Source organism: Hibiscus syriacus, unplaced genomic scaffold (genome assembly GCF_006381635.1).
Source record: "Hibiscus syriacus cultivar Baekdansim isolate YM2019G1 unplaced genomic scaffold, ASM638163v2 tig00111410_pilon, whole genome shotgun sequence".
Classification (NCBI taxonomy): Eukaryota; Viridiplantae; Streptophyta; class Magnoliopsida; order Malvales; family Malvaceae; genus Hibiscus; species Hibiscus syriacus.
In genome coordinates, this window is record NW_024063087.1 from 559,437 (window position 1) to 631,525 (window position 72,089).

At 34.7% G+C, this 72,089-nt stretch overlaps 1 protein-coding gene, 1 non-coding gene and 1 pseudogene across 2 annotated transcripts; all 3 read left to right on the forward strand.

Moving 5' to 3' along the window:
• Positions 1-19,469: 19,469 nt before the first annotated feature.
• LOC120162914 (senescence-specific cysteine protease SAG39-like) lies at positions 19,470-20,574 on the forward strand. The gene is made up of 2 exons (XM_039172970.1): positions 19,470-19,902; positions 19,977-20,574. The coding sequence occupies exons 1-2, from the start codon at positions 19,470-19,472 to the stop codon at positions 20,567-20,569; spliced, it is 1,026 nt and encodes a 341-aa protein (XP_039028901.1). The 3' UTR covers positions 20,570-20,574.
• An 11,388-nt stretch (positions 20,575-31,962) lies between these two features.
• On the forward strand, positions 31,963-38,221 carry LOC120162920 (annotated as a pseudogene).
• Positions 38,222-49,628: 11,407 nt separating this feature from the next.
• LOC120162945 lies at positions 49,629-49,735 on the forward strand. The gene has a single exon (XR_005519598.1). It is a non-coding gene; the product is annotated as a small nucleolar RNA R71 (small nucleolar RNA).
• Positions 49,736-72,089: the final 22,354 nt, after the last annotated feature.

Genomic DNA, 72,089 nt, shown 5'->3' on the forward strand with positions numbered 1-72,089 from the left:
TACAGTTTTGTCGTTAAGGATTTGGACATAAACTGACTTTCCAACTTCCTCCAAATTTCGTCTGGAGACGATAGATGCATGACGTGATACATGACCTCGTCCGCCAAGCATAATCGTATGGTTCCTGCCGCTCGCTGCTGCAATTCTTCCCAATCTTCCTCATCCATCGACGCCGGCTTTGTAGGTCGCAAAGCCTTCAAGATCCCTTGCTGCGCCAATAGATCCTTCACCCTCGTTTTCCATAATCCGAAGTTACCCTGACCATCGAATTTCGCGACTTCGAATTTTGCTCCTGACATCTGATACCAATTGTTGACGAAAACGGGTAAAGAAAACGAAAGAACACGAGAATTTTACGAGGTTCGGCAATGTGCTTACGTCCTCGGTGCCTAGGCGGCGCTAGAAGTTTTATTCAATGATATTTTAGGTCTAGGTTACATCTCTATTTATAATAGAAAACCCTGGTACATAATTACAAAATTAACCCTGTACCGTACCGCGGGGGCTGCGCCCTCGCACCCCCAACCCACATAATTCGTAACCCCACAACGAGACTTTTTATAAGCCATACATAACATAACTGTTATATAGTTTTCGACTTCTAAAGCAAACTTAATTAGTGAAAGTTGGTCGTGGTAACACAGAATCAAACTAGCTGATGCTTTGATCAAAATATGGTCAAATATATGATGATCCTTCTATTATTAGAGAGGATGAGAAAACGTTGTTTCCATATCCACCGTTGTTGAAAATTTGGAAAGATTTTGACTTTCGAAGGAGGAACTATATTTTGAATGGATTGTCGGATACATTGTATTAAGTATATAGTATCCATAAGACTTCTAAAGAATTAAGAATGACATTTGGTCATGTTATGAGTTGTCACAAAATATGCGGGAGAAACAGTTTTATCAGCAAATTACCTTTAAATAAGGTAACGCACAAGAAAATGGACAAGTATTCATATGAGTTATGGAAATGGAATAGAAGAAAACCTTACTACAACTACAAAAAAGTGTAGGGTGTCTTGTCTAATGTATAATGACATGTCGAAACACATGAGTCGACGACATAATACCTTTAGATAACTGAGCTCAATTAGAGTTATCTTCATTGGTTTTTTAAGATCAAAAGATAATATTGTGGATCTGCTATCCAATGAGTTGAATCGAGATCAAGTTGATAAAGATCGAAAGGAAGTGACCCAAGCACATAAATATTTAAGGCGCTATGTGAAGGAATACCCAACCTAGTTGACTGGAGATGCCAAGATCTAGGTTCAATTGGGACAACCTACTTACATAGACCTTGTTAGGTCACTGTATGGGTTCTAATCCCAAGTCCATCCTATGATGAAAAGAATGACTAAAATGTGGAAAATGTTAAGCAATGCTTTTAATGACCACTATGTGTTTCGTTGAGCCGTACAACATAAGTCACCTATGTGAGAGTGAAGTTGAGCTGCTTCAAAGAGACTAGTGGGGCATAGTTTTCTAAACTCTTGCAAAACCAGGAGATCTCCACGGCTATATGAACATAACCATGAGAACCAAATTCTTATTAGTGAGATATTTCTGTGTAGTATGTCATCTCTTACACAAACAAAAGGACAATTGAAGGACATCACGTCTGCTGGACAATCAGTAAGATAAACATATTTTCACAAGGGAAGGTTCAAAGGGGGACGTCTACCTATCCCTATGCAAATATCAAACGAAGAATCTATCAACATATCGAGTCAGTGTTTGAACCATCAAGTTCATTCATGTAGGGGATTGTTGGAAAAATAGTTGAATGAATTAATGTTATTTATAACTAATTAATAATAAGTCATTTCACTTGGTGAATGAACTTAATTTTTGGTTTAATGTTACATCCATTCAATCATACCTATTCAACAATTCTCTTCATGAAAAGATTGAATCCTTTCATGTAAAGATTAAATCCTTTCATGTAAAGGTTAAGCACTTTCACCGAAAGGTCTTAACCCTTCAATCATTTTCTCCCTCTATAAATAGGCTAGTTAAGGCACAAATCCTAGAGACAACCTTGAGACACAATTCACAATGTTGAATTACGAAAACACTTAGAAAGTTCCTTCCAAATTCGTTATTTCCTGTGATAGAGAAAGGCAAGATTATTTTTGAATGATCACTACAAATTGTGCGTATTGTTGTGATCATTTGTTGTTGTATCCTGCGAGACCGACGTCCAACGTTTCTCAAAGTACCAAGGAGAGGACAAATCTGTCTTAAGGAAACTGTTCATACATGCCTCAACAAAAAATCATTCTTCGTTTATCTTACTCTACTCATTAACTTCGTGTCTACATTCCTCTATTTAAATTCATTATTTATTTTCATCTGTTAGATTCAATAATAATATATGTTTATTATTATTATTATTTTTATATGGGATTAACATTTTGTCTAACAACAACTTATGTGGGAACAAACAAGCAAGTACATGAAGTAAGTTTAAGAATAAAACATGTTTAGTGATAATGGTAAGCTAAACAGAGTTGACGGCGGGTTCTAGTCAGAGAGAAATCGATTAGATCAAGAGACAATCTCCTTGGGATAAATGAAAATATTAATACATTGAGTAGGGGAATGTCCCATAACGATGATGATGTAGATATGGAAAGAGAAAAGAATAGACTCATTAGAGGAAGATTTATTGTGTATTAGGCTCGATGATCAATCGGTTGAGATGGTATCTACCAAGAATTCAAAATCTTGAGGAGCATATCAATGAGGTAGAACAGGCTATTACAACTGAAAGACCAAAATCGATAGCTAGGCCTAGCTGGGATGACATTGTTGGGAATGATCAAACAGATAATATGCTTAATGGAAGTCCAAATAAGGTTGATCCATTCTATTCTAGGGAAATCAATAATATGGATATATGATTGTGTCGGTCGTTTTTCAGTTGGAAGGCAATCAAAAAATATTTTGAGCACAGAGATAAAAGAACCAAATTTTGATTTTGATAAAATCTGGTAATGAAAGTTCCTCCAAAGGTTAAGAATTTTCTTTGGATGCTAAAAATAAATAGAGTTCCGACTAAAGATTTCCTTAGGATAAGAAGGGTGAAGCTAGATTATCCAAACGATAGTTGCCCTTGGTGTGGGGTGGGTGAAGAGAGTGCTAATAATTTATTTGTAAATTGCAGATTCATTTGTTGTTTTTAAAGAATTTTTGCATCTGGTGGAATGCAACTTAGCTCAATCCTCTTGTGATTGCTTATTTACTATCTTTTTATCTTAGCACCTCTTGGTCAAGTTTGACGAGAAAACTTTGACTCATTCCAATTGTTGTTGCATGAAGGAGCATCTGGTTAGCTCGAAATGATAAAATATTTAATGTTAAACTATGTATATAAGTGGTTTGAGATTCGTTTCAAAGATGTGAGTGTCAAGAATGAGCATTGAATTGATCTTTTGATGAATGGATTTTATAGTATTGGTATGACTTTCGGTAATACAAAAGGCATGATTATAGAAATATGGTAATTGTGTTAATATGATTGTCTTCTTTTGCATGTTTGTTGAGATTATCATTCCCATGTGGTATAATAGAGTAATTGTGTATTATTGAGCTCAACAAAACTTAATATTCAGAGTTATTCTTCATGCATAGGTTCATAGCTTATGTGATAATGTAACAACCCGAGAAAAAAAATTTTAAATCGGTGTAATTTGGTGAAATTTAGTGACTAAATAAAATTTATGAAAATTTATAGGTCATTTTTGAAGTTGAAGGAAATTCAGGGACGAAGCCCTGAATTCCTCCAATAAGTGTCGGCAGGTTTAATTATAAACCAAACGTGTTTTCTGATTTCAAAATCAGAAAACACAAGCAATTTATAAACTTTCCTCCTCCCGTGCGCTTACTTTCAAAGCTCGATTCCGACGTCGTTCGACCTCCGATCGTCAAATTGAAACCACCATCGTGTTCATCTTCGACCCGTGATCAAAACCCAGTAAACCAATTATAACGAAACCCTGCCAAACGACGTGAATTTCGAGTCAAAGTCTCGATGTTTTTTTAGCACCACCGCCGGGAAAATCTTAAATTCATCTCCGATCGTTGATCGGTTTTCGACACCTCCCGCACCATTGTGTTCCTGGTGTCGTTACGAGTCCGACGGTGTCGTCCTTGTCTCCGTAGGCGACGGCGCGTGTGGGAGGTGGAGCGGTCAAAGATTCGACCGAGTTGAAATCGAGCTCTCCACCGTTCAAAAATTTGAACCGAGGTTGGTAAGTGACTTAAAATTGCTTATAATAATTTTTAGAAATTTTTTTCAGGAATTTTTGAAGTCCGGAAGAGCCTTCACGCTCCCCACGCGCCGCCCCTACGCGTGGGGTAGTTTCGAATCTGCTGGGTGATGTTGTGACCGGGTTGACCTGTCTTACCCGACCCGACCCGTTGATCGACCCGACCCGGTGACATTCTAGGAAATATTTTGAAATAGGTTACATTCTGGGAAATATTTTGAAATAGGTGACATTCTGGAAAATATTTTGAAAAATGTGACATTCTAGAAAATATTTTGAAAAAAAGTTACATTCGGGAATTATTTAGAATAAAAGGTGACATTTTGGGTATTATTTTGAGAAAGGTGACATTCTGGGAATTATTTTGAAAAAAAAGTGACATTTTGGGAATTTTTGAATTTAGACTATTGAACCCCTTTGACCATAACTTTGACCGGCTTTAAACGGCCATTAAACGACCTTTGATTTTGTTCGAGTATGCCTATTCTGATATTTTTCGACGTGCCGAATCCGTTTCCGAAGTTTGTTTTGCCAAATTCGAACCCAAAGGCCTCCAAATCATCAGTCAAAACCGTTGACTTTGATTTTGACCAAGAATTTGAATTTTCGAAAAGTCATAATTTATGTTTTTCGACGTCTTGATTCCGATTCCGCAATCCGTTTGGTCAAATTCAGACTCGAAATCCTCCAAATTGATAGTCAAACCCGAAAAATGCTTATATACTTGAGAATTTAGCTTTGAACAATTAAGTAAGACTTGGTGGCTGATAAATTATTATTTTTTGAAGGTACAAGAGACTCTCCGGATCGTTCGATAGCTCGACCCAACTCTTCTAGATCAATTAAACCACGTGTGCCAGTATTCACCCGTAAGATTAATAAATTTTATGATTTTAGAGATTAATTATATTACCCATTAGTAATATAGTGTTATTATAAATTAGGTTCGAAAACTGTAGCAGAGCGTGGTGAGACCAACAATCAGTAGATCTATTACTTGAACCTATTACCGAGGTGTGTTCCCTATTTATTACTGAACTGTTTTATTTGTTTTAATATGTGGTACACTGAATTCTTTGGTTACTGTTTTATTGATGCACCGATTTAATGTGATGGTTTATGGATTATGACTGCTATATGATTTTGTTTTGAAATGGTATATAATTACCATGTTTATGGAATTATGGAATTTATGTCACGGTGCAATTGAATTTTTGGAATACGAATTTATAAAGTACAGCTCTGATCAAGCTGGAAAATTTTACGGATTTAATGTGACTCTTAGATAGGCCCTGCGGCCCTGAGATCATTCTCGGGTAGGCCCTGCGGCCCTAGGATGTGTTCTTAGGTAGGCCCCACGGCTCTGAAATCTATCTTGGGTAGGCTCTCAGGCCCTAAGATGTTCCCTTAGGGTAACTCTTTTATGAGATTTACTGCAGTATAATTTTTATGAGATTTACTGGACTATGATTTGTTTAGTGTACCTATCATGATTTTATAGTAATGTTGAGACACACTGAGCCTAGCTCACTTTTCGAAAATGTTTTCCCCTTTCAAATAATGTTGGTTAGATTCACCTGATCGAGCACTTGGAGGATCAACATATCTCTTGAAGTATATCGTATTGTAATGTTTTATCTTTTAAGTTGACTCTATTTTGGTAACATGTGCCTTATTTTAAAGATTACTTCTTTGCTACTTACATTTGGTTTATCTAAAAAAAATTTTAAGACATGTTTAAATTAATTTGTTTTTCTTCATTATATTTATGATTTGTATTTTTATAGTATAAATTATTATAATTTCATAAACGTCATTTATAGTGTGATTTTACCATGATTGAATAATGGTTTCGAAACAATATCTTTAAGAATCATGAATGTGATTCACTAGACTTAGTCGAAACGCATAGACCAGGTCTAGGGGTTACATTTAATTGGTATCATAGCTTTTGGTTTTTAAACCTCGGACTGTGTAGGAGTCCAAATTGAAAATACGGTTTTGAAATATTTTACAAAACATGTTGCTAAGGTCATGTCTCAAAGTTTTTACGATTTTAATTATGTTCGAGACTCCAAGTGCTTATCTAACCCTAAGTTTTATATTCTGTAGTAAACTAGAGATCTACAAAAATAAGTGCTAGACGTGGACGTCGAACTAGCCGTGGACGAGGTCGAATGGCTAGATTTGCGGACCCAAACGATGAAATTCGAGTAGATCCCCCACCTCCGACAGGTGATCCTGCTCCTGCGACCCCGACGAATTTGTCTCCAACCGCTGGTATTGGCATGTCTACACCGATCATAGGAGCTACTGATATTGAGCCTGATTCTACCAGAGTTGCACTTGATGAGAATTTTGGTAGACAATTTCTACAGTTGATTCAGTGAGCGGTCAAAGCTGCTGGTGCTGTATCTGAGGTGCCTATTTCTCAAACTCTGATCGCCAATGGGGTCAGGACTTTTGGAGGATAGCTTGGAGTAATTCCTACTGAAGCAGAAGATTGGCTTCAAGATACAAAAAGACGCATGGATTAGTTGGGTTTGGACCCAACTAAAAGATATTTGGGGGCAGTAGCGATGTTAGATGGCAATGCCCACACATGGTGGGAGTCAGTGATCAGTAGTGTTCCTACCGATCGTTTGATATGGGATTTCTTTAAGGAGCGCTTTCGGAACCAATTCCTGGGGGAGCGTTACTTAGTCCAGAGACGACAGTAGTTTCAGGACTTGGTTCAAGGTGTTATGACTGTTTCAGAGTATGAGATAGAGTTCTTAAAATTGTTAAAGTATGGACTCAGTCTGGTGCCTACCGAGAGAGATCGTTGCCGTAAATTTTCCCTCGGACTCAGATACGAGCTACGTAGGCAGGTGGTAGCCCTTCAAGATGAGATTTTTGATGTGCTGGTAAGCAGAGCCAAGGATGCTGAGGAGATGGAGGCTTTAGCTTCTGGTAGAGAGCGTGTTGATCAGGAGTGATCTAGGAAACCTTTTGGCCCTACTGAATCATCCGCACAGTCCGGTAAGAGGACTCGTACTTCAGCCCCTCAGAGGATCAATACACGCTTCAGGCCTGCAGCATCATCACATTCAGTTGTTAGTAGAGGTGGTTCTTCGGTCCCGTTTCAAGTGCCTCATTATGACTTTTATGGTAAACGACACACGGGAGAGTGTTATAGGAAGACCGGAGCATGTTTTCATTGTGGATCTAGTGGTCATTTTCGGAGGGATTGTCCTCAGCTAGCTTCGTCTGAGCGGACCGCTACCCAAACTCTTGTGCGTTCACAGACTACAATACAGGCTCTAATTAGAGATCGTAGTCAAGTAAAGGCTCGTGGTTCAGCGTCCAGGATAGATAGTAGAGCCCGACCTCAGCAGAATATAGTGCCAACAGTTTCTGAGGCTAGACAACCATCTTTGGTTTACGCCACTAGATGTCTGGATGACAGAGATGAGCCTGAGGTTATTGCAGGTACATTTACTATTTATTCTATTCCATACTTTGTATTACTGGACAATGGCTCCACCCACTCCTATGTATCGAGCTTAGTATCTCGAAACCTTCAGATTCCGATCGAGAACATTGATAATACTATTACGGTTACGAGTCCAGTAAGGCAGACTGTACTAATGAATAAAGTATTTCGGCGTTGTCCTCTGGAGGTTCAGGGAGAAATTTTTCTCGCTGATCTTATGGAGCTTCCTGTAGAGGAGTTCGATCTAATTCTTGGGATGGATTGGTTGAATAAACACAAGGTAAATTTGGATTACGAATACAAGCGAGCTACTATGAAGACTTTAGATGGTCGGACTGTTGTGTTAATTGGTGAATGGCGTGGCTATCTCTCCAATATTGTTTCATCTATAGAAATTGATCGTATGATCAGGAAGGGGTATGAGACTTTCATTGCCTGTATTTTGAACACTAAAGGTTCCTTGTCCACGATCGAGGAGATTCGTACAGTTAGTGAGTTTTCTGATGTTTTTTCCAGAGGAGTTGCCTGGGTTACCTCCTGATAGAGAGGTAGAGTTCGAGATTGAGACTTATCCGGGATCTTCACCTATTTCTATGGCACCTTATCGCATGGCTCCAAAGGAACTTAAGGAGTTGAAGGTCCAATTACAAGAATTATTCTATCGAGGATTTATTCGGCATAGTACCTCACCCTGGGGAGCTCCAGTTTTGTTTGTGAAAAGGAATGATGGGTCGCTAAGGCTATGTATTGACTATCGGAAGTTGAACAATATGACGGTCAAGAATAAGTACCCATTACCCATGATTGACGACTTATTTGATCAGTTGCGAGGAGTTGTTGTATTCTCTAAGATTCATCTTCGTTCGGGGTATTATCAATTGAAAGTTAAGGGGTCCGATGTTGCAAAAACAGCTATTCTCACTAGATATGGTCATTATGAATTCTTAGTAATGCCTTTTGGTTTGACGAACGCTCCCGCAGCTTTTATGGATTTGATGAATCGTGTGTTCCGGTCATATTTGGATCAATTTGTTGTTGTCTTTATTGATGATATTCTAGTTTATTCTCGGACGGAAACAGAGCATGACGAGCATTTGAAGATTGTTCTGCGGACCTTGAGAGAGCATCGATTATATGCCAAACTAAGCAAGTGTGAGTTTTGGCTTCAAGAAGTGTCGTTTTTGGGACACATTATTTCTACGCGAGGTATTCAGGTCGATCCAAGAAAGATCGAGGCTATTGTGAATTGGAAACGACCCAAGAACGTCTATGAGATCCGCAGTTTCTTGGGCTTGGCTGGATATTATCGACGTTTTGTCGAGGGTTTCTCAATCATTGTTGCTCCTTTGACAAAGCTGTTAAGGAAGAACATGACGTTTGATTGGGGAGAGGTACAACAGGAGAGCTTTGAGAAATTAAAGGCGGTTTTGACTCAAGCACCAGTGTTGATTCAACCAGAGTCCGGGAAGGATTTTACAGTATATAGTGATGCTCACATTCAGGACTTGGTTGTGTTCTAATACAGGAGGCTAAGGTAGTGGCTTATGCATCACGTCAACTGCGACCACATGAGTGTAATTATCCAACTTATGATTTGGAGTTAGCAGCAGTGATTTTTGCCTTGAAGATTTGGAGACACTGTCTTTACGGAGATAAGTGTTATATTTTCACTGATCATAAGAGCTTAAAGTATCTTCTGACCCAGAAGGAGCTTAATTTGAGAAAACGGCGCTGGCTAGAGCTTCTAAAGGATTATGATTGTGTGATTGATTATCACCATGGTAAAGCTAACATTGTGGCGGATGCTTTGAGTTGAAAGGTGGTAGTAGAGTTGAGGTCTTTAATGGCCAGGATGAATTTATATGAAGATGGCACTTTATTAGCAGAATTGCAAGTTAAACCGACTTTGGTTGATGAGATTAAGGCTAAACAATCTCTAGATAGCTCATTGTTTTCCATCTTTGAGCAAGTAGAGCAGGGGACAAGCTCATATTACGCCCTTGATCAGGATGAAGTTTTATGCTTTAAGGGTCGATATTGTGTGCCTGATGATTCTGAGTTGAGGCAGATTATTCTTAATGAGGCTCACAATAGTCCATATGCTATGCACCCCGGTGGAGATAAGATGTACAGGAATTTGAGAGAGAGGTATCATTGGGTCGGCATGAAGAAGGACATCTCGGATTTTGTGGCTAGGTGTTTGACTTGTCAGCAAGTTAAAGCAGAACATCAACATCCATCAGGTTTGTTACAGCCTATCAAGATTCCTGAATGGAAATGGGAGCGTATTACTATGGATTTTGTTACCGGATTACCTATGACTCCTTCGAAAAAGGTTTTAATTTGGGTGATTGTTGACAGACTTACAAAGTCGGCTCACTTCATTCCTGTGAGGGTAAATTATACTTTAGACAAGCTGGCGAGATTGTATATTTCGGAGATTGTCAGATTGCATGGTGTTCCATCTATTATTTCTGATTGAGATCCGAGATTTACTTCGAGATTTTGGAAGGCGCTACATACGGCTTTGGGAACAAGATTTAATTATAGTACATCCTTTCACCCACAAACTGATGGTCAATCTGAGAGAGTGATTCAGATTCTGGAGGATATGTTGCGGGGTTGTGTAATTGATTTTCATGGTAGTTGGGAGAACATTTTGCCGTTGGCTGAATTTGCTTACAATAACAGTTATCAAATCAGCATTCGTATGGCACCCTACGAAGCACTCTATGGGTGTAAATGTCGCACTCCGATATGTTGGACTGAGTTGCGTGACCGGAAGACTTTAGGACCTGAGTTAGTACGCGAGACGAAGGACACAATCAAATTGATTCGTGACCGACTGAAAGAGGCATTTGATAGACATAAGTCTTATGCAGATCAAAGGAGGAAAGATATTCAGTTTGAAGTTGGAGATCATGTCTTTTTAAAAGTATCACCTTGGAAGAAAGTATTGAGATTCGGGCGTAAGGGTAAATTGAGTCCAAGATTTATTGGACCATTTCGTATTTTGAAGAGGGTAGGACCTGTTGCATATCAGCTTGAGTTGCCTCCTGAGCTCAGTCGTATTCATGATGTTTTTCATGTATCAATTTTGAGGAGATACCGTCCAGATCCGGGTCATATCATTCAAGTTGAAGAGGTAGAGCTAAGACCTGATTTGTCATATGAAGAGGAGCCCATTCAGATCTTGGAAAGTGATGATTGAGTTCTTCAGAATAGACGTATCCCGATGGTAAAAGTTCAATGGAGTAACTGAAGCCCCTCTGAAGCTACTTGGGAGACATTGAAGTCAATGGAGGCTCAGTTTCCTCAACTATTCTCATAAGGTAAATTTCGAAGATGAAATTTCTTGTAGAGGGGGAGAATTGTAACAACCCGAGAAAAAAAATTTAAATCGGTGTAATTTGGTGAAATTTAGTGACTAAAATAAAATTTATGAAAATTTATGTCACACCCCAATATGGGGTTAGTTTTCTTTCATATTAAAATATGTGAAATGATATGGAATTTGGTTGGCTAATAATTATTTTATTAGACCATTAGTTATTAAACAAATTCAAGATAATGAGTTATGTAGAACGTGGACAAATTGTTGGGTGAGTAATTGATTGAATACATGGATTGATTTGTTTTTATATATTTCAAGATAATGGAGTGAATGATTGAATACGAGGATTGAAAATAAAAGATTTTTCTATTAATAATTTGTTTCAAATATTTGGAATCACAACGTGAGGAGTGTTTTTTTTATAATATTCAGTTTTAAATCGGGATACCGAGTCCATATTTTGAATACATCCAAAGCTCTAGCAATTATTAACAAATGATCCAATCCAGATGGTCCCTTTTGTGTAATTTGCACCGCTCATTGAAAGCAAAGACAGGATGAGATATGGGAAGAAGAATTCATCTTCCTCTTTTCGCAACCAGGCTTTCCAATGGCCTCCACTTCTTTCGATTCTACGCGGCTTTCATATTCATTACCATCTTCTTCATTTGTTTCTATCGACTCACATGTTTTTCATTCCAACAAAGACAAACTAAAATCCCATCCACCCAACTCTCGGTAATATTGAACCATTCATCATCAGTAATAATTCAATGGCAACCTTGGTGAACCAAATAAAGCAGAAGCTTAAAATCATGGTTTTCACAACTGGAATAGAGTAAAGATGGGTTACTGTGATGGGGCTTCTTTTGCTGGAGAGGGCTATGATGAGAACAACATAGCTTGGTCTTGGAACCATCGAACAGTCACCAGAGTTAAATCGGCGTATTTTATTTAAAGAAAACCAAATGGTTTTTGGTAGATCGATGATCATTCATGAGGTTTCTCGACGAACAGAGGACGGGTTTATAGAGAGGAGACCGAGGCGCTTCGAAAGATGAAAAATTGATCTTGAACGATGAATGATGGCGGCGACCGACGTGGTGGTCATCAACGTCTTACTGTTAGCCAGCCAAGTTTTTTGTTTCATTTACAGAGCACTCAGTGGAGAGTGCTCAAGTAAAAAAAAATGAAATTAAAGAGTACAAAGGGTGATGCGTGAAAGAACAAAAACATTTTTAAATGAATAATCAAAACTACGTAGTTTTGTGGTGTTTGGAATGGGAGATGGGCAAACCATAATTTCAGTCCTCAAAATTCTTTGGGTAAGATTATGACCTTGTCTTCAAATTTCTATATAGTTATGAATGTTGCTTAATAGTTTGAATAAAATTATTTTTGGTCACTTATCTTGGTAGCTAAATATTAAATTGGCCCTCTGAGTTCTTAATTTTATCAATTATGTCCCTCTATTATAAAAAGGATTTTTAATAAGTTATTTTTATGGCGAATGAAATTATTTTGGATTCGAGTTCGTATATTTGATGGTATGAAGTTAGTTTTCGCCAAATTCGAACCCGGTAAGCTGTTTTTCACTGATTTATCACCCGATTTGATTCGTTTATCGTAATTAAGCTCCGTTTTTTATATAATTTATGTTGATATGTATCTGAGGAATTATTGGAAGTTAAATTGAAGATCAAAGGCGTTCGAATGGAATTTTTATGGTCGATCAATATTGCATGGAAATCGAGGTAATACTTTACTACCTCTTTATGCTTTATGGAACATGTGAATATTGGTAACTGCATGATTAAGATAATGTTGGTCTCATTTGTGTAGTCAATTAGTTTCTACACTCGATCTGAATACGGTAAAAAGGGTTCAGTAATTGATTATGGTTTAGATGATTTTTATAAGAAATTGAGGGATTGTTAGAATTAAATTACAAGTTATGTGCTTAGTGATAACGAAATCAACATGGATTTGTAACTTATAGTTTATTTCATCAAAGGTTAAATGTTAAAGGTACTTGGATGGGAAATTATGATAATACTCTGATAGGGTAAAATTAAGAAAATACCCTTAAGTTGTAAGATGTCAAGAATTGTCCCTGGAAATTGATTAATAACTCTGGAAGGATATATTGATATGATAAAACTATAGATGTGCTTAAGAAATGCTAGATTTTGCTTACGAAATACGGATAACCGGTTTTTAACCCCTAGAGGGTTTGTGCAAATATTAGAATTCTATTAAGGAATCATTTCAAGATAAGAGAATGTTCGGGAAAGCAATTGATCATAGGATCTCTAAATTATAATTATTTTCGTCAAGAGCTAATATTGAAATTATCTGGTTAAGAAATTACGAAAATGCCCTTGAGAGATAAAATAGTCTGAATTGACCCTGAATAAGAGAGTACTTTGAGGATTTGTACTTAACTCGATTAAGTACGAATTTAATTGTTAAGATCATGTCTTTGTACATAAAAATTTATGATATTCCGTTTGTAAAATCTGAGAAGACACTTGACCCGAAAATATTCGAATAATGAGTATATACTTAAAGAGTAATTTATCGGAGGTATTGTGCTGTCAGAATTGTTCGAAAGGACTGAAGTAAATGATAAGATTGAATTAAATAATAAGACCGGATGGAAGGAAATGATTGAAATATTCTAGAATTGTAAAATGACCAAAATACCCCTAGAATGGAAATGACTCAAGAATGTCACCAAGCTCAGGAATGAATGGATATACTCAAGCTTTGAAATGAATAAAAAAAACGTTGAGCACCAAAATGACCAAAATGCCCTTATGGCCTAGAATAAGTAAATGTCTTGGATTAATTAAGAAATCCAAATAAACATGGATGTTGTGCTACCAGTAAAAGTTGTGGAATGCAACTTAAATGATCAACCAACGTTAGTGCTATATCATTAACTGAATGATATAAGTACCACTTGAATGTTTGTTCATCTTCTCAAATTTGGATCGATGATAATTCTGGAAGTACTTGGCTCAGCTCAACTCTAGAGCGCATACAGTACTAATAAGTGGGAATTCGTGAGTCAAATCAACCATGAATACCAGAATGACTTTATTATATGAATAAATTGAATTGAAATGAAGTACAACGTGTATTTGAAATTCAGAAACATCTGAATTATTCCGGAAAACTTTAAAGTAATCGTGATAGACTTACTTACTAAACGAACTAAGTAACATCAATGACTGAGGATTAAATAGGTGATTGGATGAGTTTGGTAACACTGTTGAACTTACATGATGAATTGTCCTTATGGGTTATGAGCCATGGATCAAGTACGTCCGTATTTCCTGATATTGTTGAAACGTGGAAATGAAATAAAGACCGTTGGAAGATTTATTCAGTGATGATTATGAGGATGATCTATAGATCTACATTATGGTATTAAAGAGTGAATACACTGGAAGGATAATGAATCGACTTGTTGACATGCATCAGTTTGGGAGTTGTGTAACTCGAGTTGTTTGATAATATGATCGATAGTCATAGATTATAAATGTCTTGAATCTTCAATTCTATATTTTCATCTAAAATCACTTCGGTCATGTTGGAAAATGCAAGTAACGTAGAAGGAAAAGATTTTGAATACCTCATTTGGTTCAATTGGGCTGAAATCATATGAATTCAAAGTATATTCCTGAATACCCCTGATTGTTTGGGTAATGGAATCACTCGCAGTAAATCTAAATTTAGAATTATTATGTATAAAGGTTCTTGAACGTTTTCCTAATGCATACGAAAATATAGTGGGATTCTAATGTATCAACCTTAAATGTCTGGCTAGATCGGTTAGTAATCGATTCTCCTCAATAGGACCTTGTTCCTGGAATTCGATCAAATTTCATAAGTTTCATGTTATCCATAATGATAACTACAATGGCCTCTGAAAATACTTGGATTCTCTAGTGTGTTCCCTATTTATTACTGAACTGTTTTATTTGTTTTAAAATGTGGTACACTGAATTCTATGGCTCCTGTTTTATTGATGCACCAATTTATTATGATGTTTTATGGATTAAGACGACTATCTGATTTTTGGTTTGAACTGGTATTTGATTACCATGTATATGGATTTATGGAATTTATGTCACGGTGCAATTTTATTTTTGATACGGATTTATAAAGTACAGCTCTGATCAAGCTGGAAAACTTTGACAGACCTAATGTGACTCTTGGGTAGGCTCACGGGCCCCAAGATGTTCCATTAGGTTGGCTCACTTTTGCTGTGTGCTTAGGTAAGCCCTATGAACTTACGGACTTAAGGATACATGCCCCAAAGCCTATCCTTAGGTTGGCTTCCTTTTCGCTGTGTGCTTAAGGTAAGTCCTATGGAAGCATTTCTAGGAACTGCGGATGGTGTACAAGAGAATGGTTTAAACTACAAGTTTCAAAAGTTAAATTTCATTATGATTTTATGAGACTTACTGAACTATCATTTGATAAGTGTACCTAGTATGATTTTATTATACTGTTGGAACACACTAGACATCCTATTTGATCTCCTGAAAATGTCATACTTTGAAAGGTTTCTTATGAACTGAGATTCATGGCTTCTACTCGATGAACTTCTAAGGGAACCCCAAATTATTCCGCAAACTGGTATACGTATGATTCAATAAGGAAATTATATGGCTTTCCAATTATCTACATGTCATGTAGCATCATCTGGTAGTTTTGTATTACTGAGCTTTCCGAAGCTCACTCTATTACTCAACATTTCAGGTTAAAAGAATTGTACCAGTGCAACTATCGACATCAGTAAGGGAGTTCTTCCGGTGATGTTTTCAGAGTATGATATATGTGATTAGGGGGCATGTAATTATATTTTGCTTTATATACGAGTCTGAAAATCTATTTTACTTCTGAATACTGATAAATGATTTTATAAGTTGCATGTTTTAATTAAAGTTTTAAATTTTTCGTTATTTTTACAGTGGGTCACTCCGGTGGCCATAATGTGACACTCCAGATCGGATCGAGCTATCCGCATCGGTCTGAGGGGGTTACAATTTATAGGTCATTTTTGAAGTTGAAGGAAATTTAGGGACCAAGCCCTGAATTCCTCCAATAAGTGTCGACGGGTTTAATTATAAACCAAACGTGTTTTCTGATTTCAAAATCAGAAAACACAAGCAATTTACAAACTTTCCTCCTCTCGTGCGCTTACTTTCAAAGCTCGATTCCGACGTCGTCCGACCTCTGATCGTCAAATTGAAACCACCATCATGTTCATCTTCGACCCGTGATCAAAACCCAGTAAACCAATTATAGCGAAACCCTGCCAAACGATGTGAATTTCGAGTCAAAGTCTCGATGTTTTTTTAGCACCACCGCCGGGAAAATCTTAAATTCATTTCCGATCGTTGATCGGTTTTCGACACCTCCCGCACCATCGTGTTCCTTGTGTCGTTACGAGTCCGACGGTGTCGTCCTTGTCTCCGTAGGCGGTGGCGCGTGTGGGAGGTGGAGTAGTCAATGATTCGGCCGAGTTGAAATCGAGCTCTCCACCTTTCAAAAATTTGAACCGAGGTTGGTAAGTGACTCAAAATCGCTTAAAATAGTTTTTAGAATTTTTTTCAGGAATTTTTGGAGTCCGGAAGAGCCTTCATGCGCCCCCAAGCGCCGCCCCTACGCTTGGCGGAGTTCCGAATCTTCTGGGTGATGTTGTGACCGATTTGACCAGTCTGAACCGGGTTGACCGGTATGACCCGACCCGACCCGTTGATCGACCCGACACGACCCGTTGACCGACCCGACCCGGTGACATTCTGGGAAATATTTTGAAATATGTGACATTCTAGGAAATTTTTTGAAATAGGTGACATTCTGAGAAATATTTAAAAAAAGGTGACATTCTGGAAAATATTTTGAAAAAAGTTACATTCTGGGAAATATTTTGAAACAAGTGATATTCTGGGAATTATTTTGAAAAAGGTGACATTCTGGGAATTATTTTGAAAAAAAGTGACATTTTGGGAATTTTCGAATTTAGACTATTGAACCCCTTTGACCTGCTTTAAACGGCCACATTTGATTTTGTTCGAGTATACCTATTCTGACATTTTTCGACGTGTCGAATCCGTGACACCAAATTCGAACCCGAAGGCCTCCAAATTATCAGTCAAACCCGTTGACTTTGATTTTGACCAAGAATTTGAATTTTGAAAAGTCATACTTTATGTTTTTCGACGTCCTGATTCCGATTCCGCAATCCGTTTGGTCAAATTCAGACTTGAAATCCTCCAAATTGATAGTCAAACTCGGAAAATGCTTATATACTTAAGAATTTAGCTTTGAACAATTAAGTAAGACTTGAGGGCTGATAAATTATTATTTTTTGAAGGTACAAGAGACTCTCCGGATCGTTCGACAGCTCGACTCAACGCTTCTAGATCAATTAAACCACGTGTGCCAGTATTCACCCGTAAGATTCGTAAATTTTATGATATTAATTATGTTACCCATTAGTAATATAGTGTTATTATAAATTACGTTCGAAAATTGTAGCAGAGCGTGGTGAGACCAGCAATCAGTAAATCTATTACTTGAACCTATTATCGAGGTGTGTTCCCTATTTATTACTGAATTGTTTTATTTGTTTTAATATGTGGTACACTTAATTCTTTGGTTACTGTTTTATTGATGCACCGATTTAATGTGATGGTTTATGGATTATGACTGCTATCTGATTTTGTTTTGAAATGGTATATAATTACCATGTTTATAGATTTATGGAATTTATGTCACGGTGCAATTGAATTTTTGGAATACAAATTTATAAAGTACAGCTCTGATCAAGCTGGAAAATTTTACGAACCTAATGTGACTCTTAGGTAGGCTCTGCGACCCTGAGATCATTCTCGGGTAGGCCCTGCGGCCCTAGGATGTGTTCTTAAGTAGGCCCCACGGCCCCGAAATCTATCTTGGATAGGCTCTCAGGCCCTAAGATGTTCCCTTAGGGTAACCCTTTTATGAGATTTACTGCAGTATAATTTTTATGAGATTTATCGGACTATGATTTGTTTAGTGTACCTATCATGATTTTATAGTAATGTTGGGACACACTGAGCCTAGCTCACTTTTCAAAAATATTTTCCCCTTTCAGATACTGTTGGTTAGATTCACCTGATCGAGCACTTGGAGGATTAACATATCTCTTGAAGTATATCGTATTGTAATGTTTTATCTTTTAAGTTGACTCTATTTTGGTAACATGTGCCTTATTTTAAAGTATTGGATTTATAAAGATTACTTCTTTGCTACTTATATTTGGTTTATTGAAAATTTTGATTTTTAAGACATGTTTAAATTAATTTGTTTTTCTTCATTATATTTATGATTTGTATTTTTATATTATAAATTATTATAATTTCATTAACGTCATTTATAGTGTGATTTTACCATGATTGAATAATGGTTTCGGAACAATATCTTTAAGAAGCATAAATGTGATTCACTAGACTTAGTCGAAACGCATAGACCGGTCTAGGGGTTACAGATAAAGTACGAATAGTAGCATCACCGAATGAGTTTCAACTTTGACTATTTATATATTACCTTTACTTTCTCAAGTGGTCAGGTGTAATTGTATTAACCTTTGATTTGTAAATTCTATTAAAGTTTTTACTATTTCATATTTTATGTAAATGTCATAGTTCTAGTTAAATAACCCACAATAGTTGTTTTGGTTTATCTATGCATTTATATTTTGATACAATCTTCGAGTTTTAAATTGTTTTAAAATGTGGAAATAATTCTATAAGTTAGTCGTTCTAATGACCAATATAATAGTTTGGATCCGTTAGATTCTTTGGAGTAAGGTTTTGGGTGTTACAAAATTGAAAATTTCAAAACCTTTTAAGGAGCTTAAAGAAAATTTCCCATATTTTTCACCCATTATAACCCTCCCCTAGCTGATTACTCTAATTCTATCTTGACAGAAAGTCAATTTAAAAGGAATTTGATGTATGAAGGAAACGGCACGGTGAGATAGCATTTTAGTTTGGTTTGATTGATGCAGGGGAGGGTATTTGAATACAAAACCAGACTCGTCCCAATTTCCCATTTTGCTGCTGCAGTAATACGATAAACTACAAGTCTACGACTGAATTTATACAAGCACCGCAGCTCAAATATGTACATGATAAGTAGAGGGACAAAAATCATAATTTGACCCAAGTTTTGGAGTGTATAAGAAATCATCACAGTGAGTTAAATTTTCAAAGACTTTGCTTGCAGGGCAGGGAGATAGAGGGAGGGAAATGGAGTATATAAGAGGAAGAATTCATCATCATTTTCCTCATTCATCCATCAATTTTCATAGCAAAATGGGTTCCAAAATCCAATTCACATATTTGGCCTTGATAGTATTACTGGGGGCCAACTTAGTGTGTGAAGCCACCTCCCGCACTAGTCTTGAAGATGCATCAATGTACGAGAGGCATCGACAATGGATGTCCCAATTTAGACGAGTTTACAGTGACAACAATGAGAGGCAAAAGCGTTTCAACATTTTCAAACAAAACGTGGAGCTCATTGACTCTTTCAACAACGCCAATAACAAGCCTTACAAGCTTGCTGTCAATCAGTTCGCAGATCTAACAAATGAAGAGTTCACTGCTTCTCGAAATGGGTTCAAGGGCCATATGTGTTCCAACAAGGCTACTACTTTCAAATACGAAAACGTCACCGCATTGCCTTCTTCTGTGGATTGGAGAAACAAAGGAGCTGTGACACCTATCAAAGACCAAGGCCAATGCGGTCTGCTCAAATCTGAAATATTAACCATTGTTTTGCTTTTGCTAATGTTCTAATTGTGTTGATCTAATTCACAGGATGCTGTTGGGCGTTTTCAGCTGTGGCAGCCATGGAAGGGGTTACTAAGCTAACAAAAGGTACGTTGATTTCCTTGTCTGAGCAAGAACTGGTCGACTGCGACACCAAAGGAGAGGATCAAGGCTGCCAAGGTGGTTTAATGGACGATGCCTTCCAGTTCATCCTAAAGAACAAAGGCCTAACAACCGAATCCAACTACCCCTACAAGGGAGTTGATGGCACTTGCAATACCAACGAAGAAGCCAACCACGCAGCTACCATAAATGGCTTTCAAGATGTGCCCGCCAATAGTGAAGATGCACTGCAGAAGGCCGTTGCGAACCAACCCGTTTCGGTTGCCATCGATGCCGGGGGTTTCGACTTCCAGTTCTACTCCAGTGGTGTATTTACGGGATCCTGTGGCACGCAACTTGATCACGGAGTGACCGCCGTTGGATATGGAGAGGATGACGATGGGACTAAGTATTGGTTGGTGAAGAACTCGTGGGGCAGTAGCTGGGGGGAACAAGGGTACATTAGGATGCAAAGGGATGTTGATGCAAAGGAAGGTCTTTGTGGCATAGCAATGCAAGCATCCTACCCCACGGCATAAACAAAACTTACACTATATATAATCGCCCATTCCTATCCTCATGTCATATATATGAATGTCCTGCGTCTAAAATTTCAAACTAAATAATTACTTGTTAAATTGAAAATTAGTTTCTTTCAAATTGAGTAAATTACACAATTAGTACAAAATTCGTGTAAGCTTTCCTCTTTGTCATCCAACCCTAAAAAATTCAAATATCATTACTCCACCCTTAACTATCCCTTAACGAAATGATGACGAGACACATTAGCTTAAGGAAAGATTCATACATCTTTACTATCAATATCGTGGTTATCATATAAACACTATATAATATAAAAATACTCATTAAAACAAGGAAACAAAACAAAAATCCAAAGGGACAAGCCATCTCTTTGTCATTTTTACTTGTATTTTTTCCTGACATTAACTATAATATGAGATATATAGAATATGTTGTAACACCTGTACTAAATATGAGAATAAAACTGATGCACCATCAAATGAAAATGATGTTTCTCCTTTTATCACAGTTAAGTATTACATGTCTTGATGAATTAACAAGCAAAGAAAAAAAAGGGGATAACCATGCTAGTTTATGTGTAACTATAATCTAATGGAGCACCGTGAGTGTTCTAAGAGAGGAACAATCACTCTGCACATGAGTAACTTATCGCCGAGAGGAACTGGTTTGCGCGAAACTTTTTTGTAGACGGGTTGTGGTGGATTCAGTTGTAGAAAAGAAGTTGGATAGAAAAAGGAAAGCAATTTGGTTTTGTGAGATTCTCCAACAAACAAGATACCTTTAGAGCCATTGAAAGATTGAATGGGTTCAGCTTGAATGGTCTTATTTGTCTCGTTCGCAATGTTCAAGGGAAGAACATCCTATTGGAGGAAAATCCAGAATAACATGAAAGAAAGTAACGATCAACCGGAGGAATAATAAGGTATAACAACAGAGACCCAAAAAAATGGAGGAAACCAATTATGGAAATAGTCATTTAGGAATGTGGAAGTAGTATAAAAATGATATTGGAGATCAAAGTAATCTGAACAGGAAGGCTTCGAAAAAATTCTAGGGTCACGTATAGAAAGAGACCTTGTGAAGGATGAATAAGTGTCTAATCGGCACAATGGCGACTGTATGTGGTCCTGATAGTGTGATGGAGAGGTTACATAGATGGGGTCTTGGAGAACCAAAGATAAAAAGTACGGGAAGCCGATGGTTCTTGTTTGAGATTCTTGACGACGAGCTTTTCAGGTTACTTGAGGAGCAGTATTGGAATTACTCGAGGAAATCTTCTTAAAGATGGAAAAATTGTTGGAATCGTTTTAGCTACCTGAAAGAATAACATGGGGATATGCATTGTTGAAATTATGTGACCTTAACAATGATTACTGAACTGTGGGGATATGAAATAGTGTTAGGAGAAAAATGAAAATCAATCACATGGGTGTGATAAGGTACTATTTTGGTCAAGACCTTAAAGGGGTATTTATAGTCTTTTTAAAGCCCTAAAGATAACAAATAAATAAAATAAAAATAAATCCTAAGATAATAGAATTAAAAATAAAAACAACCCCAAAGTATTTTAAATTTTAAATAATTCCAACATAATCGTCTGAAATTCTTCTAGAAACTGCCGACTAGATTATCTTCTTGAAACTCTTGCTGATTGGATTGCCAGAATCTACCACGTCAGACATCGTCATGCCCATGCCTTCAGCCATGATTCCAAAAAAAAACTGCATAATTTTCTCTTTTAGTGTTGTTTTCTTGAAATTACAAACCAACACAGAATTGAATAAAAACAACAAAAATCAGCAGTATCAGAAAGACAACAAAGAGTATTTAACAACAAAATAGTGAAAAAATAAAGCATTCATCAAATTCTCCCTGACTTCTTCAAAGTTTGTCCACAATCATGTGTAAATCAAATAACAAACTCTCATGTTACCTTCTTTCATCCCACAATGTAACCGGGAAAACCAAATTAGTCAAAACCAAATTAATCAAAACCAAATTAGTCAAATAACAAACGCCGCAAAAAACACCACTGAAACAAACGCCGCAAATGGTAGCGATGTTTGTCGTTTACAAACGCAACTAAAGGTTACGTTTTTTAGCGGCATTTTGTCCAAACATTGCTATTTATCTTTTCTTTTATGGCGTTTTGTCCCAAAAACGCCACTAAATGTTCTGCATATAATGGCGTTTGTTTCGAAAAAAGCCGCTATATGTTATGTCATATAGTGGCATTTGTGACTGTAAAATGTCGCTATTGACTACGTATATTGTGATGTTTTCTATATAAACACCGCAAAAGATCTAGAACTTTAGTGGCGTTTTTCAAAAACGTCGGTATTGACTGTATATTTAGTGGCATTTTTTATACAATTAAAACTAATTTTTCAAATACTATTTTCTACTCTTTTATTACCCAAATTTAACCTTTAGCATTATCCAATAAACTAGACATCCGTAACAACAAACTTCAAATCCATAACAAGAAACTTGAAATCCATAATAATAAATTAAAGTTTACATTAACATAAAATGTAATGTAGTTCAACATTGTTAACTAGAATAAACAACAGTAAAAACGACCCATCATTAAATTAACACATAGTAAAAACAACATCTAAATAACTCACATTGGAGTGGCAGCCGCATCTTATTATCAGCAAATCCAATATCAACAAATTCTTATATTTCAAACAAAATAATCACAGGAAATCAAGGAATTGAAAAATGATCATTAAACTTAATAGGAAATCTAAATTCAAATGGATCATCTTTAAACATACCTTTTCACAAATTCCTTCCTTTTTGTAAAATACTTTCATTTACCTGTTCAATGCTCATCACCTCACCAAGCTTACATTTTAGTAAATTTGAAGAATCAAGAAATGCAGCAGACTTGTCCATCCCAGAAATAAGCAACAAGTGCTCAACCTTTTCTCTCAGACATTCCATCAAAACGAAGCCTGAAAGTTAATAAAATTGAAATCATAATTTAAGAATCAAGTTTAACTATACCATTCTAAAGAAATAATATGCAAAAACTGGAGCTTGATGTAATTGATTCATAACACAACACAGAAACTTCATGTCTTAGTAGCCTAACAGAGAACAGATTCATGACGGATAATACAGAAAGTTCTAGTACATGACCTCCTATGTTCTCACCAAATGCTGGTTCAAACCACAAATCACCTCCGGCAAAAGGTAATTCTCTATACTACGGAAACCCAAAACAATTTTCACAAAAACAAAAAGGAGTTCTTAGCATGATAACAGAAAAATGTATCAAATTGAGGTTTAGTGTATGGTATCTTAAAATGCTACTAACCACTCATGAACATGCAAGCAAACCAATGACACTGAGAAACTACAAACTTAAATTTCCTCTGAAATGTGTTAAATTTAGCAACAGTAAAACTGCAGGAGTAACATGACAACCATTATCTTTCATTCACAATACAACTTACATTAGCTAATAGTAGAAACAACCCAATATAGCATGATAATTCAAAAACTCATTGTTCTCAAAATTGCTTCAGAAAAACAAAGAAATAAGAAACAACCCAAGATACCATGATAATTCAATAGGTAAGAAAAAACAAAAAAAGAAAATAGAGAAACCGACCCCACCACCATTTTCCTTTATCTTGTTTGTCTTCTTTGAAAGCCAACAAAATAAGCTTCGATTACTCCCACCCATCCCACCAACGCCCTTTCGTTATTTCCCATTCTCCATCTCAACAAAAACAAACCAACCCAAAATCAAGATTTCAACTTCAGCCAATGAAACGAAGTTCCCCAATTGCTCAGTTCCCCCAACTAAAAATGAAGAAAATAAAAGAAGAAGAAACATTGTTGATGATTTTATATGAAAAAATGTTGTACGAGGTCTTGAAACACGTTGAAACGATGACTCTAGCAATGACACCATGCGTTAGAAAACAGTGGCTCAAATTCGCCAGAGACGAGCGTATCTGGGAGTTGATATGTACCAGGCATTGGGCTATATCAGTTGTGGAACCTAACAACTTAGATTCTTCGTTTTACCTCTCGATGGTTTCCAACGTCTCCACTCCCATTACCTCTGGTCGCTTTCCAAGCTGCTTCAGCTTCAATTATTTGTTGTAAATATAAAATATAATAAATAATATTATTTATTATAAAAACTTAAAATTATTATTTTAAAAATATTAGAATAATATATTTAATACTATTTATACCAATATTATTATTAAAATATTGTTTCTATAATTTTATAAATAAAAATTTTAGCTCTCGTATATTCTATTAAAATAAAAATACGATAAATTATATTGAATATCTATAAAAATAAAATATTATATTATATTTTAAAATTATTAATAAATATATTTTAAGGAATTTTTATAATATTATTAGACTATTATATTAATATTAAATAGATAAATAAAAGTATTCACTATTAATAATTCAATAATATTATTTTTAAGAAATTAATAAATAATATAACTTTTATTAATAATTTTTTATATATTATGAAAATAAGAATATAATAGTATCATATATTATTATAATATAATTGAGTATATTATTGTAATAATAATATTATTATATTATATTATTAAAAATATTAATAAATATATTTTAAATATGTTAATAATTAATATTTTTTTAAAATGATACTAAAATATCATATTAATATTAAATTTATAAAATAATATTATTTTGAGTATTTATGCTTTGAAGTGAAAAGTTTGGAAAAATGACTTACGGAAAATTAAACCGTAAGTCATTTTCTAGAAAATACAAAGGAAATTCTGTTCACCAGGAAAATGTTTTACATTGACCAATCTGTTTTCCTCTAACCAAACACTGAAAAGTGAGGAAAACGTGTTCCGGAAAATGTTTTACGTGAAACAAACGGACCCTTAGTATTATGAGAAAATGAATTTCATAGACATAATTCTCAAAATTTCACATTTGATCAAAGTATTAAGATCCAAAACAGTTTAAAAAGAAATGAAATTCATTAAATAAGCGAGTGAGAAGAAATGGGTAAAAACCATATTGGAGGAGATGATGGTGGAGAGGTGGCCGCGAGAGGGAAGGTTGGATAAAAACTTGGAGGCGCTAGATGTTGTTTGATGATGATCGAAGGACTAAGAAGAAAAGCCCTCCATTGAAGAAGAAGCAGCAAATGAGTTTGAGTAAACGGCAGGAATGAAAAAATAGGTCAAGGGGAAAAAATAAAAAAGGGTTAAAGGGGCGAGTTTGGGTAAACGACGGGAATGAAAAAAATAGGTCAAGGGGAAAAATGAAAGAGGGTTAAAAGGCGCGAGACATAGAAATTGTAAACTTACGGCATTTGTAAACATAAACGCCACTAAAGTACGATTCTATAGCGGCATTTGTATACAATCGCCACTAATGTACTGATAAATTGTGGCGTTTATTCAAAAAATGCCATTACAATATGAATCTCTTACGGCATTTTTTCGAAAATGCCATTATATATGTTTCCTATTACGGAGTTTGTATAAAAACGCCACTAAAGTTCGAGTCTTTGCCGGTGTTTTTGCTTAAAACACCGCGATATGCATAAAATTAGTGTGTTTCTATCAAAACGTCATGAAATTTGTTATTTTGTAGCTTTTGTTCTAAAAATGCGGCTATAAACTTATTTTGTTGTAGTGAGTATAGAAATGATATTAGAGATCAAAGCAATCTGAATAGGAAGGCTTCAAAAAGAATCTAGGGTCACTTTGGAACATGTGCAACCTTAGATGCCTCGGAATAACCCATGGACATTTTGGCACCCAAGCAAGCCTGAAAGCACTAAGCGAAAGGACTTAGTTAAGCCACAAATCCTAGAGACAACCTTGAGACACAATTCACAATGTTGAATCTGGAAAACACTTAGGAAGTTCCTTTCAAATTTGTTCTTTCCGGTGATAGAGAAAGACAAGATTGTGTTCGACTGATCATTACAGTTGTGCTTATTGTTGTGATCGTTTGTTGTTCTATCCTGGGAGAACGACGTCCAGCGTTATTCAAAGCACCTAGGAGAGGACGAATTTGTCTTAAGGAAACTGTTCATCCATGCTTCAACAAAAAATTCTTCTTCGATTTATCTTACTCTATTCATTCGACTTCGTGTCTATACACGAGTAAACAAATCATGTTCCTCTATTTTGATTCTTTACTTATTTTTGTTCGTTCGATTCAATAATAATATATGCTTATTATTATTATTATTATTATTATTATTATTATTATTATTATTATTATTATTTTATCTCGGGTTAATATTTTATCTAACAATATTAAGATAGATTATACGATTTTTTTTATTCTAATCCAAGATATATGAGCGAATGATTTATTAAATCAAAACAAACATTAGAGGGAGACATTTACAACTCATTCGGAATTGTTGGTAAGCACGGTTTGCAACAACATTGGAATTCAAACTAGATATTACATTGTTATGTCGAGTCTACGAGCGTCATCATTGAAACCAACCTTGAAGACCTAGGTCGAGTGAATTGGCAGAACTTCTAGTTTACATGGATAACTTACGTGGAAAACTTGCAAATGATATTGCTTTTGCATGAATCACTAAATTGCAAAGGCATATGTGTTTATGTTCAATAACCCTTGTGCAATGATAGGACACGTTGGTATACCTTTGCAGGTTGCATGTCAAAGTATATTCTAAAAGTAATTTTCAATTTGCATCCCGTGCAGAATTATTTTTAATTGCTATGCCTGTTGATGGTTAAATAGTTGATGATTCGATGATAAGGTACATATGAAACCTTTTGCAAAACCTTTTCAGGTTTAGGATGAAACATAATGCAAGTCTCAATATTAAGGACAAGCCTTGGTGTAACTTGATAAAGCTCGTATGTTTTATTTTTCGGTAATGAAAGGTGAATTTCGATCAAGAAATCGAAAAGGTATGCGTATCCATTCAATATCTTTTATAATATTTATACATTGAGATTATACTACTATTTTGGGTTTTAATTCCATTGTTATCTCGGATTTTAGTTTTACTAAATCCTGACGTTTAACGGATTCAACAGAATAGTGTTGATTGTGAATTTTTGTTTCGGATTTTAGTTTTACTAAATTTTCGCTATTTAATAGAAATTATTCAATTGTTGAATTTTAGTTTTTGACTAAAATTCATTGCGATAAATAAGGTGCTGAAACAAAATTGTGACTTCGAATCAAAATACAACAGTTTCCGGTGGTCGAGAGCTACAACGAGAAGTCTTTGAAATTCAACGTGAAAGGCTCCGCGGTCAACTAATATGTACATTCATGCTCCAATCATTAATGAAGTGAGTTTTTTTTCCTCACTAATTTTGAATTAAAATTTCTAGAATCTGTTTAATGCATTTTGCATGATTCTTGGACCTGGAGCAACGTAAACCATTGTTTAATTAGCTAACTTTGTTCATGAAAAATCATAGTTATTTAACTTCTATCACTGTGATATAACTGTTATATAGTTTTCGACTTCTAAAGCAAACTTAATTAGTGAAAGTTTGTCGTAGTAACACAGAATCAAACTAGCTGATGTTTTGATCAAAATATGGTCAAATATATGATGATCCTCCTATTCTTAGAGAGGATGAGAAAACGTTTTTTCCATATCCACCGTTGTTGAAAATTTGGAAAGATTTTGACTTTCGATGGAGGAACTATATTTTGAATGGATTGTCGGATACATTGTATTAAGTATATAGTATCCATAAGACTACTAAAGAATTAAGAATGACATTTGGTCATGTTCTGAGTTGTCACAAAATATGTGAGAGAAACTATTTTATCAACAAATTACCTTTAAATAAGGTAACGCACAAGAAAATGGACAAGACATCATATGAGTTATGGAAATGGAATAGGAGAAAACCTTACAACAAGTACATAAAAGTGTAGGGTGTCTTGTATAATGTATAATGACATGTCGAGACACATGAGTCGTCGACATAATACCTTTAGATAACTGAGCTCAATTAGAGTTATCTTCATTGGTTTTTTAAGATCAAAAGATAATATTGTGGATCTGCTATCCAATGAGTTGAATCGAGATCAAGTTGATAAAAATCGAAAGGAAGTGACCCAATCACATAAATATTTAAGGCGCTATGTGAAGGAATACCCAACCTAGTTGACTGGAGATTTCAATATCTAGGTTCAATTGGGACAACCTACTTACATAGACCTTGTTAGGTCACTGTATGGGTTCTTATCCCAAGTTCATCCCTATGATGAAAACAATGACTAAAATGTGGAAAATGTTAAGCAATGCTTTTAATGACCACTATGTGTTTTGTTGAGCCGTACAACATAAGTCACCTATGTGAGAGTGAAGTTGAGCCGCTTCAAAGAGACTAGTGGGGCATAGTTTTCTAAACTCTTGCAAAACCAGGAGATCTCCACGACTATATGGACATAACCATGAGAACCAAATTCTTATTAGTGAGATATTTCTGTGTGGTATGTCATCTCTTACACAAACAAAAGGACAATTGAAGGACATCACGTCTACTGGACAACCAGTAAGATAAACATATTTTCACAAGGGAAGGTTCAAAGGGGGACGTCTAACTATCCTATGCAAATATCAAATGTAGAATCTTTCAACATATCGAGTCAGTGTTTGAACTATCAAGTTCATTCATGTAGGGGATTGTTGGAAAAATAGTTGAATGAATTAATGTTATTTATAACTAATTAATAATAAGTCATTTCACTTGGTGAATGAACTTAATTTTTGGTTTAATGTTACATCCATTCAATCATACATATTCAACAATTCTCTTCATGAAAAGATTAAATCCTTTCATGTAAAGGTTAAGCCCTTTCACCGAAAGGTCTTAACCCTTCAATCCATTTCTCCCTCTATAAATAGGCTAGTTAAGGCACAAATCCTAGAGACAACCTTGAGACACAATTCACAATGTTGAATTAGGAAAACACTTAGAAAGTTCCTTCCAAATTTGTTATTTCCTGTGATAGAGAAAGGCAAGATTGTTTTCGAATGATCACTACAAATTGTGCGTATTGTTGTGATTATTTGTTGTTGTATCATGTGAGACTGGCGTCCAACGTTACTCAAAGTACCAAGGAGATGACGAATCTGTCTTAAGAAAAATTTTCATACATGCCTCAACAAAAAATCATTCTTCGTTTTATCTTACTCTACTCATTAACTCGTGTCTACATTCCTCTATTTAAATTCTTTATTTATTTTTGTCTGTTAGATTCAATAATAATATATGGTTATTATTATTATTATTTTTATGTTGGATTAACATTTTGTCTAACAACAACTTATGTGGGAACAAACATGCAAGTACATGAAGTAAGTTTAAGAACAAAACATGTTTAGTGATAATGGTAAGCTAAACAGAGTTGGCTACAGGTTCTGGTAAGAGAGAAATCGGTTAGATCAAGAGACAATCTCCTTGGGATGAATGAAAATATTAATACATTGAGTAGGGGAATGTCCCATAACGACGATGATGTAGATATGGAAAGAGAAAAGAATAGACTCATTAGAGGATGATTTATTGTGTATTAGGCTCTATGATCAATAAGTTGAGATGGTATCTACCAAGAATTCAAAATCTTGAGGAGCATATCAATGAGGTAGAACAGGCTATTACAACTGAAAGACCAAAATCGATAGCTAGGCTTAGCTGGGATGACATTGTTGGGAATGATCAAACAAATAATATGCTTAATGGAAGTCCAAATAAGGTTGATCCATTCTACTCTAGGGAAATGAATAATATGGAGAATAATATGGATATATGATCGTGTCGGTCATTTTTCAGTTGGAAGGCTATCAAAAATTTTATTGAACACAGAGATAGAAGAACCAAATTTTGATTTTGATAAAATCTGGTAATGAAAGTTCCCCTAAAGGTTAAGAATTTTCTTTGGATGCTGAAGATAAATAGAGTTCCGACTAAAGATTTCCTTAGGATAAGAAGGGTGAAGCTAGATTATCCAAACGATAGTTGCCCTTGGTGTGGGGTGGGTGAAGAGAGTGCTAATAATTTATTTGTAAATTACAGATTCATTTGCTGTTTTTGAAAGAATTTTTGCATCTGGTGGAATGCAACTTAGCTCAATCCTCTTGTGATTGCTTATTTACCATCTTTTTATCTTAGCACCTCTTGGTCAAGTTCGACGAGAAAACTTTGACTCATTCCAATTGTTGTTGAGTGAAGGAGCATCTGGTTAGCTGGAAATGATAAAATATTTAATGTCAAACTACATATATAAGTGGTTTGATATTCGTTGCAAAGATGTGAGTGTCAATAATGAGCATTGAATTGATATTTTGATGAATGGATTTTATAGTATTAATATGACTTTCGGTAATACAAAAGGCATGATTATAGAAATATGGTAATTGTGTTAATATGATTGTCTTCTTTTGCATGTTTGTTGAGATTATCATTCCCATGTGGTATAATAGAGTAATTGTGTATTATTGAGCTCAACAAAACTTAATATTCAGAGTTATTCTTCATGCGTAGGTTCGTAGCTTATGTGATAAAGTACGAATAGTAGCATCACCGAATGAGTTTCAACTTTGACTATTTATATAGTACCTTTACTTTCTCAAGTGGACATGTGTAATTGTATTAACATTTGATTTGTAAATTCTATTAAAGTTTTTACTATTTCATATTTTAGGTAAATGTCATAGTTCTAGTTAAATAACCCACAATAGTTGTTTTGGTTTATCTATGCATTTATATTTTGATACAATCTTTCGAGTTTTAAATTGTTTTAAAATGTGGAAATAATTCTATAAGTTAGTCGTTCTAATGACCAATATAATAGTTTGGATCGGTTAGATTCTTTGGAGTAAGGTTTTGGGTGTTACAAAATTGAAAATTTCAAAACCTTTTAAGGAGCTTAAAGAAAATTTCCCATATTTTTCACCCATTATAACCCTCCCCTAGTTGATTACTCTAATTCTAGCTTGACAGAAAGTAAATTTAAAAGGAATTTGATGTATGAAGGAAACGTCACGGTGAGATAGCATTTTAGTTTGGTTTGATTGATGCAAGGGAGGGTATTTGAATACAAAACCAGACTCGTCCCAATTTCCCATTTTTCTGCTGCAGTAATACGATAAACTACAAGTCTACGACTAAATTTATACAAGCACCGCAACTCAAATATGTACATGATAAGTAGAGGGAAAAAAGCATAATTTGACCCAAGTTTTGGAGTGTATAAGAAATCATCACAGTGAGTTAAATTTTCAAAGATTTTGCTTGCAGGGCAGGGAGATAGAGGGAGGGAAATGGAGTAGATAAGAGGAAGAGTTCATCATCATTTTCCTCATTCATCCATCAATTTTCATAGCTAAATGGGTTCCAAAATCCAATTCATATATTTGGCCTTGATAGTATTATTGGGGGCCAACTTAGTGTGTGAAGCCACGTCCCGCACTAGTCTTGAAGATGCATCAATGTACGAGAGGCATTGACAATGGATGTCCCAATTTGGACGAGTTACAGTGACAAGAATGAGAGGCAAAAGCGTTTCAACATTTTCAAACAAAACGTGGAGCTCATTGACTCTTTCAACAATGCCAATAACAAGCCTTACAAGATTGCTGTCAATCAGTTCGCAGATCTAACAAATGAAGAGTTCACCGCTTCTCGAAATGGGTTCAAGGTGTAGAAAATTCAATGCACCGAAAGGTGCAAGTTGAAATTTGAAAGAAAAAAATAAACAAATGCACCAAATGATGCATAGTCAAAAAGCTGCTGCAATTTGTTGAAAAAATGAAAGGAGAAATTATAAACTTTAGTCACTAAACTTTAGGGTATTTACAAATTAGTCCTTATGATTCAACTATAAATACCCTAGCTCATTTAGCTTCAAAACCATCCCAAAGCATTCTAGCTTTCTTCTAATACTAGAGAATTTAGAGAGTTTCTTGAGAGTTGTTTTCTCCTTTTTTATCAAGAGAGAATTATTATTGTTTTCTCCTTGGTAGATCGAGAAAAGTTGTAATTCCTATTTTCTCATAATGAAATTCTTCTATCATTGCCGTGGTTTTTACCCTATATTATTTAGGGGTTTTCCACGTAAATTTCGTGTCTCTTTTATCTTCATTTTTATTTTCTCAAATTATCAGTTGCGCTTTTGCTCTATCCGATAGCCATCTTCCGCAACAATTGGTATCCGAGCCAGATTAGAGTTTGTAATATCTACTTATTGTCTTTGTGGTTACCACCAAAAGGTGGATCCTCCAACATAAGAAAGTAAGAAGTTATTACCCATTCTTTGAATGTTCCAGAGAACTATTCACGATAGTGAAATAGTGGGAGCTGTCCATAAAAGAAGCTATGACAACGAAATTTGATATTGAAAATTCAATGGGAGAAATTTCTCAGTGTGGAAATTGAAGATGAAGGCCATCCTGAGGAAAGACGGGTGTCTAGCAGCTATCAGTGAAAGGCCGGTAGATTTCACAGATGACAACAAATGGATCGAAATGGACGGGAATGCTATGGTGAACTTTCATCTAGCATTAGCAGATGAAGTATTGTCAAGCATCGAGGAGAAGAAGATAGCTAAGGAGATATGGGATCATCTCACCAAATTGTATGATGCCACATCGTTGCACAATAAAATTTTCCTTAAGAGGAAATTGTATACTCTCCGTATGCCAGAATCTACTTCAGTGACAGAGCACTTAAACACACTGAACACTTTATTTTCTCAGCTTACATCCTTAAGTTGTAAAATAGTAGAACAAGAACGTGCTGAACTTCTACTTCAAAGTCTACCGGATTCGTATGATCAACTTGACAAACAGTAATGTCACCAGTCTAGTCTTCGATGACGTTGCAGTTACTGTTCTACAAGAAGAAAATCGGCAGAAGAACGAGGAAGACAGATAAGTAAATCTGCAACAAGCAGAAACATTGACAACGATGAGAGGGAGATCAACAGAACGTGGCCAAAGCAGTAGTCACAAACATGGTAGATCGAAGTCGAGAAGCAAGAAGAATGTAAAGTGCTATAACTGTGGAAAGAAGGGTCACTTGAAGAAGGATTGATTGTTAGAGTTTAAATAAAAACTCCAATCCACAAGGCAATACAACAAACACTTCAGATGATGGAGATGTTTTATGCTGTGAAGCGCAACCACCGTGGAAGGAAGAAAATGATTTGTAGATATATGGCTCATTGATTCGGAAGCAACATATCACATGACCTCAAGAAGAGAATGGTTCCATCATTATAAACCTGTCTCAGGAGGATCTGTGTATAGTTGCAATGATCATGCCTTAGAGATTGTTGGCGTGGGAATTATCAAATTGAAGATGTATGACGGAACAATTAAAGTTGTTCGAGATGTGCGGCACGTGAAAGGCCTGAAGAAAAATTTATTATCCTACGGATTGTTGGATAATAATGCAAGCAAGATTGAAACATGGAAAGGAATCATGAAGGTGTTCCGTGGAGCGCTTGTGATGCTAAAAGGCGAAAAGATAGCAGCAAACTTGTACATGCTGAAGAGAGAGACTTTGCTAGAAGCAGAAGCCTCTGTTGCCTCATGTAGTTCAGATTCTGCAATGCTATGGCATCAGAAACTTGGACACATGTCAGAACAAGGAATGAAAGTCCTTGTGGAGCAAAAGTTATTTCTAGGCTTAACAAAGGTATCACTTCCTTTGTGTGAGCATTGCATAACAAGTAAGCAACACCGGTTGAAATTCAACATATCAAATTCTAGAGGCAAAAGTGTTCTAGAATTGGTTCACTCTGATGTATGGCAATCACCAGTTATATCCCTAGGTGGAGCTAAATACTTTGTCTCATTTATTGATGATTACTCCATGAGATGTTGGGTGTACCGTATTAAGAAGAAGTCAGATGGGTTTTATCTTTCAAAAACTTCAAAGTGTGGGTGAAACTTGATTTGGAAATAAGATCAAGTGTTTCAGAACAGATAATGGAGTAGAATACACAAGCGAAGAATTTGATGACTTTTGCAGGAAAGAATGCATCAAAAGACAGTTCACAGTGGCAAACACTCCTCGACAAAATGGAGTGGCAGAGCGGATGAACAGAACCTTGTTAGAAATAACAAGAGCAATGTTAAGGGATGCAGACCTAGAAAAATCATTATGGGCAAAGCAGTCAATACCGCCTGTTATTTGGTGAATCGAGCTCAATCAACTGCAATAGAGCTGAAGACACCAATGGAGATGTGGACTGGTAAACCAGTTGATTATTCAAACCTCCATATATTTGGAAGTATTGTGTACGTGATGTACAACTCCCAAGAAATCTCAAAGCTAGATCCAAAATCCAGGAAATGCAAATTCTTGGGGTATACTGATGGAGTAAAGGGGTATCGCTTGTGGGATCCCACTATCCGTAAAGTGATCATCAGCAGGGATATCATCTTTGTAGAAGATAAGCTACAAAGAAACAAAGACGATGATAGCACTGAAAAGTCAGAGACTACACAGATAAATGTGGAAAAAGAGGTTGAACAAGGAGATTCTTCTGAAGTAGAACCAACACACGATGAACAAGAACCAGAGAGTTCTGAAGCTCCAATAACTCGTCAATCAGATCATGCGGGAAGACGTCCCAATTGGCACTCAGATTATGTTATAGAAGGAAATATTGCATACTGCCTTTTAATAGAGGACGGTGAGCCATCAACATACCAGGAGGCAATAAACAGCTCAGATGCTTCATTGTGGATGATGACGATGCAAGAAGAAATCGAAGCCCTTCATAAAAATAATACAAGGGACCTTGTGCCACTACCATAAGGAAGGAAGCCAATTGGTAACAAATGGGTCTTCAAAATCAAGCGAAATGGTGACGATCAAGTGGAGATGTATCGTGCAAGACTGGTGGTCAAAGGATATGCTCAAAAAGAAGGTATTGATTTCAATGAAATCTTTTCTCCTGTGGTTCGACTAACAACAGTTCGAGTAGTTTTGGCAATGTGTGCTACATTGAACTTACATCTAGAGCAGCTAGATGTTAAAACAGTTTTTCTTCATGGAAATATTGAAGAAGAGATTTATATGCTACAGCCTGAAGGTTTTGAAGAAAAAGAAAAGAAGAACTTAGTTTGCAGGTTGAACAAATCTCTGTACGGTCTAAAGCAGGCACCGAGGTGTTGGTATAAGATATTTGATTCCTTCATAATGTGCCTTGGATACAACAGACTTAATGCATACCCTTGTGCTTATTTCAAGAGGTCTAGTAATAACGATTTTGTTATATTGCTGTTGTATGTGGATGACATGTTGGTTGCAGGGCCCAACAAATATCATATTGAATAATTAAAGGCACAACTAGCTAGGGAATTTGAAATGAAGGACTTGGGATCAGCAAACAAGATTCTAGGGATGCAAATTCAACGAGACAGAAGTAATAGGAAGATTTGTCTTTCACAAAAAATTACTTGAAGAAGATCTTGTCACGATTCAACATGCAAGATTGTAAGCCAATTTCTACCCCTCTTCCTATTAACTTCAAATTATCCTCCAGTATGAGTCCTAGCAGTGAAGAAGAGAGGATGGAGATGTCTCGAGTACCGTATGCATCAGCAGTGGGAAGTTTAATGTTCGCTATGATATGCACAAGACCAGACATTGCACAAGCAGTGGGAGTGGTTAGTCGGTACATGGTGAATCCAGGAAAAGAGCATTGAAATACAGTAAAGAGGATCCTGAGATACATCAAAGGGACCTCAAATGTTGTATTATGTTACAGAGGATCAAACTTACTAATCAATGGGTATGTAGATTTTGACTATGCAGGGGATTTGGATAAAAGCAAATCTACTACAGGATATGTGTTCAAAGTTGCTGGTGGAGCTGTAAGATGGGTTTCAAAATTGCAGTTAGTTGTGGCTACATCCACAACAGAAGCATAATATGTAGCAGCTACACAAGCCGATAAAGAAGCAATTTGGTTGAAGATGTTATTAGAGGAGCTTGGGCACAATCAAGAGTATGTCTCTCTATTTTGTGACAGTCAAATCGCTTTGCATCTAGCAAGGAATCCAACATTTTATTCAAGGACAAAGCACATATGAGTTCAGTACCATTTCATTCGTGAAAAGGTGGAAGAAGAGACAGTAAATATGCAAAAGATCCATACCAAAGAAAACATAGCAGATTTCATGACAAAGGTGATCAATGCTGATAAATTTTCATAGTATCGATCCTCTTATGGCCTGTCAGAAACGTAAGCAAAATGAAGGTACAAGGTAGAAAGAATGGTGTGAAGATATGATTGTTCCAATCAAATCTTCAAGTGGGAGATTGTAGAAAATTCAATACACCTAAAGGTGCAAGTTGAAATTTGAAAGAAAATAAAATAAACAAATGCACCGAATGATGCATAGTCAAAAGGTGTAGCAATTTGTTGAAAAAATGAAAGGGGAAATTATAAACTTTAGTCACTAAACTTTATGGTATTTACAAATTAGTCCTTATGATTCAACTATAAATACCCTAGCTCATTTAGCTTCAAAACCATCCCAAAGTATTCTAGCTATCTTCCAATACTAGAGAATTTAGAGAGTTTCTTGAGAGTTGTTTTCTCCTTTTTTATCAAGAGAGAATTATCATTGTTTTCTCATTGGTAGATCGAGAAAAGTTGTAATTCCTATGTTCTCATAGTGAAATTCTTCTACCGTTGCCTGTGGTTTTTACCTTATATTATTTAGGGGTTTTCCACGTAAATTTTGTGTCTCTTTTATCTTCATTTTTATTTTCTCAAATTATCAGTTGCGACTTTGCTCTATTCGATAGCCGTATTCCGCAACACAAGGGCCATATGTGTTCTAACAAGGCTACTATTTTCAAATACGAAAACGTCACCGCATTGCCTTCTTCTGTGGATTGGAGAAACAAAGGAGCTATGACACCTATCAAGGACCAAGGCCAATGCGGTCTGCTCTAATCTGAAATATTAACCATTGTTTTGCTTTTGCTAATGTTCTAATTGTGTTGATCTAATTCACAGGATGTTGTTGGGCATTTTCAGCTGTGGAAGCCATGGAAGGGGTTACTAAGCTAACAAAAGGTACGTTGATTTCCTTGTCTGAGCAAGAACTAATCGACTGCGACACCAAAGGTGAGGATAAAGGCTGCCAAGGTGGTTTAATGGACGATGCCTTCCAGTTCATCCTAAAAACAAAAGCCTAACAACCGAATCCAACTACCCATACGCACAAGGGAGTTGATGGCACTTGCAATACCAAAGAAGAAGCCAACCATGCAGCTACCATAAATGGCTTCCAAGATGTGCCCGCCAATAGTGAAGATGCACTGCAAAAGGTCGTTGCGAACCATCTCATTTCGGTTGCTATCGATGCCGGGGGTTTGACTTCCAGTTCTACTCCAGTGGTGTATTTACGGGATCCTGTGGCACGCAACTGATCACGGAGTGACCGCCGTGTGATATTGAGAGGATGACGATGGGACTAAGTATTGGTTGGTGAAGAACTCGTGGAGAAGTAGCTGGGGTGAACAAGGGTACATTAGGATGCAAAGGGATGTTGATGCAAAGGAAGGTCTTTGTGGCATAGCAATGCAAGCATCCTACCCCACGGTATAAACAAAACTTACACTATATATAATCACCCATTCCTATCCTCATGTCATATATATGAATGTACTTAATCTAAAATTTCAAACTAAATAATTACTTGTTAAATTGAAAATTAGTTTCTTTCAAATTGAGTAAATTACACAATTAGTAACAAAATTCGTGTAAGCTTTCCTCTTTGTCATCCAACCCTAAAAGGTTCAAATATCATTACTCCACCCTTAACTATCCCTTAACGAAATGATGACGAGACACATTAGCTTAAGGAAAGATTCATAATTTGACCCTTGTACTGTGAGTTAAATGTTAGTTTGATACTTTTAGAATTCTTTTTAACGATAATTCCATAAGAACTCAAAAAATTTCTTTAAAGAGAAGAAAATTCTAAAAATGTATTAAAATTAATAATTTATGTTATGACACTATTAAAATAATTTTAAAAACTATATTTAAAAATTATAAAAATAATCAAATTCCAATGAAACTACAAATAACAACCACATCTTTACTATCAATATTGTGGTTATCATATAAACACTACATAATATAAAAATACTCATTAAAACAAGGAAACAAAACATAAATCCAAAGGGACAAGCCATCTCTTTGTCATTTTTACTTGTATTTTTTCCTGACATTAACTATAATATGAGATATATAGAATATGTTGTAACACCTGTACTAAATATGAGAATAAAACTGATGCACCATCAAATGAAAATGATGTTTCTCCTTTTATGACAATTAAGTATTACTTGTCTTGATGAATTAACAAGCAAAGAAACAAAGGGAAAACCATGCTAGTTTATGTGTAACTATAATCTAATGGAGCACCGTGAGTGTTCTAAGAGAGGAACAATCACTCTGCACATGAGTAACTTATCGCCGAGAGTACATTGAACTGGTTTGCGCCAAAAACTTTTGTAGATGGGTTGTGGTGGATTCAGGGTTAACAAAGAAATTGGATAGAAAATGAAAGTAATTTGGTTTTGTGAGATTCTCCAACAAACAAAATGCCTTTAAATCCATTGAAAGATTGAATGGGTTCAGCTTGAATGGTCTTATTTGTCTCGTTCGCAATGTTCAAGGGAAGAACATCCTATTGGAGGAAAATCCATAATAATATGAAAGAAGGTAACGATCAACCGGAGAATAATAAGGTATAACAATAGACACCCAAAAAAATGGAGGAAACCAATTATGGCAATAGTCATTTAGGAATGTGGAAGTAGTATAAAAATGATATTGGAGGTCAAAGTAATCTGAACAGGAAGGCTTTGAAAAAATTCCAGGGTCACGTAAAGAAAAAGACCTTGTGAAGGATGAATAAGTGTCTAATCGATACAATGGCGACTGTATGTGGTCCTGATAGTGTGATAGAGAGGTTACATAGATAGGGTCTTGGAGACTTAAAGATAAAAAGTATGGGAGGCCGATGGTTCTTGTTTGAGATTCTTGAAGATGAGCTTTTCAGGTTACTTGAGGAGCAGTATTGGAATTACTCGAGGAAATCTTCATGAAGATGGAAAAATGCTTGGAATCATTTTAGCTACCTGAAAGAATAATGTGGGGATATGCATTGTTAAAATTATGTGACCTTAAAAATGATGACTGAACTGTAGGGATATGTAGTAGTGTTAGGAGAAAATGCAAATCAATCACATGGGTGTGATAGAGTATCTATTTTAGTCAACACCTTAAAGGGATATTTATAGTCTTTTTAAAGCCCTAAAGATAAAAAATAAATAAATAAAAAATAAATCCTAAGATAATTAAATTAAAAATAAAAAACAACCCCAAAGTATTTTAAATTTCAAATAATTCCAAGATAATCGTCTGAAATTCTTCTAAAAACTACAGACTAGAATGTCTTCTAGAATCCCTTGCTGATTTCATTGCCAGAATCTGCCACGTCAAACATCTTCATGCCCAAGGTCATGCCTATGTCTTCAGCCATGATTCCAAAAATAAATATAAAAAACTGCAGGATTTATATTTTAATGTTGTTTTCTTGAAATTACAAACCAACAGAGAATTGAATAAAAACAACAAAAATCAATAGTATCAAAGAGACAACAAGGAGTATTTAACAACAAAATAGTGACAAAATAAAGCATTCATCAAATTCTCCCTCACTTATTCAACGTTTGTCCTCAATCATTTGTAAATCAAATATCAAACTCTCATGTTACCTTCTTTAATCCCACAATGTAACAGGGAAAACCAAATTAGTCAAAACTACAACAATTATTAGAACCAAGAATAACATTCAAGTAAAAGGCATAAATAGGAACACGCTTAATCAAAACAATGATATCTCAATAATCCATCAATTTCAGTTGAACCTTATTCAACACCTCACAAAGATTGACTAATTGTCACTTAAAGTTTTTCAGGTAAAAGAAAGCGCTCAAGCCAAAACTAAATATGTAATTACCATAAGCCTGCAAGAAAATCAAGTGTTCATCATTAAAAGTAAACATAATGCATTAATTAAAGGGTCTTTGATTAGTTGTATTGGGGCTTAGGCAAAGATAATGAAAAGTCCAAAAATATGGGTTTAAGTATCAAAACAAGAGATGTATAAATAAGTCCAACTTCACAAAATAAATAATACGAGCAAACATATATAACAAACACCAAACATTTCCCCTTTTTTCTTTTTTTTCTTTTTTCTTTTAGTTTTTCTTTATATTCTTTTCTTTTTCTATTTGAACATTGTTCAAACCAGGTTTTTGTTCTTTTTGAATTTTAAAAAAGAAAGAACATACATCGAGTAACTAATTCTCTTATCCTGATATGGGTAAAAAAAGAGGTAAAATAAAAAGGCACAAATTTGGTTCACTAATGGATATAAATGAGTAGGTAGACAATTTGGGTAAAGAAGTGAGTTAATCCTAAGTGTCCCTATCATATTAAAGCATCAAGTTCAAACATGTAATCTTAAAATGTATTTAAATATAGGTTCTAGAATCTCAATATTAAGTTCGACACTCAATGACAAGGTTGCCGAAGTCCTGCAAAATAAAAAAATGATTTTTACTAAACAAACTTGTAGTAATAGTGAGATCAAGTTGAATATAGAGATAGTTGAAATTAGAATCTCAATGTTAAAGCAATAAAAGTTAAACGGGGGGTTTTTGGTTTATTGAACTAAAATCAAGAAATAAAACTAAAACTAAAACTAAAATAACGAAAATCAATTCTTACCGAACTTCAAATTCAAAGGTGTGTCCTTCATCCAACTGTACTTTTGATCATAGACTTAAAAGATTGACTTTTCAGCATCCAAGTAATTAGTCACTGATAAGTGCTTAATTTAGTTAATATTTTGCTTTTAAATTACTCATTAATCATTGGTTTTTGTGGCTTATTTGTTCGTTTTAATTCATTTTCTGTGTATGATGTCAGATTCTAGAAATTGCACTAAAAGGAATGCATTCTGCAATTGTTTTATTATTTTGTCACAGCTAGAGACATGGGCATGACTCTGGGTGTAACACGGTTTGACGTGGTAGTTTTTACAAGGTCCAGTTAGCGCTTCAAAAAGAACGAATAGATCAACCGCACGTCTCTGGAATTCGGATTTGGATTAAACTCAAGTTTTAGGATAATATTTTAAACATTATATTTGTTTTAAGTATTTTAGTTTAAATAGGTTTTAGTATTTCAATTAGGATTTAGGATATTATTTTAAATATTATTTTATTTTATCTTTATTTTAGGTATTTTAGTTTAAATAGTTTTTAAGTGTTTTAATTAGGATTTAAGATATTAATTTTAAGAATTATCTTTAGTTTGTATTTAGGAATTTGAAGGCTATAAATACCCTCTCAGGGTAAGCCTAGAAACATATCTATCTCATCTGAGAATAAAATCTTCTTTTCCTCTCTAGCTTTCTCTCTATTTTTCGCATACTTCATTTATTTCCCTTTAAAATTTTGTTTTCAAATATGCTAAGTATGACTTTGGTCATGCTTAGCTAATTTTCTTTTAAGCCGAAGGCTAAAGTGAAGACTCAATTCCAAATGTGAGAATTGTAAGACATTTAAATCACTTCAGACGTTTCTCTCTGTTTTCTGAGCTTACTTTTCAAATCAAAACAATTTTCAAAATCAAAAGTTGATGTTGGTCTGGATGTTGTTATGGTTAACGTTGGAAGAAGGATTGGCTTATTGAAGCACATTCGACTTCTCGAGAACACACTTAGCAAAATTGTTTGCTAAGAGGAAACCGGGATCGGAATTAGTTATTGTTAAAACAACATAATCCGAGTTGGTAGCGAAGAATTGTCCTTGTAAGCCGACGTGAATCTTAGAGTAAAGATCTATTTCGATGATTCGAGGAATTTTAGACAAAGATGAAGTCTGAGGCTGCTTTTACCATAAGTTTTCTTTATCCTAATTTATTTATTTAATTTAATTTTTATCTCATTATACTTCTTTAAATTATTTAAAACCCCCTTTTATCTTTATTACTATTTTTAAATCATTATTTATTATTTATTATTTTATTTTATTCTATTTTTTCAATTTCATTTGGAATTCTATATTCTTCTAAAATCAATAAAGAGTTTTACTAAATTAGAAACACCATAGTCCTTGTGGATCGACCTTGCTTCTCTATACTACTTTTCCTTTCTATTTATTAAGAAGAAGAAATTATTTTGATAGCAAAACGATTGTTATCAAATTGACGCCGTTACTGGGGACTAACGAAAAGTACTGCTTTATTTTTCTAGTTTTTTTATTTATGACCAGAAGAAACCCAGGTGAATTAGTAGATCTAGATCCGGAGATCGAAGCACGAGCACGAAGAATCCATGCACAAATGCTTCGAGAAAATAGAAAAGGACAAGAAGAACAAGAGCAGAGTTTGAAACAATATCAAATCCAGAAACAAACTCTGGAGTAGACGCATACAACGAAGATTAAATCCTGATGGCAGAAGAAGAACAAATGATCCGAGAACTAGCCACAACTCTTTTCACTCAGACGTCATTATGCATCAATTTTCTAGTAGCAGGACTCCGTTTCAATTAAAGACAGGTCTCATTCATCTTCTTCCCACTTTCCACGACTTTCTCACTGAAGATTCGCACAAACACTTGTTAGAGTTCCAAGTGGTTTGCACTAGCATGAAACCACACGGAGTTAATCGAGGATCAAATTAAATTGAGGGCTTTCCCTTTCTCTTTAGTCGACTTGGCTAAAGATTGGTTATTTTATTTACCTCCTAATTCAGTTAATTCATGGGCTGACATGAGTCAAATTTTTCTTGACATGTTCTTTCCGGAGGCTGAAGCAAGCGAGTTACGAATTCGCATTCTTTCCATTCAGCAAAAGAGCGAAGAAAGTCTTTATAACTATTGGGAGCGATTTAAAAAGCTTTGCGCACATTGTCCGTAACATAGATTAAGTGAGCAAACGTTAATTCAATACTTTTATTAAGGCCTTTTACCAATGGAGATGAAATGGTAGATGCCGCCAATGGAGGAGCATTAGTCAACATGACCCCAACAAGAGTGAGAGAATTGATTTCAACCATGGCATCCAACTCTCAACAGTTTTTAAGTGAACCCAGCCGACGGGTTCACGAGATAAGTACCTTTTCCCTTGAAAATAAGTTAGATAAATTAACAGAAGTAGTTAATTCACTTATTGCAGGAAATCCTATAGCAAAAAGAGCATTTGGGATATGTACGAAGCTAGACCATTCGACGGACTACCTCCCAATGATACAATGAGGCAATGCAAAAATCAATGTCGTAGGAAACTTTCCAAGTCCTCCACAAAGACCATATAACCCATATAGCAATACTTATAATCCGGGATAACAGGACCGCCCAAACTTTAGCTATATGGCAAATCAAAGGCCAACTTATTAACCAAAACCTCCTCCTCAACAGCAAATTAAAAAGCCATCATTGGAGGAAATCACAGGAAAGTTAGCAAATTACACAAGAAAAGATGGTTACATCCCAGAAAACCTGGTTGCATCCCGGGAAAAGTTCCAAAGTTGAACCGAGACACATCTTCAAGAGTTGGATAACCAAGTGAGTCGACTAGTTCAAATAGTGGGGAAATTGGAATCACAAGGAAGACTACCTTATCAAACCGAGGTAAATCCAAGGGAGAATGTCAGTGCCATCACTCTTCGGAGTGGTACAATAGTGGCGCCACTTGTTCCAAAAGATGAAGCAATCCAAAAAGAGATTAAGAATGTAGATTCAGGATCCTAGAAGAAGAGTGACAAAGTACAAATGGATCCAACGCCATCTCCCTATGACGTGCCACCATCTTTTCCACCGAGATTAGTAAAAACAGATAAACAAACTGAGGAAAAGGAAATACTAGACGTATTTCGGAAGGTGGAAATCAATATACCTCTCCTTGAGGTTATCCGAAAGGTTCCAAGATATGCCTGATTTTTGAAGGACCTTTGTACAAAAAATAGGAAGCTTACTGGAATAAGAAGGTAAATCTAAGAGAACATGTCTCAGTTGTATTCCAACAAAAGTTACCACCGAAACTGAAAGACTAAGGTATGTTCGCAATACCCTGTAAAATTGGTAAAGTTGGGATAAAACGAGCCATGTGTGATCTTGGTGCCTCTATTAATGTAATACCTCCCTCTGTTTACAATATGATTACTAATAAGCCCTTGAAGGATACAAAAATATCAATTCAGCTTGCCGATAGATATGCCATTTACCCGAAATGACTCTTGGAAAATGTGCTCGTGGAGGTAAATGATTTAATATTTCCCATTGATTTTTATGTAATTGACATGGAGAATGATCGCACCAACACTTCTTCCGATATTCTATTGGGCGTCCATTTATAAGTATTGCGCACACAAAGATTGACGTAAGAAGCGGGACTTTAACCATGTAGTTTGATGGTGAGATTGTTAAATTTGATGTGTATAAGAAAAAGAAACACCCAGACAAATTGGTATTATGTTGGTATTATTGATCCTTTGGAAAATTAGTTTGTAGAAATTAATTTTTCTTTTGATCTATGCAGGGAGTTAGAAGATCATGATGAGGAAATCAGGAAGTTGAAAAAATATTTTCAAATTGTGCCAATCTAAAATTGATTCTTGCTAAGTCTAATTTTATGCCTTCTGTTTTGCAGGCACCTGAGATAGAACTGAAACAAATGCCGAAAAACTTAAAGAGTGCCTTTTTAGGAGAAAATGCTACTTCACCGGTTATTTCGGATAAGCTATCAAAGCTAAAAAAGATTCGAAGAATAACCTATGAGAAAGTCAAATTCTACAATGAGAATAAAAGAATTATACAATCGTAGAATTTCTCATAAGGAATTTCTTAGTTGGAAAAAGCGTATGAAGTGGAAGAAGTATTTCTCTTTGAACCTGTAGTCTGAATCAAGTCGTCGAGCTAATGACGTTAAATAAAAGCACTTGATGGAAGGCAACCCATTTTGTTTTAATTTCGCTTTATTTTTAGCAAAATTTATTTCATTCCATTTATTTTATTTTATCATATGCTTAATTTTATATTATTTTTCTCTGAACATATTCGAATTTCGATTGAATATTTCTTACCTTCGCCCGGGCTCGTCTCAACATAGTCGACATTGTCGTGGTCTCCATTAGATTGGGGAGTATTCCTTTTCCCTCTCTTTCTTTTTAAATTCGATATACGTTTTGGAACAAAACAGATTAAGTGAGGGGGAAAGATAAGCATGTTGTCAAAATTTTCCTTGACTTGTTTGATTGTTTGAAATTGAGTTATTCTGATATTGATGTGTTGGGATTGTTGGTTGCTAGTCTTGAACTTCACTTTATACTCTTTCTTCCTTTTGGATTGTGATCATGTTTTGATCAAATTTAATTTTCATGATTGGTGATTGGTATAGCTGGTGATTTTTTTGTTGAGTATTGATATTTCATGCTTTTGTCGATAGAGATGAACTTGACTCAGTGCATATAAACTTATCTTGTGAGATTTGAGCCTAACGAGCATACATTTTCTTTCTTGCTCATTGTTTGACTTGTGTATGCCGGACTAATTAGGATGTTCTAGAACTTGTAATCACAATGCATATCGATACTACATATTAAACGTAATGTTTTAATGTGATAGGGGCACCTAGGATAAACCCAGTTTTCCCAAAAAGCCTACCCGTTTATATATCCACTTGTAAACCATATTTGAGTTTATTTCCCTTTCTTGTTTTATAGCTCATAATTAAACCTAAAGCCTTTCTTTTCATATTTTATCTCATTTCACACCCTTACCGAGACTTGAGACCTTGTATCACTCTTGTTCCACAAAAAAAATAAAAAACAATGACTGTTGCGAAAAGAAAAAAGTTGTTTACTATTTCGAACAACAAAAAGGAAAAATCGATCATTTCAATTACCTTTCATCTATCTTTTTCCTTGTTTTTCATTACACTTCATGTTAATTCGTGGATTGCTCTTAATTATTTTGATCTCTTGTTTTGTTATTTTAAACCTTTCTTTTTGGCCTTTTCCCTACCCTAACCTAAGCCCCATTACACCTTGTTTAAGATCCCTTGATTATTACACTATGTTCATTTTTCGTAGTGGAGACTTGATTGGATTTCAAGCCTATGGTAATGTTTTGGTTAGTTGCGGTTTGAGAGATTTCATTTACCCCAAACACTTTGAATTGATATGTGTGAATCTTTGTGAGGTATTGAGTCATGTTTCATTGAAATTGGCAATTAATTGTGATGTCTTGCTTACTTTAATTTTTCTTAGTTGTGTCTTTGCTTGATTGTAACTTGAATTCAGCAAATGTCATGGACTTAGTTCGATTGGAAGTTTGAGGAATAAATTGAAATTGAAGATGTCAACTTATGATTTTGATATGTTAATTGAGGAATACTTAAGGACAAGCATTGAATAAGTGAGGGGGAATTTGATAAGTGCTTAATTTAGTTAAAATTTTGCTTTTAAATTACTCCTTAATAATTGGTTTTTGTGGCTTATTTGTTCATTTTAATTCATTTTCTGTGCAGGACATCAAATTCTGGAAATTGTACTAAAAGGAAGGCATTCTGGAATATTTTATTATTTTGTCACGGCTGGAGACATGGGAACGACTCTGGGCATGAGGGTTGCCTCTCAATAGCGCAATTTTTTAACATCATTATGCTCAAAGTGGCTATGCCAAGTTGTTCAATCATTGATATAAATTGTTATCTCCAAATGAGGGTCGATCACGTATGGGACAATTCTACCTTCGTGGAACATTTTCAATTTATGGCCATTCACCTTGAAGGTTTTCTCTAAGTCTGAGCTTGTAATTTACACTATGCCATGAGTAAATACATTAGTAACTATATATGGTCCAAGCCAACGAAAATGAAACTTACCTTCCATAAGCTTTAATTGGGTTTCATATAATAACATCTTTTGACTAATCTCAAAATGTTTCTCAATAAGCATGGTATCATGAAACAATTTAGATTATTCCTTGTAGATCCTTAAGTTTTCACAAACAATTAAACGAAGCTCCTCTAGTTCTTACAATTGTAGTATCCTTGACATTTTAGTTTTTTTTAGGTCCATGTCACACCGTTGAACCACCCGATATGCTTTATGCTCCTTTAGGATTTGAACCAAAATCTCCTCTTGTTTAGTTGTGAGCCCTTTCTCGATTATGATAGACAATGTCTTCTCTTCACCCAAATACACATATTTTAGGTGGTCAGGTAAGTCTTTCAATTTCAGATTTTAGGTCTGCATATTAAAAGAAAATATTTTGTTAGCATCTGAATTTACTTGTTCAAGATATGGTGCTAAAAATATTTCTTCAAAGTCGGTCTCATTATCCTCAAGGTCAGCTTGTGCACATAATCGCAAATCGCATTCAATGTCTTTTTCAAAAATGATATCGTGCACAATTGAATCAAAAATATCAACTTGACAAAAAGATTTCATATTATTAGGACATCTCATTGCATCAAGAATACTAAATTTCGCAAGTTCTCGTCCAAACTCCACAGACAGAGTGCCCTCATCTACATCGATATTTTTCTTTCATGTCTTCATGAATGGTATTCCTAAAAAGATTGAAGATGAATGTGAAGAGAAATTACCTTCCATTCCTAAGATGCAAAAATCTACAAGAAAAATCAGCTCATTAACATGTACCAAAACATCCTCAACAACTCCAAGTGGGTGAATATAAGAACGACCGGCTAATTGAACTACCACATCACTCTTTTGCAGGGCATTTATTCTTAATTCATGATAAATAGAATATGAAATGGCATTTAATGAAGCTCCTAAGTCTAACATAGCATGCTCAATCCTTTTATTACCAATAACACAAGGTACATCCCCGCATTTTTCTGGCATATTGTTTTACAATATTGACGACACATTCTTACTTACTTGAACCATCTCCTTTTCTTTCAATCTCCGTTTATTGGTGAACTCCTTCAAAAATCTTTCATACTTAGGAATTTTCTTAATAGCATCCACCAATAGAATATTAATCTCAACCTTCCTAAATACATCCAAGATATCTTTGTGTTCTTCTTCATTTGGTTTAGCTAACCTACTAGGAAATGGAGGCAAAGGAGTGTAAGATGAAAAAGATAATGAAGGATCGAATGTTACCTTTAGAGACACTTTGGAATGAAGTTTGGCTCCCTTATCTTTTTCCATCTCAGCTCTTTTAGGTGGAATCAATCCCGAAGAAATTTATTTTCCGCTCATCAAGGAAATTGCACTATAATTCGCTACTGGGTTCACTACCATTTGTGAGGGTAATTTACTACAATTTTGAGCTTCCAATTTACTAACTGACATGGCCAATTGAGTAATTTGATTGCCCAAACTTTGAACACTTGTTCTCATTTCCTGTTGGACTGTATGAGTTATTTCTATTGTTCCCTTCATTTCCTATTGAAGTGTATGAGTCATTTCTCTCATCTCATTTGTTTCATGTAGAAGTGCTTCAATGCTAGCCCTCGTTTCTTGTTGAAATGTATGAGTAGAGTTATCAAGACTTTTAACAATATCTTCTTAAGACATACATGAATTTGAAGATTGGTGTTGGGTAGGTGCTTGGGTTGGTCTAGAAAAAATTTGAGGGTTGTATATTTGCTGTCCTCCTTGATTCCCATAAATTGGATTCGAATAATCCCTCCATCTTTGGTTGTAATGATTAGAAAAAGGGTCAATCTTCCTTGGGGGTTGATTATGTAATTCATCTAAAGCATTATCCTCTTGTATAGAATCATGTTGCAATGTAGGACACATATCCGTAGGATGTCCTTGAATCGACCATATTCCATAAGCTTTTCGTCTCCTTTAGGCGTGAGATTCACTAAAGCTCCGCCACTTGCTGCATCAATCATAGTTTTATCCATTGGAAGCAATCCCTTACAGAAGTATTGAATTAAAATTTGGTCTGGGATTTGATGATGGGGAAAACAAGTGCATAATCGCTTGAACCTCTCCCAATATTCATACAAAGTCTCGCCAGTGAGTTGCGTAATGCCATAGATTTCTTTTCTGATGTTGGTAGCCTTAGATGCGTGAAAGAACTTCTCCAAAAATAATCTCTTCATCCTATTCCTTGTCGTAATTGATCCGGATGGTATATAATAAAGCCAATCTTTTGCTTGATCCTTTAAGGAAAAAGGAAAAGCTTTTAGACTGAATTGTTCATTTGTGACTCCATGTGGTTTCATTTTGGAGCATACAATATGGAATTTCATCAAATGTTTATGATCATCTTTACATAAAAGTCCATGAAAAGAAGGAAGTAAATGAATTAAACCAGATCTAAACTCAAAATCACTTTCAAAATTAGGAAAAGTAATGCATAAAGGTTGTTGATTTAAATCAGGTGCAACCAAATCCTTGAGAGTCCTATTCATCATTCCTTCTTCAACATCTTCAAAAATAGATAACTGATTAACAGCCAAATATAACTCTAATTCTTCTTCAAAAATCAGAATTATGAGAAGAATGGATCATAAAACAAAAACAAAATAAAGCAATAAGAAACTAAGATAGCTCCCCGACAGCAACGCCAATTTTGACAAGGTTGTCGAAGTCTTGAAAAATAAAATCTGAATTTTACTAAACTAACTTCTAGTAATAGTGAGATCAGGTCGAATACCAAGAGAGTTGAAATTAGAATCTCAATGTTAAACCAATAAAATTTAAATGGGGGGTTTGGTTTATTGAACTAAAATCAAGAAATAAAGCTAAAACTAGAATAACAAAAATCAATTATTAACGAACTTCCAATTCAAATGTGTGTTCTTCATCCAACAGTAATTTTGATCAAAGGCTTAAAAGATTGATTTTTCAACATCCAAGTAATTAGTCACTTGCTTGGAACCTTAAAAAGCGTTCAAATTAAATCTTACAATTAATGATAACATTACGAATCATGGGAACGATTAAAACAAAATCAATTGATTGTGTACGTTTATATCCCCGAAGACTATCATGCACAATGCGAAGCTCAGAAAATAAAAAGTAACAAACACAAATCAAGAGACTTACCCCTAGCTACTTGTGTCAATCATTCATGATCATTACGAATCACAAACTTATGAATAGAGATAGAAAACTCAATATCGAATTAAGGCGTCAATTTGATCAATATCAAGAATTCATAAAATTAAGAACAATAAATAAAGATTACTTGAATTAAAGTAGAAAAAGTAGTTTAGCATAAGCCTCACAAAATTACAACGAAATCATCTCACCCTTTAATCAAAAATAAAAGCTTAGCCACTCATGGTCAAAAGAAAACAAGAGAGAAAAGTTGTGCCGCCAAAAGATAGATATCCCTAAAGGTGACTAAGGGGCTCTTTATATAGAGAGACAAAACCTTAAAAGAAAAGTAAATCTCCTTTAAATGAGTCTAATTAAAATAAGGAAAGCTAGAATAAAAGAAAATCAAAATAAATAAAGTACTAATTAAAAAGAGATTGATTCTTGGCCAAATACTTTCCAAATAATGGAAGCATCCATAAAAGTGAGCTCCATCTTGGATTTGACTACAAAAGTTTAAATTATTCTTATCAGACAGTATTCGCATGTCAATAATAAGGCGTGGTCACGCATTGTCGAATATGGTTTTTTGCCCATTTCCACATTCTTCCAAAAGACTTGATTCTCGTATAGAAGGATAAAAACATGCTTTTGAGCTTTTTTTCACAATTCCATGCATATTTGACCTCCTAAAACAAAACAAATATAATTTCCACAATTAGGCTCAACTTTTAACAAAAATATGAATGAATTAATCAAAAAAGGTGTGTATGATTATATATTATCACTCAATCAATTAAAATGAGAAAAAAAAATTATGCTTGTTTAGGCTCAAATCTCACAAGAAAGTGTAATGTGTATTGAGTCAATAAACATATCATCCAATAAACGCATGGGATATCAATCATAGATTTAAAGAAAACACTAATCATGTCATTTTACTAGCATGCATCCGTTGTCAAATAAAATCGTGCTCAATAACTCACAAGGCAATCAAAGAAATAAGGCAAGAATCAAGATCAATGAAAAAATATCTCAATATATCAACCAAAGCAATACTCAATTTCAACCATATGAACAAGAAGAGAATTGATGCAATTATTGTCTACCCCTATTTTAAAGCATATTGTCCTAATATGAAAATTAAAAACGTTGGAGAAGGAATAGAGATACTCTCCAAGGTTAATGATGATCAATTGTAAATTAAATGATAGCGATGAGGCGATTGAGAAGAGTAACCATCCAAGGATGTACCAATGTTAAAATTTCCCGCAAATCCAGAGTGGGACATCAATAATGTGGTAATGAAACTAAGCATGTTATTTACCTAAAAATTTTATGATTCGGCCATGGGAATTAGATATGATAGAGCGACAAATAATGATGTTGACTTTGTGATTTCTTGTTGGAACCATGGTTGCACAAAGAAAGAGTAAAGATGGCAAACAGAGCAAAGATGCAGTGGTGGCAAGGAAATAGTGATCAATGTTGTTGGCGCAACTTTGAAGGTTGTATTTGAAGGAGCTTGTTCATGAAAACGAAAGAGGAAGAGAGGCATGTTATGGCTGGAGAATGAAAAGTGAAAAAGGGTACAGATTTTTTTAATTAAATTAGCACGTAGGGTATTAAAATAAGAGAGGAATTTGGTTCATGTGGGGGTTGGTCAAAGAGTAGAATTTAAATAAAAAGGGATTTGTTTAGTTTGGTTTAAAATATAAAGTGGGCCAAGGGAAAGAATAAAGGATGAGTGTGAATTTGGCTAGTACTTGAGAGGGGCTTATGGTTTCCAAGAGAATTATATTTAGGTGGGGGCCAAGGGGTAAGTTTTTGCTCGACTACCTGGTTCAGACTATAGGTTCTTTTTTTTTTTTTTTTGAAATACAGACTATAGGTTCTTTGATGGATACTTCCTCTATGTTATTGTCCAACTGAGAACCCACTATGAGAAATTCTACGATCATAGATTTTTTTTTATCCTTGTGGATTTTTACATTCTCGTAAGTTTTTCTTCATACCTTTTCAGCTTTGACAGCTTGTCTGAAATAATAACCGGTGAAGTAGCATTTTCTCCCAAAAAATATTCTTTAAGTGATCTAGTAACTATTTTAGCTCGATTTGTGGTGCCTGCAAAATGGAAAGTAAACTTTTAGATTTAGATGGAGTTAGGTGCAAATCATAATGAATGGAAAAAATATTTTCTAACTCCATGATATCGTTGTCTTTATCTTCTAACTCCCTGCACAAATTATTTACAAAATTAGTATCCACAAACTTATCGACTATGGGTTCAATAACATCAATAAAAATAATGTTCGCAATAGCAACTGGATACTTCATTGCCTTATAAACGTCAAATTTAACAATCTCACCGTCGAATTCCATGGTAAGAATTCCACTCCTTACATCAATTTTGGTATGTCCCATACTTAGATGGCCGAGAAATATTTTGGAGGAAGTGTTGGTTCGGTCATTATCCATGTCGATGACGTAGAAATATGCTGAGAAAATTAAATCGTTTACCTTAACCTGTACGTTCTCAAAGAATCATTCGAGATAAATGGCGGATCGATCGACGAGTTGGATTGTCACTCTCGTTTCCTTCAAAGGATCTGCACTAAGTAAATTGTAAACGAAAAGCGGCATAACATTTATGTAAGCACCAAGATCTTACATAGTTTATTTTATTCCTACCTTACCAATTTTATAGGATATCACGAACATGCCTTGATCCTTTATCTTAGGTGAAAGCCTACGTTGAAAACTAATTGATATGTTTTTACCTAATTTTACTTTCCCATTGCTGGTAAGTCTCCTTTTGGTTGTGCAAAGATCTTTCAGGAATCTCCTTTTCCTCAGCTTGTTGATCTCGTTTAACTAACCTTGATGAAAAGAGAGGTCGAATGACATAAGGTGATGGCATGGGAGGAGTTTATGATTCATTATTCTTTTTCCTTTGGGATCTTACGTCAACTTGTTCTTTCTCATTCTGGGATCTTGATTCATTTTTTTCCTTCTGGTGTTCTGCGGCAACATCCTCTAGGACTGGTTGAGCGATAATAGTGTCACTCTGAAGGGTGATGACACTAACATTTTCTTGCTGGTTAGCCTTGGTTTAAGATAATAACTTTCGCAGTGACTCTAATCAAGTTAGAGCTTGTGCTAGATGGCTTATTTATTTATTTAACTCTTGAAAATGAGCTTTAGTGTGATTCTAAAACTATTATTGAGATAGACCCAACCGTTCGACAACAGATTCCAATGAAGATTTTGGCGGTTGATACGACTGAGGTGGAGGTGGTATCAATTGATATCCTTGATTTGGCTTCGGGTTTTGACCATAACTATGAAGGTCTCTATGAAGGTCTCAAAAAATTACCAACTACATTTACTTGTGCAACAATATCTTCTTTTATCATATGACAGTAATCCGTAAGATGGTCTGACATTGTGCATATTTCGTATAGTCGAGTTGTATTTGTGTTGCCTGTAATAAGAGATTGAACTATATCAGCTAACTTATCAATTTTATTTTCTAAAGAAATTATACTTATCTCGTGAACCCGATGGGTGTGTTCACTGGAAAGGAAAAATTGTTGTGAGTTAACGGCCATGGTAGAAATTATATTTCTAGAATTGTTTGGAGTAATATTCACGAGAGTCCCTCCACTAGCTCTGTCAATCATCTTCATCTTCAAAGAAAACAAGCCTTCATATAAATATTGGAGAACAATCTGTTCGATTAACCCATACTGTGGAAAGCTAGCACAGAGTTTCTTGAATCATTCCCAATAGTTGTATAACAACTCTTCATCATTTTTTCAGACTCCTAAGATGCTTCTTATTAGTTCACTCACCTTCGTTGCAAGGAAGAATTTGTCAAGAAAAAAGACAAGTTATGTCAACCCAATAATTAACTGTATTAGATGGTAAGTAAAATAATTGTCGTAACTAAGTTTTGGTGGGAAGATCGATCCGACTTTTTTGGAAAATAAAAGGTTTTTATTAAAAGATTGGAGTTGCCACCAATCATTTTTAAGTTGAGATTGGAACACCTAAAAACATGTAATTTTAATAAAACATTTTATTTTACTAAAAATATTTGGTCTGCGAAATTAGAAATTAGGTTCGGGAGTCAGTTAGACGTGGAGAAAGATTACCACCCTCACAGTGCCAAAAATTAGCACCTAGTTAATTATCCTATATTTTAAAAATTGAAAGTTTTGAGTTCAAAATTTTATTTAATTTAAATTTTACTATGTATGCATATTTTAAAAAGGATGTGGATTTACCAAGACTAATAACGACCACCCCAAACAAAAGTGGAAGCTTCGTTATCAATCACGATAAATGAACATTGCCTTAATAATTTAGAAATCATGATGTGGGGTTTTGAAAAGGATGTTGTTTTACTTAAGAATCAATAACGGTCACCCCCGAGCAAAAGCAGAAGAAACACTACTAACCCCCAAATAAATGATCATTGCCTTATTTGTTAAAACAAAATGCAATCAATCAATCAGTTATTGAACCTAATTATACTAAACTAATTAAAGCTTTTCTCAAGCTTAAAGTGTCAATTATGAGATTTAAAGAATCTAGGGGACTAAACCTAAAAATGTAGGATCTAATATTAGTCCAAGTCATGTTTAATAAATTATTGAGTCGAATAGTCAAAATGGAACCTCGAGCATAAGCGAATACCAAATCAAAAATTCTCCTAGGTTAAAGGATTAAGCTTGAAATTAAGCCTAAAATAGAGGTTCTAACATTAATAATCCTAATTAATTTTAATCAATTATTCGATTCGAATAATTAAAATGGAACCTTGAGCAAAAGCGAGGACCAAATTAAGAATTCACCTAAATTTAAAGAATAAATTTAAAATTAGGCCCAAATGAAGCTCTAATATTAATCCTAATTAATTTTAGTCAATTATGCGATTCGAATAATTAAAATGGAACATCAAGAAAAAGCGAGAACCAAATTAAGAATTTGCATAAATTTAAGGATTATATTTTAAATTAGGCCTAAAGTGAAGGCTCTAATACTAATCCTAATTAATTTTAAGCAATTATGCAATTATTCATCTAAATTAAAAGCTCTGTGGACCAAATCGAAAGGAATCTAATTTTAAAGAGTAATTTTAAAAGTCTAAATCTAAAGGTTTTATCTCAAAAACCTAAATAGACCAACAAGGAATAAATTAAACTAAAATGGATTTAGAAAGCAAAATTAAAGGCAATTAAAATTCATATAATGGCTATTATTGAAATAATTATGAAATGCATAGCCAAAATTAATAAGCAAAACTAGTGACTAAATTGAAATAAAAACATAATATAAAGTTCAAACAACAAGAAATTGCAACTGAAAATTAAAGGATTAAAATGCAAAATTTAAGGCAAAAATTAAAATAACAAAATTTAAATAGAAAAAATTAAATAACGAAAATAAACCAATCGAATAAAAATACGAGTTAGGGGTTAATATTTTTAATTGTTACTCAAACCATAAATAACACGAATCATACCCTAAAGTGAGTTATCCCGAGGTCATATAATGATTTGAATATATTGTAAAAGTTAGATGTAAGGGGTTAGTAAATAGTATGTTAGCAATTAAAAAAATTAGAATTTTACACAGACCATAATAACGTGAATCATACCTAAAGGTTTGAATATTAGAATTTTAATATCAGGGACCAAAATGTAATAAAAATAAAAACCAGTAGCAATCATAAACAAACAATGACTAAATAGAATAAATTGAAACTATAGCATCAGATTCATAAATAAGATAAAGAAACAGAACTAAATAGTGACTAAAAATGAAATAATGTAAAAATTAGTGACTAATTTCAAATAAATAGGATAACAAAATGGTGACCTAATTGAAACAAAATGAAATAATATGCAAAAATTAAAATAAATGTAAAAATGTAAATGTAAATGAGTGACCAGCATATAAACAAACAAATATAATGTATCAAAATAAATTAAAAAAGAAAATGAAAGCAATGACTAAGATAAATGAAAAAAGAATCAAAGTATCAAATTCAGAATATATAAAAAGAAAAATAAAATAGTGACTATTTTGCAAAACACGAAAACATTGGGGGACTGAAGGGGAAAACCCTAAAAATTGAATATAAACCTAATTTATTAATCTAAAAACATAACGAAACCTAAACTGTTAGCACGAAATTAAAGATGTTAGGACCTTGGTTTGGGGTTGTTGCTCACATGGAAAAGAGCTGCTGGGACTTGTTGGCAATAACTGTTGGCATGGACGAGCATTGGGGACCACTCAACATGTGACTCGGCTGTTAGGGTGTGGCTTGTGTGCTGATGTGGCTTCATCGTGGATGGGGGACCATGAGTGACTGCTGAAAAGTTATTGGGAGTGCAAAGGAAACACTAGGGTTTCTCACAAGTGTGATATGTTTTGGGTCTGATTTAATTTTGGGTTTAGTTGTAAATGGGCTCGGGTATTGTTTTAAGTTAATGAGTGGGTGATGCAATGTATAACGGGTTATTTGGTTTGCATTTGGTGTTGAAATTGGACTTTAATGAACATTTAGATTTATGAATTTATTGGATTTTATTTTTGGGTAATTTTGGTTTCCTTTTTTTCGATCGAATGACTCAGCATGAATTATGACTTTTAAATTTTGATGCCAAACGATTATCAAAATAATTTAACAATCCCTTCAGATCTTAGGTGAAATTTAATTGGGTCCCCAATCATTGAAATTTGATGATTAATCTTCAATCGAATAAATCCAAATCCATCTTCATCTGTCCATATTTGATTTAAAACCCACTTTTCCTTAATGTTAATTCACCAACACAATCCTTCTTTGATTGTTTCCAATTTGAGTAAAATTATCAAGACAAAATTAGGGTGTGACAATAACCAATCCGAATAAGGAAAAGCACGAAGTTTAATTTGATCGTCGGTTACTACCTGAGGTTTCATGCTTGAACAAACCAAGTGAAATTTGATAAGATGTTTATAAGAATTTTCACTATGCAATCCATGGAAAGTCAGCAAAAGATGGATTAGCATTGTCTTAAGCTCGAATGGTGTTTCTCCTTTCGGGAATACTATGCATAATGGTTGTTGTACGGTAGGTGTCACAATTAGTTCTTGAATTGTATGTTCAGCCATCGGGATCGGTTCTTCGTTGTCGAACTTGAAGTGAGTTTCAGCATCAGAAGATGTTTGGGGATTTGGTTCTGGTTGTTCTTGGAGTTTGTCATGCTGTTGATTTTGTTGTCTTCTTTTTCGAAGTGATCAATTGCTCCGATTTCTGGGTTATAATCAACTAGTTCTTCTAGAGTTTTCCTGGTCATAGATCAAACAAATGATATTAGTAATTTACCGAAGTCCCCAACAACGACGATAATTTGACAAGCATTGGTATTTTCAAATAAATAAGTCCTATTTTCTAATAAATAAGCTTAAGAAACTAATATAGAAAAGAAAGGGGTCGATCCACAAAGAATTTGAAAATGCTAATATCAATGGTTTGAATCCTATTTGTGGTGAAAACAAAAAAGAAAATGGGGGTTTTAAATATGATAAATAAATTGTAAATAAATAAAAGTACATTAGAAAGAAATTAAGAAAAATAAAGAGAGTAAATTTTAAGAAAAATATCAATGAAATAAAATAGTTTCAACCTTTGCTTTACCTCAATTCCTTCGGATCCACGAAATGAATTTTACTTCGGGATATATAACATTTACAGTCTACAACGCCCAACCCTTATAACTTACATTTCTTTCCGGTAACCAATATTCCGAAGGCAATCTAAGGAATTCAGTCCTTGCTTGGACTAACCACAACAATCATCGTTAGTAACAAAACAGTTTTAAGCGCTAGAAAAACTCAACTCAGGTTACGTTGTCTCAATTTCTCTTAGCGCACCGCCCCTAAGAGTGTTCATAGAAAGTCGAACTTAACACCAGTCGATTCTTCCTCCCAACTTTAAATCAAAACAACATTCAAACCAATGAGCTTCTTTTAAAATGAAGGTGTTGAGATTTTTAAAAGAAAGGTCGATTGTCAATCCAAGTTTGTAGAAAATTAATAAAAATATTCAAAGATATTAAGTACTTTTCAATTCTCATCAAATAAATTGAGTCATCGATAAGTCTTCAACTAATTGAGAAATTAATTAAGCATAATTGAAATCATATTAAGCATTTAAAAGAAAAATAAAATAAAAAACTAGAATAAAACGAAGTTGGAAAAGAAAGAAAAACTTATAAGATAAACCCCAGTAAAAAATAAAAGCTAAGTACATTTTAATCAACACCCCAAAGGGGTATTTATAGTCTTCTAAAGCCCTAAAGATAAAACAAATAAATTTAAAATAAATCCTAAGATAATAGAATTCAAAATAAAAATTGTAACACCCCAAACCGATGCGGTTAGCCCGATCCGATTCGGGAAGTCACATTAGGGTCACCGGAGCGACCCACCGTAAAAATAGCGGAAATTTTAGAATTTTTTATCAGAACATGTAAACTTATAAAATCATTTATCACTATTTAAAAATAAAACAGATTTCCAAACTCGTATATAAATCAAAATACAATTACATGCCCCCTAATCACAAGTACCATACTCTGCAACCACGCCGGAAGAACTCCCTTACCGAAGTCGATAGATGCACTGGTATAATTGTTTTAACCTGAAAATGTGAGTAATAGAGTGAGCTTTGGAAAGCTCAGTAATACAGAACTACCAGATGATGCTACATGACATGTAGATAAATGGAAAGCCATATAATTTCCTTATTGAATCATATGTATACCAGCTTGCAGAATAATTTGGGGTTCCCTTAGAAGTTCATAGAGTAGAAGCCATGAATCTCAGTTCATAAGAAACCTTTCAAAGTATGATATTTTCAGGAGATCGAATAGGATGTCTAGTGTGTTCCAACAGTATAATAAAATCATAATAGGTACAAATCTTAGTCCAGTAAATCTCACAATTTTGTAAAAGAGTTTAACTTTTGAAAATCATAGTTTAAACCCTTTTCTGGTACACCATCAGTAGTTCCCAAAATTATTTTCCATATAGATTACTTTATGCACATAGCAAAAGAAAGCCGACTTAAGGATAGGCTCTGAAGCTTGTATCCTTAAGCCCAAGTCAATAAATCCATATAGCTTACCCTAAGCACACAGCAAAGGAAAGCCGACCTAATGAAACATCTTGGGGCCCTCAAGAGTCACATTAGGCCCAGTTAGCTTGATCAGAGCTATTCCATCGTAATTCAATTCCAAAATTCAATTGCACCGTGACACAAATTCCATAAATCCAAAAACATGGTAATCATATACCAGTTCAAAACAAAAATTAGATAGCAGCCATATTCCATAAATTGTCACATTAAATTGGTGCATCAATAAAACAATAACCAATGAATTCGGTGTACCACATATTAAAACCAATAAAACAGTTCAGTAATAAGTAGGGAACACACTAGAGAATCCCAGTATTTCCAGTAGTTATCATTTTGGATAACATGAAACTTATGAAATTTGATCAAATTCCTGGAACAAGGTTCTATTGAGGAGAATCGATTACTAACCGATCTAGCCAGACATTTAATGTTGATACATTAGAATCCCACTATATTTTCGTGTGCTTTAGGAAAACGTTCAGGAACCTTTATACATAATAATTCTAAATTCAGATTTACTGCGAGTGATTCCATTACCCAAACAATCAGGGGTATTCATGAATATACTTTAAATTCATAGGATTTCAGCCCAATTGAACCAAATGGGATATTCAGAATCTTTTCCATCTGCGTTACTTGTTTTTTTTTCAAACATGACCGAAGTGATTTTAGATGAAATATAGAATCGAAGATTCAAGTCATTTACAATCTACGACTATCGATCATATTATCAAACAACTCGAGTTACACAACTCTCAAACTGATGCATGTCAACAAGTCAATTCATTATCCTTCCAGTGTATTCACTCTTTAATACCATAGTGCAGATCCATAGATCATCCCCATAATCATCACTGAATAAATCTTCCAACGGTCTTTATTTCATTTCCACGTTTCAACAATATCAGGAAATACTGACGTACTTGATCCATGGCTCATAACCCATAATGACAATTCATCATGTAAGTTCAACAGTGTTTCCAAACTCATCAAATCACCTATTTAATCCTTAGTCACTGATGTTACTTAGTTCGTTTGGTAAGCAAGTCTATCCCGATTACTTTAAAGTTTTCCAGAATAATTCAGACGTTTCTGAATTTCAAATACACGTTGTACTTCATTTCATTTCAACTTATTAATATAATAAAGTCATTCTGGTATTCGTGGTTGATTTGACTAACGACTACCCACTTATTAGTACTGTATGCGCTCTAGAGTTGAGCTGCGCCAAGTACTTCCAGAATTATCATCGATCCAAATTTGAGAAGATGAACAAACATTCAAGTGATACTTATATCATTCAGGTAATGATATAGTACTAACGTTGGTTAATCACTTAAGTTGCGTTCCACAACTTTTACTGGTAGCACAACATCCATGTTTATTTGGATTTCTTAATTAATCCAAGACATTTACTTATTCTAGGTCATAAGGGCATTTTGGTCATTTTGGTGCTTAACATTTTTTTTCTATTCATTTCACAGCTTGAGTATATCCATTCATTCCTGAGCTTGGTGACATTCTTGAGTCATTTCCATTCCAGGGGTAATTTGGTCATTTTATAATTCTAGAATATTTCAATCATTTCCTTCCATCCGGTCTTATTATTTAATTCAATCTTATCATTTACTTCAGTCCTTTCGAACAATTCTGTCAGCAGAATACCTCCGATAAATTACTCTTCAAGTATTTACTCCTTATTCGAATATTTTCGAGTCAAGTGTCTTCTCAGATTTTACAAACGGAATATTATAAATTTTTCTGTACAAAGACAGGATCTTAACAATTAAATTCGTACTTAATCGAGTTAAGTACAAATCCTCAAAGTACTTTCTCATTCAGGGTCAAATCAGACTATTTTATCTCTCAAGGGCATTTCGTAATTTCTTAACCGGATAATTTCAATATGTCTTTTCAGAGTTATTAACCAACTTCCAGGGCAATTCTTATCATTTTCCAACATAAGGGTAATTTCGTAATTTTACCATATCGGAGTATTCTCATAATTTTTCATCCAAGTATCTTTAACATTTAACCCTTGATGATATAAAATATAAGTTACAAATCCAGAGCTGATTTCTTTATCACCAATCACAAACTTGTAATTTAATTCTAACAATTATCAATCTCTTATCTTAGTCATTCGATCCGTATTCCGTTACAGAATTTCTACCACATTCATATCGAGTGAATAAATTATTCAACTCCACAAAAGTGACCAACATTATCTTATTCATGCATTTACCAATATCAACATGTTCCATAAAGCATAAAGAGGTAGTAAAGTATTACCTCGATTTCCGTGCAATACTGATCGACCATAAAAATTCCATTCGAACGCCTTTGATCTTCAATTCAACTTCCAATAATTCCTCAGATACATATCAACATAAATTATATCAGAAACAGAGCTTAATTACGATAAACGGATCGAATCGGGTGATAAATCAGTGAAAGACGGCTTACCGGGTTCGAATTTGGCGAAACAGACTTCGGATTTGGATTCAGGACGTCGAAAGCATAAAATATGACTTTTCGGAAATTTGGAATTTTCGGTCAAAATCAAAGTCAACGGGTTTGACTGACAATTTCGAGGCCTTCGGGTTCGAATTTCGAAAAACGGACAGCGGAATCGGATTTGGAACGTCGAAAAATGTCAGGATAGGTATACTCGGTCAAAGTCAAAGGTCGTTTAATGCCCGGTCAAAGCCAGTCAAAGTTTTGGTCAACAGTAGTCAACGGTCAACGGGTCAACGGTCAACGGGTCAACGGGTCGGGTCAACGAGTCGAGTCGGGTCAACGGGTCGGGTAAACGGGTCGGGTCGGGTAAACGGGTTGGGTCGGGTTGTGACCGGTCAAACCGGTCAAAACAGTTCCAAAACCGGTCAAACCGGTCACTTTTCCCTTCCCCACGCGCAGTGGCGGCGCGTGGGGGCGCGTGAACAGTGATAAAATCCCGGAAAAATTTCTAAAAATTATTTTGAGCGATTTCGAGATACTTACAAAGCTCGGTTCACAATTTTGAACAGCGGAGAGCTCGATTTCAACAAATCGGGAAGTTTGACCGGTTCACCTCCCAACGCGCCGCCGCCGCCGGAGAAAAAGGAGAACACCGGTGGACTCGGAACGGCACAAGGAACACGATGGTGCGGGAGGTGTCGTAAACGGATGACCCGATCGTCGTGAATCGATGAAAAACCAACTAAAACCGAGTTATTACCGACGATACTTCCGACTGAAATTCACGACGAACGGCGATGATTCACGACGAAAGGTTTGAGGGGTTTTGTTCCTCGGTTCACAACGAACACGATGGTTGTTTCGGCTCGTCGTTTGGAGGTCGGACGACGAGTAGATCGGAGTTGGAAGTTGGGTTGCTGGAGAAGGGAAATCTGGAAAATTTCTGCTGCCTGCGCACGAGAATCAGATTTATAATTCAACATATTAAAAAAATGGTTAAATCATGGGTTTAGCCACTGAACTTTCTGCACTTCTGAAAACGGTTTGCCAACTTTAGAACTTTACAATTTAATCCCCTGTTTCTTTCAAAATACCAAATTAAATCCACCAATTTATATTTTCTTAAATTTAGCCCCTAAATTGGGGTGTTACAATTCTCCCCTCCTTAAAAAAATTTCGTCCTCGAAATTCATTCATGTCACATTATTGCAAAAATAAAACTTTCATCAGTTTTTTTTTCATATCTAGAAACACAGATCCTTCACTAATCCTTAACCAGTTGAGTATACATTCTTATCAGAACTTTTCCTCATTTCAATAAAAGAATCTGAATGAAAATTTTCTCGGGTAATCAATCTCTTCAGAATTCTCCCTCAGTCCAAGTAAATAATCAAAACAACTTTATCCTTGTGAAATCAATTCAGCATTGGATACGTGAATAGGCTCGTAGAGCAGCAACATATCTCAATTTCATTTCCGGAGTCGAGTCAGAAATTCTCAGATGAATAACTCTCACATGGCTAAGGTACTTTACTGCGTTAAGACAGATGTTACTGGTATTCCTTTTTGTACAAGTATAGCCTTAGCAGATAGAAACTTTGGTTTACTCAATACAGATAGGGACTCAGCCCTGGAGTTCCGGCTCAGAGAGGTACGATTGCAGTCTAGGGGCATGTACTGATCAGACATATTTGACATTTGACCGGCCGGTCTATCTTGAAAAATTTTGACTCAAACCATAGCTCTGATACCACTAAATGTAACACCCCAAACCGATGCGGTTAGCCCGATCCGATTCGGGAAGTCACATTAGGGTCACCGGAGCGACCCACCGTAAAAATAGCGGAAATTTTAGAATTTTTTATCAGAACATGTAAACTTATAAAATCATTTATCACTATTTAAAAATAAAACAGATTTCCAAACTCGTATATAAATCAAAATACAATTACATGCCCCCTAATCACAAGTACCATACTCTGCAACCACGCCGGAAGAACTCCCTTACTGAAGTCGATAGATGCACTGGTATAATTGTTTTAACCTGAAAATGTGAGTAATAGAGTGAGCTTTGGAAAGCTCAGTAATACAGAACTACCAGATGATGCTACATGACATGTAGATAAATGGAAAGCCATATAATTTCCTTATTGAATCATATGTATACCAGCTTGCAGAATAATTTGGGGTTCCCTTAGAAGTTCATAGAGTAGAAGCCATGAATCTCAGTTCATAAGAAACCTTTCAAAGTATGATATTTTCAGGAGATCGAATAGGATGTCTAGTGTGTTCCAACAGTATAATAAAATCATAATAGGTACAAATCTTAGTCCAGTAAATCTCACAATTTTGTAAAAGAGTTTAACTTTTGAAAATCATAGTTTAAACCCTTTTCTGGTACACCATCAGTAGTTCCCAAAATTATTTTCCATATAGCTTACTTTATGCACATAGCAAAAAGAAAGCCGACTTAAGGATAGGCTCTGAAGCTTGTATCCTTAAGCCCAAGTCAATAAATCCATATAGCTTACCCTAAGCACACAGCAAAGGAAAGCCGACCTAATGAAACATCTTGGGGCCCTCAAGAGTCACATTAGGCCCAGTTAGCTTGATCAGAGCTATTCCATCGTAATTCAATTCCAAAATTCAATTGCACCGTGACACAAATTCCATAAATCCAAAAACATGGTAATCATATACCAGTTCAAAACAAAAATTAGATAGCAGCCATATTCCATAAATTGTCACATTAAATTGGTGCATCAATAAAACAATAACCAATGAATTCGGTGTACCACATATTAAAACCAATAAAACAGTTCAGTAATAAGTAGGGAACACACTAGAGAATCCCAGTATTTCCAGTAGTTATCATTTTGGATAACATGAAACTTATGAAATTTGATCAAATTCCTGGAACAAGGTTCTATTGAGGAGAATCGATTACTAACCGATCTAGCCAGACATTTAATGTTGATACATTAGAATCCCACTATATTTTCGTGTGCTTTAGGAAAACGTTCAGGAACCTTTATACATAATAATTCTAAATTCAGATTTACTGCGAGTGATTCCATTACCCAAACAATCAGGGGTATTCATGAATATACTTTAAATTCATAGGATTTCAGCCCAATTGAACCAAATGGGATATTCAGAATCTTTTCCATCTGCGTTACTTGTTTTTTTTTTCAAACATGACCGAAGTGATTTTAGATGAAATATAGAATCGAAGATTCAAGTCATTTACAATCTACGACTATCGATCATATTATCAAACAACTCGAGTTACACAACTCTCAAACTGATGCATGTCAACAAGTCAATTCATTATCCTTCCAGTGTATTCACTCTTTAATACCATAGTGCAGATCCATAGATCATCCCCATAATCATCACTGAATAAATCTTCCAACGGTCTTTATTTCATTTCCACGTTTCAACAATATCAGGAAATACTGACGTACTTGATCCATGGCTCATAACCCATAATGACAATTCATCATGTAAGTTCAACAGTGTTTCCAAACTCATCAAATCACCTATTTAATCCTTAGTCACTGATGTTACTTAGTTCGTTTGGTAAGCAAGTCTATCCCGATTACTTTAAAGTTTTCCAGAATAATTCAGACGTTTCTGAATTTCAAATACACGTTGTACTTCATTTCATTTCAACTTATTAATATAATAAAGTCATTCTGGTATTCGTGGTTGATTTGACTAACGACTACCCACTTATTAGTACTGTATGCGCTCTAGAGTTGAGCTGCGCCAAGTACTTCCAGAATTATCATCGATCCAAATTTGAGAAGATGAACAAACATTCAAGTGATACTTATATCATTCAGGTAATGATATAGTACTAACGTTGGTTAATCACTTAAGTTGCGTTCCACAACTTTTACTGGTAGCACAACATCCATGTTTATTTGGATTTCTTAATTAATCCAAGACATTTACTTATTCTAGGTCATAAGGGCATTTTGGTCATTTTGGTGCTTAACATTTTTTTCTATTCATTTCACAGCTTGAGTATATCCATTCATTCCTGAGCTTGGTGACATTCTTGAGTCATTTCCATTCCAGGGGTAATTTGGTCATTTTATAATTCTAGAATATTTCAATCATTTCCTTCCATCCGGTCTTATTATTTAATTCAATCTTATCATTTACTTCAGTCCTTTCGAACAATTCTGTCAGCAGAATACCTCCGATAAATTACTCTTCAAGTATTACTCCTTATTCGAATATTTTCGAGTCAAGTGTCTTCTCAGATTTTACAAACGGAATATTATAAATTTTTCTGTACAAAGACAGGATCTTAACAATTAAATTCGTACTTAATCGAGTTAAGTACAAATCCTCAAAGTACTTTCTCATTCAGGGTCAAATCAGACTATTTTATCTCTCAAGGGCATTTTCGTAATTTCTTAACCGGATAATTTCAATATGTCTTTTCAGAGTTATTAACCAACTTCCAGGGCAATTCTTATCATTTTCCAACATAAGGGTAATTTCGTAATTTTACCATATCGGAGTATTCTCATAATTTTTCATCCAAGTATCTTTAACATTTAACCCTTGATGATATAAAATATAAGTTACAAATCCAGAGCTGATTTCTTTATCACCAATCACAAACTTGTAATTTAATTCTAACAATTATCAATCTCTTATCTTAGTCATTCGATCCGTATTCCGTTACAGAATTTCTACCACATTCATATCGAGTGAATAAATTATTCAACTCCACAAAAGTGACCAACATTATCTTATTCATGCATTTACCAATATCAACATGTTCCATAAAGCATAAAGAGGTAGTAAAGTATTACCTCGATTTCCGTGCAATACTGATCGACCATAAAAATTCCATTCGAACGCCTTTGATCTTCAATTCAACTTCCAATAATTCCTCAGATACATATCAACATAAATTATATCAGAAACAGAGCTTAATTACGATAAACGGATCGAATCGGGTGATAAATCAGTGAAAGACGGCTTACCGGGTTCGAATTTGGCGAAACAGACTTCGGATTTGGATTCAGGACGTCGAAAGCATAAAATATGACTTTTCGGAAATTTGGAATTTTCGGTCAAAATCAAAGTCAACGGGTTTGACTGACAATTTCGAGGCCTTCGGGTTCGAATTTCGAAAAACGGACAGCGGAATCGGATTTGGAACGTCGAAAAATGTCAGGATAGGTATACTCGGTCAAAGTCAAAGGTCGTTTAATGCCCGGTCAAAGCCAGTCAAAGTTTTGGTCAACAGTAGTCAACGGTCAACGGGTCAACGGTCAACGGGTCAACGGGTCGGGTCAACGAGTCGAGTCGGGTCAACGGGTCGGGTAAACGGGTCGGGTCGGGTAAACGGGTTGGGTCGGGTTGTGACCGGTCAAACCGGTCAAAACAGTTCCAAAACCGGTCAAACCGGTCACTTTTCCCTTCCCCACGCGCAGTGGCGGCGCGTGGGGGCGCGTGAACAGTGATAAAATCCCGGAAAAATTTCTAAAAATTATTTTGAGCGATTTCGAGATACTTACAAAGCTCGGTTCACAATTTTGAACAGCGGAGAGCTCGATTTCAACAAATCGGGAAGTTTGACCGGTTCACCTCCCAACGCGCCGCCGCCGCCGGAGAAAAAGGAGAACACCGGTGGACTCGGAACGGCACAAGGAACACGATGGTGCGGGAGGTGTCGTAAACGGATGACCCGATCGTCGTGAATCGATGAAAAACCAACTAAAACCGAGTTATTACCGACGATACTTCCGACTGAAATTCACGACGAACGGCGATGATTCACGACGAAAGGTTTGAGGGGTTTTGTTCCTCGGTTCACAACGAACACGATGGTTGTTTCGGCTCGTCGTTTGGAGGTCGGACGACGAGTAGATCGAAGTTGGAAGTTGGGTTGCTGGAGAAGGGAAATCTGGAAAATTTCTGCTGCCTGCGCACGAGAATCAGATTTATAATTCAACATATTAAAAAAATGGTTAAATCATGGGTTTAGCCACTGAACTTTCTGCACTTCTGAAAACGGTTTGCCAACTTTAGAACTTTACAATTTAATCCCCTGTTTCTTTCAAAATACCAAATTAAATCCACCAATTTATATTTTCTTAAATTTAGCCCCTAAATTGGGGTGTTACAAAAATAATCTCAAATATTTTAAATTTCAAATAATTCAAAGATAATCGTCCGAAATTCTTCTAAAAAATGCTGACTAAATTATTCTTCTAAAAATGTTGACTATATTGTCTTTTAAAAGCCCTTGTTGACTGGACTGCCAAAATCTGTCATGTATGACATTGTCATGCCCAAAGTAATATCCATGTCTTCAGCCATGATTCTAGAAAATAAAAAATAAAAACTACATAACTTACTCTTTTAATGTTGTTTTCCGAAAATCACAAACCTGCACAGAGTTGAATAAAATCAACCCAAATCAACCGTATTAAAAGATACAACAATGAGTATTTAATGACAAAATAAAATACTCATAGCAAGGTTTTGAAATTTTTAATTTTGTAACGCTCAAAACCTTATCGAAAGAATCTGACCCATCCAAACTGCTATATTGGTTATCAAAACGAATAACTTAAAAACCATTTCCACATTTTAAAATAATTTAAAACTCAAAAGATTGTATAAAAATATAAGTGCATATATAAACAAAATTAACTATTGTGGGTTATTTAACTAGAGCTATGACATTTACCTGAAATATGAAATAGTAGAACTTTAATAGAATTTACAAACCAAAGGTTCATACTATTACACACGTCCACTTGAGAAAGTATAGGTACTATACAAATAGTCAAAGTTTATGGGATTTGTGCATTTTTGGAGCTAGGGGATAATTTTAGTTTAATTCCTCAAGTTTCTGTATGTTTTATTGTAGCCATCAGTTTATATTAATGAAAACTTTCTCTTGTGATCTCAAATTTGTGATTTCATACATTTTAGCTCATTTGTATGTATATTTCACTTTTTTGTTGCTTTTTACATTTGACATATTATTTTAATAATTTATATTTTAGTTGTGAATGTTATTGATTGTTTTATTGCGATTGAAATGACCAGTTTGTATGATATTTACATTAGTTGCCATAATTCTTTTTGTTCTTGTTATTTGTTCTTTAAAATTACCACATTTTAAATTTGGTTATTAGTTTTTGCATTGTTTGCTTAAGTTTCTATTATTTATATTCTCATCTGCCATGCTTGCATTTAAGCCATTTTAATCACTTCATTTTATGTTTTGGGCCTGTTATGAATATATATATATATATATATATATATGCAGATACTCATTTTCTTCTATATTTCTTTATTTTATTTTATTTTACACATATATATCTATATATATATATTATATAGTTTGCAAACAGTTTTTTGAAAATACGTATATAATATATAGTTTCTAAAAACATTTTGAAAATGTATATAATATATAGTTTTTAAAATATTTTAGAAAATTATATAGTTTTTAAAAACATTTTTTGAAAATTATATAGTTTTTAAAAAACATTTTTGAAAATTTATATATAATATATAGTTTTAAAACATTTTTAAAAAATTATATTATATAGTTTTTAAATAATTTTTTATATTTATTATTATTATTATTATTATATTTATTTACTTTTCATTTTATTTCATTTTGTCTAGGGTCCATATGTCCAAAACGGGCAAGAGTCCAAGTCATGGTTCGAGTTCAGAACAGGGCCTGACCCAGCCTAAAAAAAGGAAACTAGGGTTTCCTGTTTAGGACAACCAATCAACAGGTCAATGGCGCCGCAAGGGAGCAAACCAACGGCCAACGCATTTTTCGGCCACACCAACGGGACTGAACCATCCCGAGGCGACCGGTGTAACATGCACGGAGATCTCGGTCAACCAACAACCAAAATCTCGAGATCGTCGAGACCCAAACGGCCAAAATCGAGCTATAAAAGCCTCGGTGAAGCCAACAGTACGGGGGACCAGAACCTAACGAGAACAACAAGATCGATAAACAGTACACCGAGAGAGATCAACAACAAGCTAACATCACAACAAGACCAACGTACCAAAACACATCATAACTATCGGGAGAAAGCCAACCACAAAAAAACATTGAACCACCACAGTACTGATAAGAAACAATAATACATACAAAAACCCGAGAGCCACAAGACACACAAAAGCAAATCATAAAGTATACAACACAAAAAAAAACCCAAACACAAGCATCAGAACCGAATAAGCCACCAGAGAAGTGAGAGGTCGTCGGAAAAGGTAAAACCTGAAAGGGTTTTCGTTAGATCCACGCCGATTTAAGGGGTTTTTTAGGATTCGGGTTGTGGTGTTGTATTATTGGTGGCAAGGGCTTTCGAAGGGTAGGTTTGGTTGGTATCTGGCCACCGTGGGTGGTGGTCGACGGTGGCGTCTAACGGTGGCTGGAAATCCCCTGGGTGATGGGGCGTTGAGAGCGTGAGAGAGTTTGAGAGAGAATTCTCTCTCTGTTTCGATGAGGGGAAGAGGAAATAGTGAGGAGTGAAGGAATTTAGGGTGAAAAGGTAGGTTTTATACAAACCCAGTTTAGACCCGCACGCGCGACCCAAATCGGATAAGGATCCGCATGTTTTAATTAAAAAGGGGGCAATTGTGTTTTGGTCCCCCATTTCTTTGAACATTTCGTTTTGGTCCTTTTTTTTTATTTAATCCTAAATTCTTCCTAATTTCATCTTCTGTTTTGTTATTATTTCAATTCATTCCTTTCTGTATGTTTTACTTTGTTTTTATTTAATTTTATTTTTTATTATTATTTAATTAATATTATTTTTGTGTTATATATATTTCATTTATTTCTTTTGAATCTTTTTTATTATTCTTCCTTTTTTACTGATTATTTTAATTTTTATTATTTCTTTTTTATTCTTATTATTTTATTATATATATTTTATTTTATTTTAATCTTTTTTTATTCTCTTTTTCTTTTTTCTTTTTTAAACTAACCTTCTTATTGTTTTTTATTTTTTTGTTTTATTATTATTTTATTCTATTTCTTTTTCTTTTTTTTACTAACTTTTGTTTATCTTTGCCATTTATTTTTATTTTATTATTATATTAATGTATATATATATATATCTTTTTCTTTTTTTTATTTATTTTTATGTTACCATCTAGCATTTTTCGACATTTCAGTGGTAATTTCAAACGATCAAAGGTAAGTAATTCGAATCGGGTAATTTAAATTTTTAATTTTTCGTAATTAAAGATAACCGACAAATTAATTGGTACCGAAAGGGAGGTTTAAGGGTGCTAATGCTTCCTTGACCGTAACTGACTCCCGAACCCGACACATTTATGGTAAAACGCAGATCATGTAAGAAATAAGGTATCCGATCAACCCATTTGTTTTAAAATAAATGATCGGTGGCGACTCCAATTCGTTTAATCCAAGTCAAAACCCAATTTCTGATACAACCGAAAGACGGTCGCGACAATATATATATATTTGCATTAATATCATTGTCTAACATATTCTTTATGCGTGGATATACGTGCGTATTACCATTTATTATTGTTTTAAACATTTTTTTTATGCTTGTATATATGTGTGTATTACCATATATTATTGTTTTAAACATTTATTTTATGCTTGTATATATGTGTGTATTACCATATATTATTATTTAATATGGTTTCTTTTG

What these genes read in the sequence shown, in the direction of transcription:
- LOC120162914 (XM_039172970.1), top strand. Translation starts at nt 19,470, where the DNA reads ATGGGTTCCAAAATCCAATTCACATATTTGGCCTTGATAGTATTACTG. An exon ending in CAAAGACCAAGGCCAATGCG is followed by an intron (nt 19,903 to 19,976) that starts GTCTGCTCAAAT and finishes TCTAATTCACAG; the next exon opens with GATGCTGTTGGGCGTTTTCA.